General features: G+C 40.0%; 4 protein-coding genes and 1 long non-coding RNA gene across 12 annotated transcripts; 1 reads left to right on the forward strand and 4 right to left on the reverse strand.

Annotated features, from left to right (window-relative positions):
• Positions 1 to 2,405: 2,405 nt before the first annotated feature.
• Positions 2,406 to 21,917, reverse strand: LOC309687475 (T-cell surface antigen CD2-like). 7 transcript variants are annotated; one of them, XM_082502472.1, is made up of 10 exons: positions 21,559 to 21,837; positions 19,963 to 20,220; positions 19,594 to 19,706; positions 18,956 to 19,169; positions 6,514 to 6,571; positions 5,195 to 5,518; positions 4,735 to 4,992; positions 4,546 to 4,650; positions 4,267 to 4,380; positions 2,406 to 3,944 (listed from the first exon to the last, which is right to left on the reverse strand). In XM_082502472.1, the coding sequence occupies exons 5-10, from the start codon at positions 6,560 to 6,562 to the stop codon at positions 3,766 to 3,768; spliced, it is 1,029 nt and encodes a 342-aa protein (XP_082358598.1). In that variant the 5' UTR covers positions 6,563 to 6,571; positions 18,956 to 19,169; positions 19,594 to 19,706; positions 19,963 to 20,220; positions 21,559 to 21,837; the 3' UTR covers positions 2,406 to 3,765. The 7 variants fall into 7 exon arrangements, with proteins under 7 accessions (XP_082358598.1, XP_082358601.1, XP_082358600.1 ...); XM_082502475.1 differs by lacking the exons at positions 18,956 to 19,169; positions 19,594 to 19,706; positions 19,963 to 20,220; positions 21,559 to 21,837 and adding an exon at positions 8,899 to 8,911 and having other exon boundaries at positions 4,267 to 4,317; positions 6,514 to 6,700; XM_082502474.1 differs by lacking the exons at positions 18,956 to 19,169; positions 19,594 to 19,706; positions 19,963 to 20,220; positions 21,559 to 21,837 and adding an exon at positions 8,899 to 8,911 and having other exon boundaries at positions 4,267 to 4,320; positions 6,514 to 6,700.
• Positions 21,918 to 25,421: 3,504 nt separating this feature from the next.
• Positions 25,422 to 33,974, reverse strand: LOC309687507 (uncharacterized protein). Its single transcript, XM_082502531.1, has 5 exons — positions 33,781 to 33,974; positions 28,245 to 28,565; positions 26,649 to 26,906; positions 26,280 to 26,392; positions 25,422 to 25,855 (listed from the first exon to the last, which is right to left on the reverse strand). Exons 1-5 carry the CDS (start codon positions 33,821 to 33,823, stop codon positions 25,778 to 25,780), a joined length of 813 nt encoding a protein of 270 aa, XP_082358657.1. The 5' UTR covers positions 33,824 to 33,974; the 3' UTR covers positions 25,422 to 25,777.
• Positions 33,975 to 40,317: 6,343 nt separating this feature from the next.
• On the forward strand, positions 40,318 to 43,177 carry LOC309688959. The gene is made up of 3 exons (XR_014271212.1): positions 40,318 to 40,997; positions 41,114 to 41,185; positions 41,861 to 43,177. It is a non-coding gene; the product is annotated as an uncharacterized lncRNA (long non-coding RNA).
• Positions 43,178 to 43,259: 82 nt separating this feature from the next.
• Positions 43,260 to 48,218, reverse strand: LOC309688951 (uncharacterized protein). Its single transcript, XM_082505043.1, has 2 exons — positions 47,983 to 48,218; positions 43,260 to 46,294 (listed from the first exon to the last, which is right to left on the reverse strand). Exons 1-2 carry the CDS (start codon positions 48,055 to 48,057, stop codon positions 44,519 to 44,521), a joined length of 1,851 nt encoding a protein of 616 aa, XP_082361169.1. The 5' UTR covers positions 48,058 to 48,218; the 3' UTR covers positions 43,260 to 44,518.
• Positions 48,219 to 49,807: 1,589 nt separating this feature from the next.
• Positions 49,808 to 56,136, reverse strand: LOC309687393 (uncharacterized protein). Of its 2 annotated transcripts, none has more exons than XM_082502347.1 (6): positions 55,939 to 56,136; positions 55,152 to 55,469; positions 54,709 to 54,966; positions 51,602 to 51,922; positions 50,819 to 51,076; positions 49,808 to 50,238 (listed from the first exon to the last, which is right to left on the reverse strand). In XM_082502347.1, exons 1-6 carry the CDS (start codon positions 55,985 to 55,987, stop codon positions 50,057 to 50,059), a joined length of 1,386 nt encoding a protein of 461 aa, XP_082358473.1. In that variant the 5' UTR covers positions 55,988 to 56,136; the 3' UTR covers positions 49,808 to 50,056. The 2 variants fall into 2 exon arrangements, with proteins under 2 accessions (XP_082358473.1, XP_082358474.1); XM_082502348.1 differs by lacking the exon at positions 55,939 to 56,136 and adding an exon at positions 55,601 to 55,672.
• Positions 56,137 to 71,239: the final 15,103 nt, after the last annotated feature.

A 71,239-nucleotide genomic window follows, 5' to 3' on the forward strand; every position in this document is an offset into this window, starting at 1 on the left:
GAGGGAGAGCGTTCCACAGTCTGGGGGCCACAGTGGCAAAGGGTTTCTCAGGGTGAAGTTTTCCCCTGTCTCCCTTAGTTCTCCGTCTTGTATGCTGTGTGTGCGGTGTTTTGAACAACCTGCAGAGTTTTTGCATAGACATATAAACAGTGAATTACTATGGTCTAAACGTGATGAAATGAATGCATGTGTAACAATCTCCAGCTTGGTGTGAGATACAATAGGGCTTAATTTAACAATGTTTCTTAGATGATAAAAGCAAAACCGAAGCAGAAATTTGACATGAACATCCAAAGTGAGAGCCAAGTTAAAAGTTTACCTCTAGGTTGCTGATAGACAATTTCACAAATGTCAAAAGGGGACCAAGAGCTTTCATTGTCTTAGGTGCAAATCTGTCAGGAGCACATTCAAGGACTTTAGTTTTTCCTTCATTAAGTTGAAGGAAGTTGTCAGCCATCCAACCTTTAATGGAGTCTAAGCACTGATTTAGAATCTACAGCTTAGAAACATCTTGGGGCTTAAAAGAAATGTATAACTGTATGTCATTTGCATAGCAGTGATAGCAAATGTCCTTAAAGGGGTCAAAGTATGCTGAAGAGGAAGTAGATATATTAGAAACAATAAAGGTCCCAATACAGAACCACGTGGCACACCATAGGTAATGGAAGTGGAAGATGACCTGTACTTAGAAACCACCAAAGAAAAATAATTAAATAATAATATGGTCCATCTTATTTATTTCATACTATAATGGACTAAAACACAGTTCAGACTGTTTATTGAATGCATATGGGCAAAATCTTGGAGAAGCTAATGGCTCTGCAATGGGAATTGAGAGACCTGGTGACTAGTAATGGAGATTAGACCAACTGTAAAATTGGATGCAGTTTGTTCGCACTAACCAAAACAACTACCATCCTCAACTCATGCGGCCCCCCTGGCACCAGCTGGTTGCTCAAGGCAAAAACTGGCAGAAATAACAAAATTCTCCCTTAGATAACAAGATTGTTGTTCTGACTCTCTTTCCCCCTCCCTTAAGGCCACCCCACGTCGACCAAAGATTGTTGACTTTTGCCTAACTGGGTGAAGGGACACTTTCTCTCAGCTGAACACGGAACACACACACACACACCCAATTTCCTTCAGGGCCAACCTTGGACCTGGAACCAGGATTAATACAATTTTATTGCATTGAATTGAGTTCAGCCAGAATTTAAAAACGGAACTCTGAAATAAAAGTAGGATTACTGCCTGTGACCATTTTATCCTTTCTATGCAGTAAATCATAACCAGCACTTCCTGTGACCTTCTATTGTTGGTGCACTGTTTCTGTTGCTTTACCGGGGAAACAAACACACACACACCCAAGGTAAACACAAATTTTAGCTTTGTCAAAAAGAAGAAGCATGAATTTTCCCTTCCTGTTTATGGGAAGTTTCCTTTCCTATTTCACAGGGTGATGATTGTAGATTGAAGTTATTGACATATCTAGTGTGGTCCTTATTAAAAATGTGCAAGTACACCACTTTAAGGAAAATAATGGGATAAAAATGGTTGCAGGAATAAACCAATGCAAAACAAGTAAAGCAAAATAAACCGTTAAGGTATAAGTGCAGGGCAACATGAGAGGAGCACAAACAAGAGGAGTGTAGTGTGAAAAATTGAGCTTGGTGTCATAACAGGAACAGAGAAAAAAAAAACACGAGTTTGTGAACAACCTTCTTTTTCTAAGACGTACGTAAACCCAGGTAATTGTGATAATGATGACTAATAATGAATAATAATGAGGGTTTTTTTCTTTAAATGGCCAGCCATCTCATGGTAGACTGAAGTGATATAGCTCAATCACCACTAATGTTACAACTTTCAAGATGAGCTAAACAAATTTCTGATGTATTTTGTGATAACAACCATCTTATAAAAAGTGCACAACAGCGGACCAGCAGGTTAACAATCCCCCTGTTCTGAGGCTGAAAAAGCCTGGAAGTGTCCCTCTGTTTACTAATATCAGTGGCCAAATCCAAGTAAAATCCAACTTGCAGCAATTTGAAACATGTTTAGATGAAAAAGTGACTCACACACCTGTCCTTTATGTAATTTGAACATCAGTGTTTTTAATGAGGACACTTGCCAACTAAAGGTGAATTGTTGATATCTGGATGTCTTATAAACATCCAGCCTTTTTACTTTATTTGTGTTTTAAGGATTCTTCGTATTATTGTAGGGTCTTTACCAAATGATATAAAGCTCCTTGAGGCAACATGTTGTAATTTGGTGCTATATAAATAAAACTGAATTGAGTTGGATGATCTGGTCCAACTTCTACCAAGTCAAAAACAAGTCAAATTCAAATGGAAAGAGAGAAATACAATACAATACAATACAATTTTATTTATATAGCAAGTTTAAATTCAGGGGGTACACCAAAGTGCTTCACAGTAAGGAATAAACAGTAAAATGATTACACTAAACAGTAAGTCATTAAAACAAGGTAAAATAGAGAAACAAACAAAGGCATTAGTAAGTAGGGGTAGGGAGAATTCATGATAATCCCGAGAAATGAGTAACGATACAGCAGTTAGTGAGCGGTGAGAATTAGCAAGTTGGAAAAGCCAGGTTGAATAGGTAAGTTTTCAAGTGTGCTTTAAAGAATTGAATGGACTCAGAAACATGAATGGTAGCAGGAAGACTATTCCAGAGGTTTGGCGCTACAGAGGCAATGGCACAATCACCCGTAGTCACTGACCAGATGATAACAAAGAACAGCTGGGAGTATAAAGACTGAGGAGGTTGGTGAGATAGTCGGGCGCAAGGTTGTTTAGGCATTTGAAAGTAAGCAGCAGAACTTTATAATCAATACAAAATTTAATAGGCAGCCAATGTAAATCAGAGAGCACAGGAGTAATGGAGGCAAACTTTCTAGTTCTGGTTAGAAGACGAGCTGCAGCATTCTGAACAAGCTGTAACCATTGGAGGTGAGCGAGTTGGAGTGCAGAGTAGAGAGAGTTACAATAATCTAATCTGGAGGTCACAAAGGCATGTATAAGTTTTTCAAGATCTTTGTACGGTATTAGAAGTTTGACCTTGGAAATTTGGCGCAATTGGAAGAAGCCAGATTTAACCACAAAGGAAACCTGTTTATCCAGTTTAAATGAACTATCCAGGAAAACACCTAGATTACTTACAGTATCGTTAAGAAGCAAGCAAAGGGACCAAATCAGGCAGCTAGCTGATCTTGTGGAGTGTGACTATCAAACACCATAATCTCAGTTTTCTTCTCATTTAAAATGAGAGAATTGGCTGACAGCCACTGGGAACTCTCTCAAGCTGTCAGACAAACGATTCAATGAAGCTGGCAGGTCATCAGACAATTGGAAATGGATTTGAATGTTGTCAGCATAACAGTGGTAGGAGATCTGATACTCCAAACAGTAGAGGGCCCAGCCTGCCGAGCACACTGGCGCCATCTTGGATTAACGATTAGATCCTCCCCTCAATAACCTAAATAACAATGTTCTATGAGAGCTTCCACAGAATATATGCAGAAAACACTCACAGTATTTGTGCAACATACTAAATCAAGAGATTGGAAGTGCAATGAAAGTAAATATCAGTAAGTATTTATATCAGTAAGTATCACCTTTGATAGTCTATTTTTCTGATGGGAAATCACATTTAACGAAAAATAGTTAGACATCTTGACAGCAGCTCCTCACTGATCAGCTTTCAGCTGTGCAGTCTGTGTATAAGCACTGACCACTTAAATTACATGGCTTTATGGACGTTGCCATACAAACAAGCATTTCCTGTTGGTTCCGTCTGCCGAGGACGCTTTGAATACTTGACTTTGCCAAACTCTAGTTCAGCTCTTCTCTCCAGTTGTTTCGCCTGCCGTTTCACAACCCTGATATCAGCAAAGATTTCTTCCTGGTCATCTTCTTCCTCTGAGGAATAGCAAGTAGAGCGGTGGGCCGGCAGAAAAAATTGGTTAGTTTTATCACAAAGACTGGAAATAATGTAAAATGATTCACACAAAATATGACTTTTGAAATGGGTTCATTAGCAAGCTTTAGACTTTATGGTAGGGCAGATCTGTCTTCTGTGATAAAGGTAGCTGGTTAAACACTATCCACGTATCTAACTGGCATATCTTGCTAAGTCATCAAAAAAGTTTCATTTAAAAATTTCCAATAATTATTTATTTTTATAAAAAGAGTAAAAAGCAATCTGAGCATTGTGAGTGAGGAAAAAGATGAAGTTTTGTACCTTTTTGTTTTTTATGTTTGCTGTTTTTCTTTTTCCGCTGAGCACAGATGACTGCTATACCCACAAGTAAGAAAATGATGAGCGTCGTGAGAACACCAATTAGTGGCAAATTTCCTGTTTCATAAATTTTTTAAAAAGAGCTGTTATTTGAGTCAGAAAACACGATTTTATGAAAAAATTAAATGGGGATAAATAAGAAAATGACACCAGTGGATGTAGTTAGTTTTCAATTTCTAATACACCATATGTCATCACTTATGGCAGCTCCGTTCTCCTTACCCTTAAAAATCTGTGCTGGTTCAACACACAGGGTGTTACTGGCTTTATGCACCCACCCCGATATCATTGTCCCATTGACTGTGGTGCAGTTAATAAAAATGAACCCTATGAGCAAAAGAGATAATTCATGACCATTATAAAAAGTGACATTAATTGTCAAAGTTGTGATTATCGCCTACTATCACTCACCACAAGTAGATATCTTCTTTTCTTTGGAGACATTACTGACGTTGTTCCTGACTGAGCAGACCAGAGTTCCTGAGACGTGCTGTTTCAGAGTCATGATGTTAGTCTCATTATCTCCAGAAAGGAGCTCAGCATCTGTCAGTGTGCGTCCATCCAAAGTCCAGCTGTACTGAGGACTGTCCCCTCCCTCAGAGAAGCAGGACACCCTCATCTCTCCCTGGGACAGACACTTAGAGACCAGCAGGACAGAGGACACAGGAGCTGAGGAAAAACACACAGATGATCTTTATTTTTAAAAAAAAATCAGGATCTTTGTCATTCGTTGTAGTCTCTAATGAAAACCAAGTATAAAGCATGAAACACAAATATCTAAAATGTGAGATTTGTGAGATATTTAGATGACCAAAACAAGGTTAAATTCAGACCTTTTAATGGCTTAATTTTCCAACAGGGAAGCATTTACCTTGAATAAACAACTGTAAAGTCCGCTCGCCTGATGATCTTCCATCTGAATCAAAGGTTTGAAGGGTATAATTACCACTGTCTGACCTACTCAGGTTATTGATCCTAAATGTTCCATTACTGGGGAAAAGATATCTATGTTCTATGGTATTAGAAATAATCTTATTCTTTCTCACATCTAGTATTTTTAATGAATTATTTAACACTTTGTATCTAGATATTTCTGAGGTGTTGTCCATCAGCTGGATGTCCACGGTTCCTCCCAAAGCTCCGTAACACTGAGCTCCATCCTGTCTGCCATCACAGTAAGTTTCCACACCTGGAACTTTTGAAACATTAATAAAGAAAAACATTTGTAATTCGTTAGTTTCTGTAAAATAGTTGTACGTGTTACAAATATTTCTGAACTACCACATTGAAACATAATACCAAACTGCATATTTGAATAATCCATTATTTTGATTGAGTGTGTATAAAATGATGAGCATTGTACTACTGCCATAAATATATAATCTCAGACTACTTTGCAGAAGTAGTTTTCCAAGGTGCAAGTAATCACCACAGTAATGTTTCCAAGAGTGCAATCATGTTAATAACCAAGATAAACAGTTAAACAGATCCTCCACAGTTTTGGCCAAAGCGAACACCATAAAATTTGTTGGGCAATTAAAACTAAAACATGGATACCATGTCTATAGAAGAACTTTTCAGACTCTTTTCACCTACAGATAGTTATAGAGAGTTCAGTAGGTCAGTTGAAATGCTAATATTTTCATGAAAAAATACAAATAGATACAAAAATGGCACAATAACATAAAGTGCTTATATGAACAAAGTAACATTTAACAGAAACAACAAAAAGAAGAAAGAAGCAGAAACAAAGAACAGTCTTAAATTTTTAAAATCTCATTATTATGTTTATCTTACCACTGCTACTATCCATCCATCCATTTCCTTCCACCTATGCAATTATTGCTCAAATTTACACTGCAGATAAAGTAGTGTCACCAATTAACCTAATGCCTGTTCATCCATTTTCTTCAATTTATCCAATTCAGGGCCACTGCTACTAAAATTAGAGACATGTCCATAAAGAAACTAAAGCTCTTCTCAAAGGGTTACAAACTGTAGATTTTGCCAAAAAGAATATAACCTGATTTTTTAAAACAAATAAAAGCACAAATCTCTTTTTTCAAGTATTAGTAGAGCTGCTTTAACATCCCTTATTTTAAAAAATGGTATTGGTTCAAAACACATTGCTTATATGTAACATATTATTAATAATTATTTATATTTAAAAAAAAACCTTGATCAGCTCACCATGAGGCACTCCCAGTAGAATCACCATCAAGCCAAGCACAGCTTCCATGTCTCCTCACTGTTCAATGTGTGTTGACATAGTTGGAAGTTGTCAGAGTGCTTTATTAAATGGCATGCACATATCTCCAATACTTATTGGTCATAAATGGCTCCTTGGAAATCGTGTTCTCACTGCATATGTGTAAATCTAAAAAAGGAAGTGAAAGCAACATATACCTTATTTGGCATAAATAAAAGGAAGCTCATAGAGCTTCCACAGGCTTTTTCAGTCATTATTTACATTGTCACTGGACTATTTTTAGATCTGCAACCAACTACCACTATCCCATCACATAGTGTCTATTACATTCAGCCACTGGCTTAATCCAATTCAACAAAAGTCTCATTTAAAGTTCATATTTTAGTGACTTACATGTAGTTTATGTTCCTCATGCAGGTAAATGCATTTACATCCACAGTGGAAGCAGAAACACCTTAAACCATTTTTAAAAATTAACATCACCATTTTAAGGATTGTAGTTTATAGGGTGAATAGTGGTTTTCATGACTGTTGTTGCCAATATTCATTCATACCAGAATCTGAATACAGCCCTGCATTCAGTGGGAGAAATGTTTCATTGCTCATTCTCAGCTGTAAACACTACAGCTACATGATGACTGAAACTAGCACCATTGCCTGCCACAAGATCAGTTTCATGATCATTAAAATGTAAAATGTAACAACCCTGTCATAGTCCCTCAGTCCTCCCTGGCTGACTTCACCAGGTTGGCCTTCTGTCTGTCTCTTGTTGTTGTTGGCTGTGCTCAGGTGGGACTTATCCTGGATGCAACGAAGGCAAATATGTCTCAAAAGGATTCCAAATCTGTATGACATAATCCTCAAGCGTAAACTAAGCTTTACAAATGTATTGGAGGTAGTGTGTAGGCACCTGGCAATTATCAGAGAGTTGGGGGAGAAGTCCTTCTTGTGACAGTTTACAGAGAATTGGTGTCAGAACAGAAAATAGAGATAAATGTTTTTGCAAGCAGCAGTTGTCCAGATTGGCAAGGTTTCTGTAGAAGTACGGGGAAGTAACTAGGAGAACTGAGAAGAAACTGGGTTAGAACAAACAGGCATTTGAAGGCAACAGTTAACAGAAATGACTTAATGTTCCCCATAATGCTGGAAACTATGGAGAGAAATGTGTCTTTAAAGGGTTACACATGTGTATGATATGATCCACCTGCATAAAATAAGCTTCATAAATGTGTGCTATGATTTGTGTGTAACTTTTGAGGAGTCACGTGCATGTGTTTGAATCCACACTCAAATATGAAGCAATTTGACCACAAGTGAAACTATTTTACAAATGCGTACATTAAAACCTGGATAACTACTCATTATTTTATTAAGTTCAGCTCACCTATCAAAAACCTTTCTGTGTGTACAAATAATTAACATTGCTCTTGGTTAAAAAAACGTTAAATTTGTGTGGACAAATAGCTTGAGATGCACATCACATTGCATGCCCAGTGGGGGTTTTGAGTAACATTTAATGCTGCCAGCTTCCCACAGATCCACAAATGTAAGCTGCTTTCAAGTTGCAGTGTAAACCTGGGACAACCAGGCTTCCACTATATACCTGCTGTCTTTTTCTCTTTTTTCCAGAGTGTAGTGTCTGCAGTTGATTAATCCATGTTTTTGAAGTAAAGGGCTATGAGCTGTTGTGTTCGTTTAGAAAGAAACGTCCATTTTATTTAAAAACAAACAAACACACAAACAAACAAACAAACATGTATTTGGATTATTGGATGCTTGTATTCCTTTCCCTTCCTCCCTGGAGCAGGATTTCCCCTTTTTGCACTGTGTTTAACATTATCGACTTCATTGTGAATAAACACACTGAACTTTTACTTTGAGACGTATGTTTGAGTTGAGCCTGCCTCATTGGCCATGAAACTTTGTTTAATTTTGGCTGTTTAATTATGAAAAATGTAACAATTAAATTAAATATTTTGGTGATTAAGTTTTAAAGCCTGACTATATCTACATCTGTAATTGTTGAAAATAAATTAAATGAGAGAAATAAATACAAGTAAAACATGTTGGATTTTGGGTTCATCATTTAGTTTTTTCCTTTGGAGCACAGGTGACTGCACAACTAGAGAGTACACCCGTCATCACTTTTTCTTTATGCAATACCAAATCTGATAAGCATGTGTCGGTAACCAAGCTCACTGGTCATGCTCGCCCTAACTTAAATGCATTCTTATTAACCCTTTACAGCCGATTGGAGCGGGCACGCTCCATTTTGCGTAACTATTTTTAAATCCCGGTAGCTCTGCAACCGTGTAAGCTAGCGCAATCATTTTTTTTGCATATGAAACCGGAGGAGTTGTACTTACATCTGATGCCATCAGCCTAGGTCACAGTTTCCTTCCACATATAGCTTTGCAAAAACTGCATAAAAATCACTTGCAGCAACAAAAACATGATATTCCAGAAACACGCTTCGCCGATCCGATCAGCTGTTTGTAACACTTCCTACATCCATCAGCGCGAACTATCACATGACCGCATGACCTGCCCGAAACCGGAAGTGACGTCATTTTGCGGAAATGTAGTTTTTTTTACGATCGGGGCCTTATGAGCCTATACTTGTATTTTAAAAAGTTATGTTTGAGTTTATGACTTTCTGTGTCGTTTCTGGGATGCTTAGGACTCATATTGCACTGCTGGAAATAGTTTATTTTGATGCATATGCTGTTATTTTGCAAATTTGCACTATAATATTTATTTTCGTTTTTCCTGCAGTGTATAAAAATTGGTGTATTTCAAAAATAAAACTATGAAGACACTCAAAATAAATTTCCTGTGGTGGGAAACTAGTTTGTGCAACCTTTTTGTATTTACAGTTTTGAGGGATAAGCCTCTTAAATTTCTCTAACTAGAAATATATGTTAAAAAAACAAAAACGATTTTCAATTTTTTTGTAGTTTATTGCACTTTTTTGCAATTTATGTAATTACTTTATGTAATTACTATGCACTTAATGCAGACATATTATTAAAATTTAGGCTGTAATGGTTGTATTGATGTATAGCAACTTGAAATGCTCCCAAAAATGGCTCCACAGCATGTAAAAATATAATATAAGCTCTGGCGGACTTGGTTCTATGGTAGGTCTTAAAGGGTTAAAAATATATCTTTGCCTTCTCACTGTTCAGTGTGTGTTGACACCGTCAGCAACAGCCTCCAACAGCATCCTGTTAGTGAGCAGCCTCACAGGAGGATGTGTGAAAACTCTGACCAAAAAGAGCATTGTTATATTCGGTGTATTGTTTGATCTGCTAGAGGGTGTGGGGGGGCCACAGCCCCGTCCTCCAGGGCGTGAAGCAGGTGTGGAGGAGATCAAAACTCCAGACATCCAGAGGCCCCCAGAACACAAGAGACCAAGGAAGACCAACAGAGGGGCAGCTGCGCCACTGTCCCGGAAAGAGCTGAGGAGAGTCCCAGATGAGGGCTCACTCAGCAGCCGCGGAGCAGAAGCCAGGGGGAGTTGCAGTGACGCGCCCGTGAGCTCCGCCGGCAGCCAGCTGCGCCTGAGTGACCGAGCCCCAGGCCGAGAGGCCGGGGGCACCCCACCTCCGAAGTGGCCCGAGCGAGCCCCAGGCTCCAGGCCCCGATAAGCGGCCGCCAAGGAGTGAGCCGGTGTGTACCTGGACGCCCATCCCCGGACACAAAGAACCACCAACGCACCGATGTCTGAGGGGGTCCGCCACTGGCAGGGGAAGTGGTGGTGGGGGGAGATAGGCCTCCAAACCTTGGAGGGCCTGAGATGTCCCCAGAGAGGTGGCGCCTGACACCCAACCTGACATATAGACACAGACATACAGGCACACACAGATACAAACATCCATTCCCACCCTCATGCTCTCATATGCACTTACTCCACACTCAACCAACGTGGAGACAGACATAAAGAGACGTACACACGATCACACTCCCCAAGCATACTCTACAAACCGGGTCTAGGTGCCCCCGCCCCTGGAGGGGGGAACTGCACCCAGACCCAGGTGGTGTTTCCCTTTTCCCTGCGGTGGGGGGAGGCAGACCGCCCCCGACTCCGCAGCAGCAGGAAGGCTCCACACTCCAGACCGCAGTCGGACGGCCAACTCCTCCTCCTAGTCCTAGCCCCCCTGCTCCAGCAGGTCGCAGAGAACGGGGGTGAGAGAAGACTCCGAACCTCCCTCCACCCGCTCATTGTAATGTTGATGCATGTGTGTTCTAAGGTGCATTTAAAACCCAGGAGGGCTTGGAGCTACCTGCCAGAGAGCAGCAGGTAAGCGCATGGTCCCTCCTGCTAGCCCTCAATGTCTACGTGTATTTAAAATTGAGAGGTGGGCAACGATGCCAGGGGTGGGGTGTACACCCTGATGGTACTTTGGACTCCGTGTATCGTGCCCACCCCCAAGATCCTATATGTATGTGTAATGAGAGTGTGAGTAATGTGAATGTCTAAGTTGTGGGATAAAATTGAGGCAGAGGCAGCCAGAAGGGGACAGAGGGGGGGGGGGGGGGGGGGTAGCCTCCTCTGCACCCTGGTGACATACCCCTACTCCAAGGCCCTGCATGTGTGGGTGGTTGTGGTGGAGCGGGAAGAGGGAGGCAGCTGGAGATGGGGAGGGAAGGAAGGGAGGGGCAAGTGACCCCTCCCTGGGGCCAGCTCCCCCGCTGACCCCAGTAGGCACCCCCATACTCCGCGACCCGCCAGGGAAAGGGGGCCCAGGCCCATCCAGACCGGGCCCAGTGCAGCAGCGCCGCCCGGCCCCACAGAGCCCGGGACAGTCCACCCAACCCCACCACAGAGAAAACTGCACCCACCCCACCATCCACTCATCTTCCAGACTACATAAGACAATAAACACCCAGGCTGAGATCTTCCTCCACCTCTCCTGTATCTCCCCCTCCTGCAGAGGCAGCTCCTGAGGAGAGGAAAGCTCCTGCAAGATGTGACAATCTCCCCCACCAGTTGAAGAGCCCCCCAGGTGGCTCGACGCACCGGCGGCACCCTGCTCCAGGGCTGGGCCCCCATGCACCCACCCGCCCACAACCCCGGCAACACACCAACCAGGACCCAAGCCCCGGAGGCCCGGTCCGGGTCCCAGCCCAGAGACGGAGCGCCCCCAGAACCTCACGCCCATCCCGGACCCACCCAGGGGCAGCCAGGCTACCAGGTCAGTAACCCACGTCCGTCAGCACAGACCCTCCCCTAGCCCCGCTGCACGCAGCCGCGAGGAAACAGTCACCGGAGAGCCAACAGAGCCCCTAACCGGACATGACTGCTACCCCGGGTTGAGCCCCCCAAGGAAGATGCCTCCGGGGAACCCCCCGACGCCCTAAGCCTGTCCCTACCCCCACACCAATCACAACAGTGAAGGCGGGACCAAACTATGACCCCCCACCCCCACTAGGTGATGGAGCTGATCAAAGGAGCCCAGAGCAATTGATCTGATGTGGTGGCAGAGGCTGTATCAAGACTAATGTAATCTAATACATAATTTCTATATTGGTTAGAATTAAGATTATTTTTATTTTTCCAGTTCATGAGGACTGTTTTCTTGGCTATGCATAGGGCAGTGAAAACCATATGGGCGATATTCTTTTCTGAAGTGACATTATCTAAGCTGCCCAACAAACACACTAAGGGGGAAGTTGGAATGTTACATTTCAGACACTTCGATAAGTCTTCACATATCTCGCGCCAAAACTTCTGAACTGGTGGACAGGACCAAAGAGCGTGGATATAATTGTCCAGTGAATTGGTTTGGCAGTGTGAGCAGTTGTTGGTAGACGTAAAGCCCATCTTGAACATCCGATGACCTGTATAGTGCACTCTATGTAATATTTTGTATTGAATTAATTGAAGACTGGGATTTCTAATTAGATGAAAGGTTTTTAAGCAAATCTGAGACCAGAAGTTTAGGTCTAAGTTAACTGATAAATCCGCTTCCCATTTTGCAATAGGAAGTGATATTGATTCATCTGTTTTAGAAAGCATTCTGTATATTTTGGATAGTAATTTGGGGGGTTTAAGAGTAAGAAATTGAACCACACTTGGTGGTGTTTGTAGTTCAACTTGACCCGGTTTAAATTTCTTTTTTACTATGGATTTAATTTGTTGATATTCTAAAAATCTTTTCTTGTTGATCCCATATTGTGTAACTAGTCCGTCAAATGAAATAAATTCTGTTCCTTCTAGTATATGTTCTAAATATTTGATTCCTTTATCACTCCAATCTGAAAAGTTTATCATATTATTGTTTTGTAATATGTCAGGGTTGTTCCAGATAGGTGTACGTTTGCATGGGATTAATGAAGACGCCGTCAATTTTAGAAACTCCCACCATGCTGTCAGAGAAGAGCTGATGTTGATGCTTTTAAAGCATTCATGTCGTTGGATGTTTGAGCTGATAAATGGTAGGTCTGAGATCTCTAGATTATTGCAGAGTGCTTGTTCTACATCTAGCCAAGGTTCATCTAAGAGGGTGTGTTTTAGCCATCCTGAGATAAACTGAAGCCTGTTGGCTAAGAAGTAGTGCTGAAAGTTAGGCAGTTCTAGTCCTCCTTTATCCTTGGTCTTTTGTAGTGTTTTTAAGCTTATACGTGGGGGTTTATTTTTCCAAAGGAATTTGGACATACATGAATCTAGAGATCTGAACCAATCTTGTGGTGGTTTAGTTGGGATCATTGAGAATAAATAATTTATTTTTGGTAAGACCATCATTTTTATAGCGGCAACCCTTCCCATGAGTGATATGGGTAGACATTTCCATCTAGCCAGATCATCTTCTACCTTCTTTAAAAGTGGGATATGGTTTAATTTAGTTAGATCTGCAAGCTTGGGAGAAACATTAATACCTAAATATTTTATATTTCCCGATTGCAGTGGTGTAGAAGAGGAATTATGGAAGGAGCAATTAGTCGGTAGGACTGTAGATTTTGACCAGTTAATTGAGTAATCTGATATTCTTGCAAAAGAGTTTATCAATTCAATCACCCCAGAGATATTGGTTTGTGAATTTTGGAGAAAGAGTAACACATCATCCGCATAAAGGCTGATTTTATGTTCCACGTTCTTGCATTTTATGCCCTTAATTACTGAATTCTGTCTAATTGCTGCTGCTAGTGGTTCAATAAAAATTGCAAATAGTGAAGGGGAGAGTGGGCATCCCTGCCTGGTGCCCCTCAAGAGACAGAAGCTGGAGGATGTCTGGTCATTTGTTCTAACACAAGCTGTTGGGGAATTATATAATATTTTTAACCAGTTTATGAAAGAGGATCCAAAACCAAATTTGTGTAAAGTTGCAAATAGAAATTTCCAGTTAACTCTGTCAAATGCTTTTTCTGCGTCTAAAGAGAATATTGTAGTTTCTAGGTTTTTACTGTATGAGTAGTCTATCAAATTAAGTAATCTACGTGTATTTGTTGATGAGTGCCTACCTTTTATGAAACCAGTTTGGTCAGGATGAATTAAGAGGGGGGTTATTTTCTCCAGTCTCTTTGAGAGAGCTTTGCAGATTATTTTAAGGTCTACATTTATAAGGGATATTGGACGATAGCTTGAGGGATATACAGGGTCTTTGCCTGGTTTTAGCAGGAGATTAATGTTTGCAGAATTCATATTTGATGGAAGTCTGCCCTTTTCTTTAATTTCCAACAACGTTCTGTAGAAAACTGGTGCTAGAATCGACCAGAATTCTTTGTAGAATTCTGCAGGAAAGCCATCTGGACCTGGAGCCTTATTATTGTGCATACTTATCAGAAATAAATACAAGTAAAACATGTTGGATTTTGGGTTCATCATTTAGTTTTTTCCTTTGGAGCACAGGTGACTGCACAACTAGAGAGTACACCCGTCATCACTTTTTCTTTATGCAATACCAAATCTGATAAGCATGTGTCGATAACCAAGCTCACTGGTCATGCTCGCCCTAACTTAAATGCATTCTTATTAAAAATATATCTTTGCCTTCTCACTGTTCAGTGTGTGTTGACACCGTCAGCAACAGCCTCCAACAGCATCCTGTTAGTGAGCAGCCTCACAGGAGGATGTGTGAAAACTCTGACCAAAAAGAGCATTGTTATATTCGGTGTATTGTTTGAAATGGGGTAAAAGCAGTTGACACATTACTTCTTCTTTAAACTTACAAGAATTGGAGATTTCTGAGACACCCATTTGGACTGACATGAAGAGAGGGAAATGATCTTCATGGTTGAGAAAACAAGAGCTGGCATTTTTAAAAAAGATCACACTACAATCACATCTGCATGTCTTTAAGTGTGCAGTTACATTTCTTTAGCATATTGGCAGGAAGTCAGATGCGACTCTTGTTACTGTTGTCTAGGGCACCAGTTTAGCTCACAGGGGTGAGGAGGTAACTATAAAACAAACCCTCACCCTTTGCTGAGTGTCCTCTGCACACTCCCTGCTTGCCTTTCTACTCTCCAATAAAGGCAAAAACACCTGATTTTGTTTGTTTGTTTTGTTGTTGTTTTATTTAAGGCTTATGTCAGTTATGAGACTGTTCACTTTGAATGAGTGTGACTGCAGAACCTCAATGAACCAACAGAGGGAAACATTACACCTACTACTGTTACAGGAATTTTACTCCAATCTAAAAAAAAAATGCTCAACATACAATTAAGCTACAATTTGTGATTGTAAAAGTAGCTCATGAAAGCTAAAAACACCTGACAGGTCTCTACTCCTTTTTTTTTATGTTTGCTTTGAGAAAAGGAAAATAGAATTACACACTAGTAAGGGAACAACCTTTAAATATATAGATTTTTTTACGTTAAAAATGACAACTCTTATTTATATCAGTGAACAGTGGGCTATCATTGTTCACTGTTGTAAATTAGACCTAAACTCAAAAGGCTAATGTTTTAGTCGATTTTACACAAGTCTGTTGTTTTTTTTTTTTTTTTAATGAAAGAAAAGCCCCTGACATCTCAAGCATGACCTAACTTCATACTGCTGACCCTTTTCATTTAGCTTTTTTATTTTTATTTTTTTAACTTTGCACTGTCCTGGTTGAATTAATGTATAAAGCTCCTTAGCCATTCCTAATGTCTTCATATATTGCTAGGATAATGAGAAACAGGTGCAGTGACTTGTTGAAATATGTGCAAACATGCGCTGAGAAAGCAAAGACAGTTTGCACAATTCTAAAGCACTTAAAAGTCAATTTTTTGGTATAACCACCTAAAGAAATGAGGGATAGTTCAAGACCTTTATATCGTACTGTATTTCAGCTCATCAACAAAGATCGGACTGCAGAAAAACAAATTACTAATGCATAATATGACATTATCAGACCTAATTTATGAGAGTTATTATAGGAGTTAAATAGTCACCAAAGTTTGCTACTGGATGCAGCAATAGATGCATGTCAATAAACAATCTAGTGCTTTTTAATGGATCCTGTGTCCCTGAATCACATGTTCACAGCCATATCACCAGGCTTCAGCGCTGATGTACTTAAATTCTTGATTTTGTATCAACTGAATAACCTAAGATTGTTGGGAATCATGAACTGAATTGCAGAGCAACAAAGAGCGTCCCCCTGTAACAATATTTATTTATCCTTGCATGGTAATGTGTGTAGACATTCTGAGAACACAAAAGGATAGCGACCATGCTATTGTTTAACCAAGACAAGCATGGTGTTTTCATAGTGACAGATATCTGGTTGTTTCTTGCCATTTCTTTCTTGCTAATATAGAAAAATATTTTTAAAAAAGTTTGTGTTTCAGTTACATGAAAAATAGACATGTGAAACAACATGAGAAGTGTGTGAATCCTTAGCTCAATGTGTGACTTCTATCAAGAAACATTCTAGAAGCACCAAGAGCCTCAGTGTCATGAAATGATCTGCCAGACCTAACGACACGCCTGGTTTCACCATACAAGGAGAAATCTTTATTGTACCCAGAGACTATATAAAGGAAGTGAAACACACTCACAAAAGGTCAACATAAAAACTGCAGTCGCACATGCAGTTTTTTCTGTTATGTCTTGAAATTTTAGTTAAAAAAAAATCAGTCAGTTAAAACCAGACTCATTAACATGCAGTCGTGATAGTTATAATTAAAACAGGTGTACTATCTGCATAAACTATTTTATAGTGTTATGCAAAAGTTTGGGCACCCCTGATAATTTTCATGATTTTCCTTCATAAAACACTGTTTGGATGAGCAATTTCATTTAAATATATCATATAGCAGACGAACGCAGTGATATTTGAGAAGTGAAATTATGTTTTTAGGATTTACAGAAAGTGTGCAATAGTTACTTAAACTAAATTAGGCTGGTGCATAAATTTGGGAACTAAATCTGAATCACATGATTAGTTCATTACCAGGCCTCTGGAGAACTGCAGGAGCTAATTTAGCCATTTAAATCAGTTGTGTTGGTTCAAGGACACATCTAAAACCTGCAGGGACACTGGCCCTCGAGGCCTGGAGTTGCCCACCCTGCCCTAAACTATGATGTTGAACAATCTTTGTTTTCAGGTCATTCGAGAGTTGTTTTAAGGCTGCTACTCAGAGAAGATGCAAAGAGGAGAAAAACTTGCAATTGGCCACCTTAAATACCCTTTCTTATACCTGTGTATGTAGGTCAAGGGTCAATGAGTTTACCAAACAAATTTTGTGTTCCAATAATTAGTACTAAAGGTATTCAAATCAATAAAACGTCATGGGTGCCCAAATATACGCACCAGCCTAATTTGGTTTAAGTAACTATTGCACACTTTCTATAAATCCTATAAACGTTTGACTTCCCAAATATCATTACGCTTGTATGCTATATGATATATTTAAATGATCCAAAAAAACAATGATTTATGAAGAAAAATCCTGAAAATTATCAGGGGTGCCCAAACATTTGTATACCACTGGATTTGGTTTCCTCACTGAGTTTATTGTTACTTAGAAAATGAAATAGAGGGGAAAGTTTCCTGACTGAAAGGGAAAACACTGAGTGAAATACATTTTGATTAATTTATCAAAAGAATGTTTCACTTAAAAAGATCTCTTCATAATGTCTATTTTGTTAATGTTTTTTTTATTCTTTTTATTCTTTCTTTGAACCATCCTGTTAAGTAAAAAAGTGCTCAGTGAATTAAGTTCATGCCTTCTTTGTTGTAACTTGCTAAACCTCACCATACTGCACCCCAGCTGGTTAGACACCCATGAAACGAGCGCAATTTTCCTGTGACAGAACCACACCAGCTATAATACATCATTTTCACAGCTTGTTGCACACATTCAGTGCTGCTAATAATAATCAGTGAGTGGAAAGTTTCAGTAATGTCAACAGTCATTTTGAATGTAGTAAAATTAAAAACTGCAGAGTCTGCACTGATAGAAGCAAACTTACTCCTAATGAGGCTCACTGAGCATTATGAGTGATACATTAACAGAAGAAGAATCCTCATAAAATATAGAAGGATGTACCCGACTTACATACATTTTCATGGACACACAAAAACAGACTAAGACAGTATTACACAAATAACAGCTGGAACAGACAAAAACTCATCTGTTAGACAAAACAACTCCTGCATCACAGAACAGAGATGGAACTTAACACCTCTAAGAGGCATGCAGTGAAACTGTCTGAATAATACAAGGCTGTAAAATACTTGACTTTATTTTGAGTACTTTTTCTTCCCCAGCTCTAAAAATGGAGGCAAAAACTGGTTATGTGTCCCCAAGTGGCCTCTCCCTACTTCCTTTTTGTTAAAGTTAAGTTGAGCTGCTGGTTTTGGCATTGGAGGTTTCGGATTTTGGCCTTTTAAAAATTTGTGACATTAATGAATTAATATTCCATACCATCAATGATATTACTAATTTCTTTGTTTGTTTTGTTTTTGTTGGTTTTCTTTTGTTTGTTTTTTTAAATCTGTTTTCCTTTGTCTCATCATTTGATTTACTTCAAGAATAAATAAACTATTGGAATTTTTATTTCACACCTACTGTCTGCTTTGCTATAAATATAATATAAATAAGGCTTGGGCTTGATAGGCTTGAAACAAATAGTCATCACTGTCTGCCCTGCTTAGTTTATTGATATGTTCCACACCCAGTAACATTTCTTTTAAGTAATGACCCAACAAGTCAACTAAAATATTTAATGTTTAATTATTATAAAGATGTATACATTAATAATGATAATAAAACATGGAAGTGAAACAAATGATGAACAAAGTTAAATTGAAAAGAGAAACTGCTCCATTGCAACCATATAACATTTGTTTAGAGCTTCAACAGAATAAAAATGCAGAAAACCCTGACACTGGTAGTATTTAAACATAGAGGAAACTTAAGACTTGATGCATTTTCTCAAAATATTCATCAGTTTTAATATTTTGTATTCCTCTGATAGGAAATCACCTTTAGCTATATTGACACGGACCTTTTGTGCTCGTGGAATAGATACAATCAACTCCTGTTGGTTCAGTGTGTCGAAGTCGCTTTGAAAACTTGACTTGGCCGTACTCCACCTCTGGCTTTGCCTCCACCCTTTGCTCTACTTGCTTCCCCTGCTGCTGCAGCATAACCCTGACATCAGCATACGTGACTTCCTGGTCATCATCTTTCTCTGCCTCTGCAGAGAAAATAAATTGAGCAAATAAAGTCAGTGAGTCATCAAAACAATAGTTTGACGTTTCATGAAACTTGATTTCTTAACAAGAGTTAAATAAATTAGACACACATATATATTACTGGTCACTTTGAGAATGAAGTCGAAATGTGCAAATTACATTTCTTGTTTCAAAACAATTGCCACGGCTGCTATACCCTCGACAAAATACCTCGTTTAGATGAGTCTTGTGATACAACAAACATGCGCTTTATTGCACAAGGGTGGAACCATCGCTATCCCTGCATCTGGCCATTGCCAACCATTTAAACCCAGTTAAAGACAGCGGGTATCAAAAAGATCAAAAAGAATCACAACTTTCTTGGTAATATTAAATAAAGGAAAATATTTTTTGTCAGACTGAAGTAAGTTAAAGGAAGTTTTGTACCTTTTTGTTTTGTAGAGAGTTTGTTCTGTTTTTTCCTCTGACAGCTACACCCACAAATAAGAGAAATACCAGTGCTGAGAGAACACCGCCGATCAAGGGCAAAGCTGCTACTCCTAAAATGAAAGACATACAAAAACAAAACAAAAAAACTCAGTAAACACGTTTTTTGTTTTTGTTTGTTTTGTTTGATGGTTTTACAAATGTATTTGGAAATACAGTGGAAAAAAAGAGCCATTCACGTTAATGTCCCAGGTGCAAACAATGGGGAAAAAATGCAGCAAACAATTAGATGAGTTATGACATTTGTACAAAGTGTTCATAATCAATACAAACCGAATATTACCTTTTGTTTATAATAATCTCACTCACCACAGGTAGATATCCTCTCTTCTTTGGAGACATTACTGACGTTGTTCCTGACTGAGCAGACCAGATGTCCTGAGACGTGCTGTTTCAGAGTCATGATGTTAGTCTCATTATTTACAGAAAGGAGTTCAGCATCTGTCAGTGTGCGTCCATCCAGAGTCCAGCTGTACTGAGGACTGTCCCCTCCCTCAGAGGAGCAGGACACCCTCATCTCTCCCTGGGACAGACACTCAGAAACCAGCAGGACAGAGGACACAGGAGCTGAGAGAAACACACGCAAATGACTTATGTTACTATCATAGGATATTGATAATAATTTTCTGATCACCTGCTAAATTTGCAAGTTTGCTCACTTACGGACCCAAGACCTGCAGGACACGATTAGTCTCTAATTCTTATGGTAGTTTTATTATAATGAAGAGAGAACCAATCATCCAGAAAAAAACACATTACATGTTAGAATTTGATTTAAATTGATCGAATGTCATTCATAAGTATTTGATCTTCAAGCAAAGCATGACTTAGTACTTGGCGGAGAAACCCTTCTCAGCAAGCACAACAGTAATTCATTTCTTACAGTTGGTCACCAGGTTTGCAAACATCTCACAAGGGGGTTTTGGCCAACTCCACTTCACAGAAACTCTCTAAATCTTTTAGGTTTGTTGGCTGCCACTTGGAAACTGAAAGCTTCCTGTCATTCCACAGATATTTTATAGTAGTGAGGTCTGGATACTAGGCCACTTCATGACCTTAGCATTCTACTTTAGCCACTACTTTGCTGCCTTGGTTGTATGTTTTGGGGCATTGTCTTCCTGACAGACCTATCTCCTCCAAAACTTTATACGTTTTATTCATGTGCTTTTTTCTGAAATTTTTTTGGTTCAAAAATTCACACAAAATGTGTGTGAACAGTGAATAGTCTCTGGGCCAATAAGCACATGTTCAAATGTAACAAGTTGTGAGTTGTATTAAACATATCTGTTCTCAGAGTGTATCAACTACATAAAATTGTCTGTCTTTGAAATTCACTGTTCCCTAACCACAAATGAGAATATCAGTGCATAATTTAGTATTTGTAATTCAAGATTCTGCTTTTTCATTAATTGATCAATATCATTTTTAATCCAATGTTAAAATATATATATAAAAAATAGTTTATTTTCCACCCATAAAGGTATTTATAAATGTCTTTATTATATTCAACAATAGCCTTACAGTACTCATTTAAACCATGTGTCTGACCTGAATTCCAATTTTTGTTTCAAACTCAAACCAATTATGCTGTGTGCATTCATTTTTTGTTTGCATAAAATCGTCTGCAAGCATTTCTTTGTGTGTATCTTGTAGGACCTTTAATCATGCTCTACAATTTTTATTTTGATGTAATAATTTTAAGTTTCTGCCTATTTGCTTTGTTTAGTCAAATTGTATTCAATTAAATTGTATATAGTTTCATTACAACAAGAGTATATATTACATTCTCGAATTAAGAACAGGGAAAGTCCAAAATGCATGTATCTGAAATTTATTGGCATATATTATATACATAGTAAATAAAAATTTTAATTCGTGCTTCGTTTTCCAACAAGGAAAACTTACCTTGAAGAAACAACTGTAGAGTCCGCTCACCTGATGATCTTCCATCTGAATGAAAGGTTTGAAGGGTATAATTACCACTGTTATTCCTGCTAAGGTCATTGATCCTAAATGTTCCATTACTGGGAAAAAAGAGATATCTATGTTCTATGCTATTTGAAGAAAACGTATTATTTCTGACAGTTAGTATTTTTGATGAATTCTTTGACAGATCATATCTAGATATTTCTGCAGTGCTGTCCATCAGTTGAATGTCCACAGTTCCTCCCAAAGCTCCATAACACTGAGCTCCATCCTGTCTGCCATCACAGGAAGTTCCCATACCTGAAAATTTTGAAACATTAATAAATATTTGTCTCAGTTCACACTATGTGAAGAAGCATTTATTGGCATGCAGATTAACATTAACATTACACAGGTCTGTGAGTGAAGCACATTGTGTTAAGGCTCAGCTAGCAGCACTATTTTAGAATTAGTGTCACGTTTTGACATTTTTGTCTGGAAGTCCAAACAGTAAAATGATTTTAATTTAGCTTGTACATGCTGGCTTATCATTACTACTGAATCATCTACTGTGATACTTCAGATAGTACAACAGAGTATTATAGCCACATTAAGAAAATATATATATTGGTGATCAATTATAGTTGTTGCTACGGTTGCAAGACTCTCTACAAAATGCCTGTTGTAGATGAATTAGTGAAACAAACTAATCAGCCGTATAACATCACATAGCATACATCCTCTTTATTGCACAAGGGTGTAACCATCGATAGCCTTGCATCTGTCCATTACCAGCCATTTCCTTTCCAGCCAACTCCAGCAAGTTGGATTGTTTTTCCATCAGATACAACTTTCTGCACCATCTTTTCAAAGTCCTTATACTGATCACCACACTGTGTTTATGAAATAAAAGAGGAATCATTTCCTTCCTCGATTCTAAGGTACGATTTCACTAACTCAGTGAGTATAGCTAGTCTAGCGGTTTGTCTTAAAACAAGTGTACTCTCTTCATTTGGATTTGAAATAGATTTTGATATACCTTTATTAGTCCCACAAGGGGAAATTTCATAAGGCTGCCGATGTCATGGTCCTGCGACCATGACTCAGTGACTTTATGTTTATGTACTTATTGTTATTACTTTCATTATTATTCATGGCTGTTTTGGGATGGTTTGTGTTTGGGATTTTAGACACTGGGTTCTGGGTTTGTGCTCCCTCTGTTGGTCCCTGGTGTTAGTGTTCCCCTGTCTCGTCAGGTTAATCAGGTCCAGCTGTTTCCCCCATCTGTGTGTGATTTCCCAGTGTCTCTTTGTGTATTTATAGCGTGTGATTTCCTCTGCTCCTCGTCGCGTCGTCTGTGTTCCTACCTGGTGTAATCCTCTGCGTGTTCTCCCTGCTGTTCTCCCTTCATGTTCAGGTTTGCCACTCCTCTGTGTAGTTTATCCCAGTTTAGTTTCGTCCTTAGTTCTGTTTGCCATCTCCACTTTGTGTTTGTTATTAACAATAAATCACCCTCACCTCTGAATAAGTGCTGCATTTTGGGTCCTCCTTCCACTTTCCACACGGCCGCTGCCCCGGACCGTGACAGTACGACGCGACCACCAAATGGACCCAGCAGCGCTTAATCCGTCCAGGGAGCTACGAGAGACTCTCATCGATGCCACACAGGAGCTCATCGACCTGTGGCTGGAAAGCCCGGGTGGCACGTCCCAGCGCGCTGTAGAGAGGCGGCTACAGCGTCTGGTGACCGGTCTCCCATGGCTTCTGGGCTCGCTATGTCCGTGGGAGCGGGAGTTTCTCCTTTTAGACCTTGGACTTCACCCTCCGTCTGCATTCCCTTTCGAGCAGCCCGATGCGGTGAGTGAGCGGGACGCTTTGGTTTCCCCAGTTTCCGGGACTTTGTTTTCTGGGGCTATTCAGAGCGGGATGGGAGACGGTATGGATCGCTTACCCACCTTCGTGGTGACTGATCCTTCTCAAGTGGGCGTGTACAGACCCTCTGCAAGACTAACAGACTGTGTCTCTGCCACCCCTTCTGAGCCAGGACTTTATCACCATTCTCCGGCTCAGTTCTGTGTCCAGCCACAAGCTCCCAGGTCTGTAGCTCAACCATTAGCCTCCCTGAGGGCTCAATTACCCGTTCTACCGCCGCTCCAGTTAGCCACTCAGCCACCACCACCGCTAGCATCGCTACAGCCCACAGTTCCGGTGATGGCTGAGCCACAATTTTCGCACTGTTTTTCCACCGCTGTTTCTGAGCAGGGAGACAAACTGTTTCATTACGGACCTGTTCCTCAAAAGCTGGCAACAATAGAGACTATTGCTCACTCCGGGGCTTCCCCAGAGGCTGGGTTACTGCCCTCGGCTTACTCTGGACCCCTGGAGGCCAAGATGCCAGCTGGGAACTGCACCGGGCTGTCACTGCCTGAGCAGGGTCAGTGCTCTGCGCAGCTGCAGCCCTCCTTATGTGTGCCAGAGGCCCACGTGCCTACTGGTTTTGTTTCAAAAGTGCCAGAGGCCCACGTGCCTACTGGTTTTGTTTCATGTGTGCCGGGGGCCCCGGTGCCCACTGGTTCTGCGGCTGTTTTCGCTGGGGGGCCCGAGGAGCCCGTCCAGCCTCCTGCTTCACTAGCTGGGGGGCCCAAGGAGCCCGTCCAGCCTCCTGCTTCGCCTGCTGGGGGGCCCGAGGAGCCCGTCCAGCCTCCTGCTTCACTAGCTGGGGGGCCCAAGGAGCCCGTCCAGCCTCCTGCTTCTTCGGCTGGGGGGCTCGAGGAGCTCGTCCAGCCTCATCCCACACCTGCTGCCATGTCGGCTGGGGGGCCCGAGGATCCCGTCCGGCCACCTGTGGCTGCTTCTCCACCTGCGGCTGCTTCTCCACCTGTGGCTGCAGCGCCGCCTCCTGCAGTACCATCACCTGCAGCGCTACCACCTGCTACTGCCACGCCTCAGCCTGAAGCTTCAGCCTCGCCTGGTTCTGGTCCAGCTTCATCCTCACCTGGCCCAGCTTCAGCTTCAGCGTCTGCTTCGCCTAGCCCAGCTTCAGCTACAGCTTCATCCACGCCTGGCCCGGCTTCATCCACGCCTGGCCCGGCTTCATCCTCGCCTGATTCTGGTCCAGCTTCATCCTCACCTGGCCCAGCTTCAGCTACAGCTTCATCCACGCCTGGCCCGGCTTCATCCACGCCTGGCCCGGCTTCATCCTCGCCTGATTCTGGCCCAGCTTCAGCTTCAGCGTCTGCTTCGCCTAGCCCAGCTTCAGCTACAGCTTCATCCACGCCTGGCCCGGCTTCATCCACGCCTGGCCCGGCTTCATCCACGCCTGGCCCGGCTTCATCCTCGCCTGATTCTGGTCCAGCTTCATCCTCACCTGGCCCAGCTTCAGCTACAGTTTCATCTTCGCCCAAGTGGCCTCTCCCTACTTCCTTTTTGTTAAAGTTAAGTTGAGCTGCTGGTTTTGGCATTGGAGGTTTCGGATTTTGGCCTTTTAAAAATTTGTGACATTAATGAATTAATATTCCATACCATCAATGATATTACTAATTTCTTTGTTTGTTTTGTTTTTGTTGGTTTTCTTTTGTTTGTTTTTTTAAATCTGTTTTCCTTTGTCTCATCATTTGATTTACTTCAAGAATAAATAAACTATTGGAATTTTTATTTCACACCTACTGTCTGCTTTGCTATAAATATAATATAAATAAGGCTTGGGCTTGATAGGCTTGAAACAAATAGTCATCACTGTCTGCCCTGCTTAGTTTATTGATATGTTCCACACCCAGTAACATTTCTTTTAAGTAATGACCCAACAAGTCAACTAAAATATTTAATGTTTAATTATTATAAAGATGTATACATTAATAATGATAATAAAACATGGAAGTGAAACAAATGATGAACAAAGTTAAATTGAAAAGAGAAACTGCTCCATTGCAACCATATAACATTTGTTTAGAGCTTCAACAGAATAAAAATGCAGAAAACCCTGACACTGGTAGTATTTAAACATAGAGGAAACTTAAGACTTGATGCATTTTCTCAAAATATTCATCAGTTTTAATATTTTGTATTCCTCTGATAGGAAATCACCTTTAGCTATATTGACACGGACCTTTTGTGCTCGTGGAATAGATACAATCAACTCCTGTTGGTTCAGTGTGTCGAAGTCGCTTTGAAAACTTGACTTGGCCGTACTCCACCTCTGGCTTTGCCTCCACCCTTTGCTCTACTTGCTTCCCCTGCTGCTGCAGCATAACCCTGACATCAGCATACGTGACTTCCTGGTCATCATCTTTCTCTGCCTCTGCAGAGAAAATAAATTGAGCAAATAAAGTCAGTGAGTCATCAAAACAATAGTTTGACGTTTCATGAAACTTGATTTCTTAACAAGAGTTAAATAAATTAGACACACATATATATTACTGATCACTTTGAGAATGAAGTCGAAATGTGCAAATTACATTTCTTGTTTCAAAACAATTGCCACGGCTGCTATACCCTCGACAAAATACCTCGTTTAGATGAGTCTTGTGATACAACAAACATGCGCTTTATTGCACAAGGGTGGAACCATCGCTATCCCTGCATCTGGCCATTGCCAACCATTTAAACCCAGTTAAAGACAGCGGGTATCAAAAAGATCAAAAAGAATCACAACTTTCTTGGTAATATTAAATAAAGGAAAATATTTTTTGTCAGACTGAAGTAAGTTAAAGGAAGTTTTGTACCTTTTTGTTTTGTAGAGAGTTTGTTCTGTTTTTTCCTCTGACAGCTACACCCACAAATAAGAGAAATACCAGTGCTGAGAGAACACCGCCGATCAAGGGCAAAGCTGCTACTCCTAAAATGAAAGACATACAAAAACAAAACAAAAAAACTCAGTAAACACGTTTTTTGTTTTTGTTTGTTTTGTTTGATGGTTTTACAAATGTATTTGGAAATACAGTGGAAAAAAAGAGCCATTCACGTTAATGTCCCAGGTGCAAACAATGGGGAAAAAATGCAGCAAACAATTAGATGAGTTATGACATTTGTACAAAGTGTTCATAATCAATACAAACCGAATATTACCTTTTGTTTATAATAATCTCACTCACCACAGGTAGATATCCTCTCTTCTTTGGAGACATTACTGACGTTGTTCCTGACTGAGCAGACCAGATGTCCTGAGACGTGCTGTTTCAGAGTCATGATGTTAGTCTCATTATTTACAGAAAGGAGTTCAGCATCTGTCAGTGTGCGTCCATCCAGAGTCCAGCTGTACTGAGGACTGTCCCCTCCCTCAGAGGAGCAGGACACCCTCATCTCTCCCTGGGACAGACACTCAGAAACCAGCAGGACAGAGGACACAGGAGCTGAGAGAAACACACGCAAATGACTTATGTTACTATCATAGGATATTGATAATAATTTTCTGATCACCTGCTAAATTTGCAAGTTTGCTCACTTACGGACCCAAGACCTGCAGGACACGATTAGTCTCTAATTCTTATGGTAGTTTTATTATAATGAAGAGAGAACCAATCATCCAGAAAAAAACACATTACATGTTAGAATTTGATTTAAATTGATCGAATGTCATTCATAAGTATTTGATCTTCAAGCAAAGCATGACTTAGTACTTGGCGGAGAAACCCTTCTCAGCAAGCACAACAGTAATTCATTTCTTACAGTTGGTCACCAGGTTTGCAAACATCTCACAAGGGGGTTTTGGCCAACTCCACTTCACAGAAACTCTCTAAATCTTTTAGGTTTGTTGGCTGCCACTTGGAAACTGAAAGCTTCCTGTCATTCCACAGATATTTTATAGTAGTGAGGTCTGGATACTAGGCCACTTCATGACCTTAGCATTCTACTTTAGCCACTACTTTGCTGCCTTGGTTGTATGTTTTGGGGCATTGTCTTCCTGACAGACCTATCTCCTCCAAAACTTTATACGTTTTATTCATGTGCTTTTTTCTGAAATTTTTTTGGTTCAAAAATTCACACAAAATGTGTGTGAACAGTGAATAGTCTCTGGGCCAATAAGCACATGTTCAAATGTAACAAGTTGTGAGTTGTATTAAACATATCTGTTCTCAGAGTGTATCAACTACATAAAATTGTCTGTCTTTGAAATTCACTGTTCCCTAACCACAAATGAGAATATCAGTGCATAATTTAGTATTTGTAATTCAAGATTCTGCTTTTTCATTAATTGATCAATATCATTTTTAATCCAATGTTAAAATATATATATAAAAAATAGTTTATTTTCCACCCATAAAGGTATTTATAAATGTCTTTATTATATTCAACAATAGCCTTACAGTACTCATTTAAACCATGTGTCTGACCTGAATTCCAATTTTTGTTTCAAACTCAAACCAATTATGCTGTGTGCATTCATTTTTTGTTTGCATAAAATCGTCTGCAAGCATTTCTTTGTGTGTATCTTGTAGGACCTTTAATCATGCTCTACAATTTTTATTTTGATGTAATAATTTTAAGTTTCTGCCTATTTGCTTTGTTTAGTCAAATTGTATTCAATTAAATTGTATATAGTTTCATTACAACAAGAGTATATATTACATTCTCGAATTAAGAACAGGGAAAGTCCAAAATGCATGTATCTGAAATTTATTGGCATATATTATATACATAGTAAATAAAAATTTTAATTCGTGCTTCGTTTTCCAACAAGGAAAACTTACCTTGAAGAAACAACTGTAGAGTCCGCTCACCTGATGATCTTCCATCTGAATGAAAGGTTTGAAGGGTATAATTACCACTGTTATTCCTGCTAAGGTCATTGATCCTAAATGTTCCATTACTGGGAAAAAAGAGATATCTATGTTCTATGCTATTTGAAGAAAACGTATTATTTCTGACAGTTAGTATTTTTGATGAATTCTTTGACAGATCATATCTAGATATTTCTGCAGTGCTGTCCATCAGTTGAATGTCCACAGTTCCTCCCAAAGCTCCATAACACTGAGCTCCATCCTGTCTGCCATCACAGGAAGTTCCCATACCTGAAAATTTTGAAACATTAATAAATATTTGTCTCAGTTCACACTATGTGAAGAAGCATTTATTGGCATGCAGATTAACATTAACATTACACAGGTCTGTGAGTGAAGCACATTGTGTTAAGGCTCAGCTAGCAGCACTATTTTAGAATTAGTGTCACGTTTTGACATTTTTGTCTGGAAGTCCAAACAGTAAAATGATTTTAATTTAGCTTGTACATGCTGGCTTATCATTACTACTGAATCATCTACTGTGATACTTCAGATAGTACAACAGAGTATTATAGCCACATTAAGAAAATATATATATTGGTGATCAATTATAGTTGTTGCTACGGTTGCAAGACTCTCTACAAAATGCCTGTTGTAGATGAATTAGTGAAACAAACTAATCAGCCGTATAACATCACATAGCATACATCCTCTTTATTGCACAAGGGTGTAACCATCGATAGCCTTGCATCTGTCCATTACCAGCCATTTCCTTTCCAGCCAACTCCAGCAAGTTGGATTGTTTTTCCATCAGATACAACTTTCTGCACCATCTTTTCAAAGTCCTTATACTGATCACCACACTGTGTTTATGAAATAAAAGAGGAATCATTTCCTTCCTCGATTCTAAGGTACGATTTCACTAACTCAGTGAGTATAGCTAGTCTAGCGGTTTGTCTTAAAACAAGTGTACTCTCTTCATTTGGATTTGAAATAGATTTTGATATACCTTTATTAGTCCCACAAGGGGAAATTTCATAAGGCTGCCGATGTCATGGTCCTGCGACCATGACTCAGTGACTTTATGTTTATGTACTTATTGTTATTACTTTCATTATTATTCATGGCTGTTTTGGGATGGTTTGTGTTTGGGATTTTAGACACTGGGTTCTGGGTTTGTGCTCCCTCTGTTGGTCCCTGGTGTTAGTGTTCCCCTGTCTCGTCAGGTTAATCAGGTCCAGCTGTTTCCCCCATCTGTGTGTGATTTCCCAGTGTCTCTTTGTGTATTTATAGCGTGTGATTTCCTCTGCTCCTCGTCGCGTCGTCTGTGTTCCTACCTGGTGTAATCCTCTGCGTGTTCTCCCTGCTGTTCTCCCTTCATGTTCAGGTTTGCCACTCCTCTGTGTAGTTTATCCCAGTTTAGTTTCGTCCTTAGTTCTGTTTGCCATCTCCACTTTGTGTTTGTTATTAACAATAAATCACCCTCACCTCTGAATAAGTGCTGCATTTTGGGTCCTCCTTCCACTTTCCACACGGCCGCTGCCCCGGACCGTGACAGTACGACGCGACCACCAAATGGACCCAGCAGCGCTTAATCCGTCCAGGGAGCTACGAGAGACTCTCATCGATGCCACACAGGAGCTCATCGACCTGTGGCTGGAAAGCCCGGGTGGCACGTCCCAGCGCGCTGTAGAGAGGCGGCTACAGCGTCTGGTGACCGGTCTCCCATGGCTTCTGGGCTCGCTATGTCCGTGGGAGCGGGAGTTTCTCCTTTTAGACCTTGGACTTCACCCTCCGTCTGCATTCCCTTTCGAGCAGCCCGATGCGGTGAGTGAGCGGGACGCTTTGGTTTCCCCAGTTTCCGGGACTTTGTTTTCTGGGGCTATTCAGAGCGGGATGGGAGACGGTATGGATCGCTTACCCACCTTCGTGGTGACTGATCCTTCTCAAGTGGGCGTGTACAGACCCTCTGCAAGACTAACAGACTGTGTCTCTGCCACCCCTTCTGAGCCAGGACTTTATCACCATTCTCCGGCTCAGTTCTGTGTCCAGCCACAAGCTCCCAGGTCTGTAGCTCAACCATTAGCCTCCCTGAGGGCTCAATTACCCGTTCTACCGCCGCTCCAGTTAGCCACTCAGCCACCACCACCGCTAGCATCGCTACAGCCCACAGTTCCGGTGATGGCTGAGCCACAATTTTCGCACTGTTTTTCCACCGCTGTTTCTGAGCAGGGAGACAAACTGTTTCATTACGGACCTGTTCCTCAAAAGCTGGCAACAATAGAGACTATTGCTCACTCCGGGGCTTCCCCAGAGGCTGGGTTACTGCCCTCGGCTTACTCTGGACCCCTGGAGGCCAAGATGCCAGCTGGGAACTGCACCGGGCTGTCACTGCCTGAGCAGGGTCAGTGCTCTGCGCAGCTGCAGCCCTCCTTATGTGTGCCAGAGGCCCACGTGCCTACTGGTTTTGTTTCAAAAGTGCCAGAGGCCCACGTGCCTACTGGTTTTGTTTCATGTGTGCCGGGGGCCCCGGTGCCCACTGGTTCTGCGGCTGTTTTCGCTGGGGGGCCCGAGGAGCCCGTCCAGCCTCCTGCTTCACTAGCTGGGGGGCCCAAGGAGCCCGTCCAGCCTCCTGCTTCGCCTGCTGGGGGGCCCGAGGAGCCCGTCCAGCCTCCTGCTTCACTAGCTGGGGGGCCCAAGGAGCCCGTCCAGCCTCCTGCTTCTTCGGCTGGGGGGCTCGAGGAGCTCGTCCAGCCTCATCCCACACCTGCTGCCATGTCGGCTGGGGGGCCCGAGGATCCCGTCCGGCCACCTGTGGCTGCTTCTCCACCTGCGGCTGCTTCTCCACCTGTGGCTGCAGCGCCGCCTCCTGCAGTACCATCACCTGCAGCGCTACCACCTGCTACTGCCACGCCTCAGCCTGAAGCTTCAGCCTCGCCTGGTTCTGGTCCAGCTTCATCCTCACCTGGCCCAGCTTCAGCTTCAGCGTCTGCTTCGCCTAGCCCAGCTTCAGCTACAGCTTCATCCACGCCTGGCCCGGCTTCATCCACGCCTGGCCCGGCTTCATCCTCGCCTGATTCTGGTCCAGCTTCATCCTCACCTGGCCCAGCTTCAGCTACAGCTTCATCCACGCCTGGCCCGGCTTCATCCACGCCTGGCCCGGCTTCATCCTCGCCTGATTCTGGCCCAGCTTCAGCTTCAGCGTCTGCTTCGCCTAGCCCAGCTTCAGCTACAGCTTCATCCACGCCTGGCCCGGCTTCATCCACGCCTGGCCCGGCTTCATCCACGCCTGGCCCGGCTTCATCCACGCCTGGCCCGGCTTCATCCTCGCCTGATTCTGGTCCAGCTTCATCCTCACCTGGCCCAGCTTCAGCTACAGTTTCATCTTCGCCTGGCCCGGTTTCATCTTCATCTTCGCCTGGCCCGGTTTCATCTTCATCTTCGTCTGGTCCAGCCTCCGTGTCTGCATCCTCGCCTGGTCCAGCCTTCGTGTCTGCATCCTCGCCTGGTCCAGCCTTCGTGTCTGCATCATCATCTCCGCCTGCTGCGGTCCCGGCTTCCGTGCCCTCAGCCTCGCCTGGCCCAGCCTCGTTTGGGTCTGGAGCTAAACGGCCGTTTTCTGGACCGCTGGCTAGGCTACTGGCCGAGCGCCGTCGCCTGACTGGCCGCCGTTGCCTTCCGCACGGCCGGCCTCCTGAACTCTTTACGCGCCGCCGCTGCCTTCTTCGTGGACGGCCTCCTGAACTGTGCTTTGGACTCTGCTCCCCTGTGGGTTTTGTGTTCATCTTTGTTTTGGGACTCTGGGGCCTCCGTCCGTGGTCGTGGTCCGGTCCCTCCGTCCTGGGCCCCCTGCCGCCCGCCCGGATCTGGTGGTGTGTTTCTGTGGCTGTCGGGGGCCAGCCCTTGAGGGGGGGGTACTGTCATGGTCCTGCGACCATGACTCAGTGACTTTATGTTTATGTACTTATTGTTATTACTTTCATTATTATTCATGGCTGTTTTGGGATGGTTTGTGTTTGGGATTTTAGACACTGGGTTCTGGGTTTGTGCTCCCTCTGTTGGTCCCTGGTGTTAGTGTTCCCCTGTCTCGTCAGGTTAATCAGGTCCAGCTGTTTCCCCCATCTGTGTGTGATTTCCCAGTGTCTCTTTGTGTATTTATAGCGTGTGATTTCCTCTGCTCCTCGTCGCGTCGTCTGTGTTCCTACCTGGTGTAATCCTCTGCGTGTTCTCCCTTCATGTTCAGGTTTGCCACTCCTCTGTGTAGTTTATCCCAGTTTAGTTTCGTCCTTAGTTCTGTTTGCCATCTCCACTTTGTGTTTGTTATTAACAATAAATCACCCTCACCTCTGAATAAGTGCTGCATTTTGGGTCCTCCTTCCACTTTCCACACGGCCGCTGCCCCGGACCGTGACAGCCGACCTATTGCACGCAATGGCGGCGCCATCTTACCCTCCGACCATACATACATTACACAAAACATCACATGGGGAAGACAGGTCAGAGAGGTATAACAATGGAAAATGCACCACATGAGGAAAGATAAGGAGAAAAAAATAACTCCCCCCAGACTGAGCTCCAACAGGGAGATCAGTTTGAGAACAGAAAAAAAACACCTCTGCACATAGCACATGAAAAAATACACCAAAGAAACACATGACAAGCAACAGCGACCGAGACCGCCTTCGTCAAGAGCAAGAGCAAATGGTTTTCCACTTTAATCTCACAATTTGGACATTATTCTTGCAATGATCAGTAATATTTTTTTCATAATGTGGCTCTAAGCACTCCATCATAATACAGCCATTTTAAATGGTTGTGGTCTTTCTGCAAAATGTAAAGATGCCTGCTGTGACAAAAATGAACAGTTCCGACACTTTGATGTTTCAGTTAACTTGCCCCCATAATTATGACAAGTTGTTGTTAATGTGAAATCTGTTCACATATACCACAGTTGTAGTAGATACCCAAAATAAAAAATATGATATATTCCAATAAACAGTGTTTGCACTGATATTACACAGACAGTGTCTGAAAACTGCATTTAAAACACATTTATATTGTAGATAACTGAGGGCTTTTCCAAAATCTAAATAGATTAAATAAATAAAAATTCTAAAAATGGTACATCTTCCATCATATTTGATTATTAATAAAACTGTGATGGAGCTAATTCAGGTGATTAAAATTAGTTATATATTATTTAAACATTTCTTCTTCCATAACTGTATTTACTTTAAGTGCATATCCACATGAAATTGATATCAGAATTTGATATTATTATTACAAGGAACCAAACAGTGTAATTTAAAAACAGTTAAAGCATTCTGTAATTGTAATTATATTCAACAGATCTATTGTTGATTTTTTTCTGTGTTTGAGATTCTTCATCCATAAGAAAAAAGTCAAACTTTTTCACTGACTTTACTGGATCCCATAGCTGTAAAACATGTTATTCTCTTTTGAAATGTAGAATTAAGCATTAATTTTAAAATGTTACTTGGCTCACCATGAGACACTCGAAAGAACAGCAACAATACAACAGCTTCCATGTCTGTTCAAGGTTCAGCTTCTGTTGATCCATACAGTGGCTTTCAAGCTTCAGCTCAGCGTATGCTGCTCTGAACAGACTGCTGTGTCCTGTTAGTGAACCGCCTCACAGAAACCCTTTGTGTTAGGTTTTATTGATGAGGGGATGGAAGGAGGTGGCATCAGTTTTTCTTCCTTTTTAGCTTTCAAGAAGAGAGGGAAACATCTCATTGATACTAAAAGGGGTTTTGAGAATAATTTCTTAAATTCCTAAGAAATCAGTTCACCTGTATTACAGAATTTAGATTTTAGTTATAATAATTTAGTTTTTATTAATAATAAATTTTCTCTCTCTTTCAACAAAAAGTCACTCCGGATGACCACTAATTTTTTAAACACTATGCAAAGAATTGATATATTTTATACTTATACAAATAATTATAGGTCATCTTTAAAGCTTGGCAAATCTCAAGTTTTAATAGTACAAATCTTAAAGTCCGATAAGCCACTAAAACACAGTTAATCCAGTAATAGCATGCTGCAAAATAGCACCATCTCTTGGTAAAGAATAATGTCAATGCCGCTGAGGCCAAGGGGCAGAATGGACCTAATATACAGATGGAAACACAGAGGCTCAAAAAATGGTGTGAATAACATTTATTTACAAAGATGTCATTTTTAAATATAAATGACAAATACTAGTGCACGGGAGCAGGGAACTGTTTACAGGGGCTATGTATATGAAGCTATGTATATCAGTGAAGGCAACAAAAGATCCTCAGCACTTAGCTCTTGCATTTATATACAGTGTTATGAAAATGTTTGGGCACCCCAGATAATTTTCATGATTTTCCTTCATAAAACATTGTTTGGATTAGCAATTTATCAAATAGCAGACGAACACAGTGATATTTGAGAAGGGAAATGACGTTTATAGGATTTACAGAAAGTGTGCAATAGTGCAACAGAAAAATCACATCAATATTTAGTAGATCCTCCTTCTGCAGGATTAACGTGGTGATTGTGGCTCAAGAGTTAGGCGTTCACCTTGTAATCGGAAGGTTGCCGGTTCAAGTCCCGGCTTGGACAGTCTTGGTCGTTGTGTCCTTCACCTGTTGCCTACTGGCGGTGGCGCCAGTGTCAGTGCGCCCCAGGATGGCTGTGGCTACAATGTAGCTTGCATCACCTGTATGTGGATGACTGGTTGTGTAAAGTGCTTTGGGGTCCTTAGGGACTAGTAAAGTGCTATACAAATACAGGCCATTTACCATAGTTGTCTTGTTGAAATATCCACCCCTGGCACAACTTCAACTTGGTGACTGATTCTTGAACATTGTTCTCAAAAATCTGCTGATTTTGACCAGAACCCATTCGACTCTCAACTTTAACAAGGTCCCAGTACCTGCACTGGCCACACAGCCCCACAGCATGATGGAACCACCACCAAATTTTACTGTGGGTAGCAAGTGTTTGCCTTGAAATGCTGTGTTCTGTTTCCACCATGCATACTGACTTTTGTTATGTCCAAATAAGTCCATTTTTGTTTCATCAGTCCACTGCACCTTATTTCAAAATCAAGCTGGCTTGACCAAATGTGTGTGAAACATACCTCAAGTGACTCTGTTTGTGCGAAAAGGCTTCTTCTGCATTTATCTCCCATACAGCATCTCCTTGTGCAAAGTGTGCTGAATAGTTGAACAATACACAGTGACACCATCTGCAGCAAGATGTTGTTGTAGGTCTTTGGAGCTGCTCTGTGGGTTGACTGTGACTGTTCTCACCATCCTTCACCTCTGCTTATCTAAGATTTTCCTTGGCCTGCCATTTTGGGCCTTAACCAGAACTGTGCCTGTGGTCTTCCATTTCCTCACAGTGGAAACTGACAGCTGAAATCTCTGAGATAGCTTTTTGTTTCCTTCCTCTAAACTATGATGTTGAACAGTATTTGGTTTCAGGTCATTCGAGAGTTGTTTTTAGGCTGCTACTCAGAGAAGATGCAAAGAGGAGAAAAACGTGCAATTGGCCACCTTAAATACCCTTTCTTATAAGTTTATAAGATTCACATGTGTATGTAGGTCAAGGGTCAATGAGTTTACCAAACAAATTTTGTGTTCCAATAATTAGTGCTAAAGGTATTCAAATCAATAAAACGACAATTTGGTGCCCAAATTTACGCACCAGCCTAATTTTGTTTAAGTAACTATTGCACACTTTCTGTAAATCCTATAAGTGTCATTTGACTTCCCAAGTATCACTGTGTTTGTATGCTATATGATATATTTAAATGAAATTGCTGATCCAAACAACCAATGATTTATGAAGAAAAATCATGAAAATTATCAGGGGTGCCCAAACATTTGCAAACCACTGTATATAAATGCAAGAGCTAAGTGCTGAGGATGTAAATCATAAAGAAAGCTATATACATGAATGTGAGCTAACGCTGATAGCAGACAATCTGGCAAAGAGTAGTGGTCAACACTGGTCTTAAATACAGCCGTGATAATGAGCTCCAGGTGTGATTCAAGGTAGGAAATGAGGTCAGCTAGAGGTGGAGACACGTAGCTCTATGGAAAAATGCTGCCACTCACCTGGACCATGACAAATAATACTGCTTCAGACTGATTTGGTGACCCCTTACACCTTTCTTAGACTTTATTTTGAATATTATAATAATCTCTTTCAGTGTGTTTTTATTTTATTTATATAGTCCGAAACACAACATATGCCACCACAAAATACCTTAATCACTAAGGCCTCCCAGACATAGACAACCTACAGGTCTCTTTATTAAACAGTATGGACCATAGTGTCTTCAGAGGTGGCAAAAGTACAGTTATTCTTTACTTAAGTAGACGTACTAATACATGCGTTAAAAAAACACTCTGGTTTATGTATTGATTCAACCTCTTTACTCGAGTAAGAATGAAAAAGTACAGGCAGCACAGGCTGTGGAATGTATTCAAAGTGAGAAAGTAAAAAGTGCCTCTTTGAAGGACATCTGTTTTTGTACAAAGATAACTGAACCACATGCTAGAGAAATCTAATGGGCCTATTAAACAAATACAAACATTTTTTGTTTGCCTACACACCTACACAGAAAAATGAATATAGTCATGAGCTCTGTTTTTGCTGCTCTAAGATGTACTGCTCTTTATGGATTTACATTATGCATTACGTTCTTGAAGGTTTTTTTTAGTCACAAGTTTCACTTGGAGCCCCGTCGGGGCGCAATTGTGTGCATCCCTGACCAAATTGCATGAATTACCTACCTTGTTTAAGAATTTGATTGGGCAATTCAACATCATTCACACATTGTCACAGCACAAGCATTTATGAAGACGAACTGGAACTTACTCATTAGCTCTTGACAGGATGGTGACTTCAAGTGCTGCTAATACAAAGTTAAATTCAGTTGTTCAGTTGGTATAAAATGGCTACTGAACCTCTTTAGGTTTCCTTGAAGATGTTTCACCTCTCATCTGAGAAGCTTCTTCAGTTCTAAGAGAAAGTGATGGAAAGTTCCAGATTGGGTAGTACCAGGGGAACAATATGAGAACAGCACCACCAAGGCTTTTGGCGGAGCAATACAGCAAGAGCATATTGGAGAAGAACCAACCCTTAACAGCAATGTTCAGTGGCTAGTGAATCTAAAAACAGATCACAGCAACCACCCTGAACAGGGTCCAGTAATTATCACAGTGGTAGACATCCAAGAAAGGGTCTCCAGTATCAAGAGTTGGACAGCACCAGGCCCCGACATAGTTCACGCCTAGTGGCTGAAGAAGCTAACTGCACTCCATAAGCATCTGGCAGCACAAATGAACTAGCTAGTCGATGGGAGACACTCAGAAAGGCCGGACAGCCCTGATCCTCAAGGACCCCCAGAAGGGACTGGTCCCATCCAACTACCGGCAAAGTTGGATGGGACCAGGCCATTTAAGATGAACAGGCACATGGCAAGAATACCAGAGGCCCAAAACATTAGCTCCTGGTAGACCGAGCAGACAGCCAAGATTGCAAGATTAGGCTAACCAACCTGTGCACTGGATTAATTACAAGAAGGTTTATGACTTCATGCCTCACACCTGGATTTGTCCTGCAGACAGACAAAATGGTGTTGGCTAACCAACCAGAAATAGTGGATGTAGAAACAGAAGAAGACAGCCGTAGTGATAGATGTAGCGATGACAGTAACATCCGAAAGAAGGAGAATGAGAAGTTTGAGAAATACCAAGGGCTTAGAGAGGAGTTTGAGAAGATGTAGGGGGTTAAGGTAACAGTGGTCCCAGTGGTAATCGAAGCACTAAGTGCAGTGACTCCCAAGCTAGGTGAGTGGCTCCAGCAGATCCCAGGAACAATATTCGAGATCGCTGCCCAGAGAGAGAAAAAAAGAAAAAAAAAGAATACTGCTAGCATAATGGACAGGTTTTTGATGGGGGCTCTCACATAAAAGCAAAGCAGAGGTTGAAGCATCGCAAAATATGCTTCCAAACCAACTTTCTTCCAAGCCAAAGGCTAGAAAATATGATGATGCATATCTTGTATTTGGCTTCACCTGCACAACGACGGTGCCAATGTAGGTATACTGACAGAATTTGTTTTCCCTGCGTCGGGAGCACGCGCTGGGCTGTCCAAATCACGGACCAACAGTATCCCACATTATGGATTTTCAGTTCACAAACACTTCTAATAATAACATTTTGGCAATGTTGTAAAATAAAAGGGGGCCCAGCAAAAAAAAAAAAAAAAGTTACAATGGAACCAGAGAGAAAAAAAGTACACTTTCTCCAGTCTGGAATCATTGTAATCTCATAATGTCAAATAAGGTATATGTTTTTCCGCTCCTATGCTTTTGTATTCCTGCCTCATCAGTACCATGTGGAAGAGTTTTTTCCAAAGCAGGAGAACTGATCTCTACGGAAGATACGGAAGAGGATTAGGGCCACTGGAAAAAAAAAAAAAAGAATTCTGACTTTAATCTCAGAATTCTGACTTTATTCTCAGAATTCTGACTTTTTTCTCAGAATTCTGACTTTAATCTCAGAATTCTGAGAAAAAACTAACCCCGTTTAACTAATGTGAACAATGGTAGTGGCTGATTAGTGTAATAGTTTGCACATTTTTCTAATGACCAAAAGACCTTTGGCTCCTGAGAAGAAACAAAACTCCTTTAGGGTTGTTTTAGGAAGGGCATCTGGAATGATAAAAAATCTTACAAATCAAATACATGCCACTACCTGGTGTGGTGAGTCTTTGTAAATAAGGAGTCAGCAAAAAGTTGATTTTACCTGATATGAACCACAGTATATAACAGATAACTCTTCTGTCACATCTTTAACTTTGCTTGTGTTTTTTGTGTCTCTGTACAGATATTTCCTTGCCTATATGTGGTTTGAGAGCAGTTGTGGTAATTGTCTTACTAATTGGGATTTCCATCTACTTTACTTGGAAGAAAAAGAAAAAAGAAAAAGCTGAAGCCTCTGCTGCCCTACAAGCAGAATTCCCAGAAAACTCTGTTTTGATGGTCGAAATGAGAAGTTCTGCAACTTAGGCCAACACTAAGTTGCAAATTTCATCTGGTGAAGCGATGAGTATTTTTGGATTTGGATTCTGTGGAAACTAATAGAAAAAAATATGTAAGAAAAGTAGTCTATAGTCATTTGCCACTTTTTTTTCTAGGTAAAGCTGAAATTAGATAATGCTATAAACAAAAAGAATCAGCCCACTTGTAACTGCTGTTTATACGAAATTTTATTTCAGGAATCTTAAACCTGTTTTTTTTTATGATGCTTTCTGCCTTTTATTTGGGAATTTGTTGAAAAAATGTATTCAGCATTTTGAAGAGTTAAATATGTTTTTGCCAGTGTATTGACAAATAAATAAAGATGTAAATACTCTTCTCTTACTGAAGTGAAAATCCTATATCGAAATACGATGTTATAAAATAAGTTTACATTGTACTAAAGATTGCATTTAATTGAGTAAATATTCATATTGTATACTTTGCTTTAACTTCTACTTCTACACTGCAAAAAAATTTTGTATAACATATTAACATTTATAGTGTACATTAGGTGATTTACAGACATAGTTATACACCTCAGTAATATTTATGAGAACAAATATTTTAGTTGACTAAATAATCATGCATTAAACAGTAAAGGATTTTTGTACTCAGTCTGTTTCATGCTTATTGTCACTGCCAAAAATTTATTAAACTACATCAATCCATTCTCTGCCACTTATCTTTTTTAGCCTATCCCAGCTGTCTTAGGGCGAGAGGCAGGGTGCAGGGGCAGGTCGCCAGCAGACAACCATTCTCACCTATGGGCAATTTGGAGTTTCCAATTAACCTATCCTCACTAACTCCATATCATTGGACTGTGGGAAGAAGCTGGAGTACCCGGAGAGAAACACTGAGAGAACATGCAGACTAGCACAACAAGACCCCAGCCTGATGGTGGGAATTGAACTCTCTCTGGAATTGAACGCACTTCAAACGCACTGAAAAAAGTTCACCTCTCAAAGTGAGAGAAACAGTGGCTGACATGTCAGATTTGGATGACTTAATAAGACTGTATTTCAGACTTTCTTTCAGTAACAAAGAAATACTTTCAATTTTAGCACATAGTCATCAGACAATTATAAGTGTTCGAACTCTAAAGAGAATTTGTAAAAGACTTGGGCTTTTTAGAAGGAAGAATCAATCAAACTTGGAGGAAGTGCTAGCCTTTGTCCAACAAGAGATCATGACAAATGGACAGATGCAAGGTTATCGTTGGCTACATCTACGTGCAATTCAACATGGATTTGTGGTGTCACAAGATACTGTAAGATGCATAATCAAATTGCTTGACCCTCAAGGTGCGGAACTGAGACGAGCTCGACGGTTGAGAAGACGACAGTACAGCTGCAGAGGGCCAAATGCTCTCTGGCACATGGATGGCTATGACAAGTTGAAACCATATGGTATTGCTATCAGTGGCTGCATAGATGGTTTTAGCCGCTATGTTTTATGGATGGAGGCTTATACTACAAACAGTGACCCTAAATTGATTGCAAGTTATTTTCTGAAAACAGTTTCATGCATCAGCGGATGTCCAGAAAGGTTACGTGCTGACCGAGGTACCGAAAATGGTTGTGTCGAACAAATGCAGATGTTTTTACGGAGAAACCACACAGACAGTTTTGCAGGTGAGAAAAGTTTCCTTTACGGAAGAAGTACAGCCAACCAACGTATAGAAGGATGGTGGGCTACCCTACGCAAACAGAGTGCACAATTTTGGATGAACTTATTTCAAACTTTTCAGGATGATGGCCACTTCACAGGGGATTTTTTGGACAAAAGTCTTATCCAATTCTGCTTTCTCAATCTTATTCAGGTAAAAGCATGTGCTCATGCTATGTAATGTCTTAGCTGCATAAATAGAAAATATAAATATGGTTAGAACATTTTTTTTCTTTAAATTAAATATGAATTTTATTTCCATTTTAATATGTCTTGATGCATGCTCAATCAGCCAGGTAAGGAATGTTTTTTGACAGAACATTTCTCACACTGAAAACGCTACATCCAGATGAACAGAATCAACTTTTTGGGATTCCATTTTAATACTTTGATGGAATTGTATTCATGTTATCAGTGGAAGTAACTGCACCTTTCTCAGCACAGGTGCATGGAGCATTTTTTTTTATTTATTGCCACATGGTTTAAATTACTATGGAGTCTGTTACCTAGTGGTCCTTTGGGCACGGTTTCAGAAAGCAATCCTATCATTTGGTTAATTCTCTATTGAAAATTTATTGTAGAATCATTGCACACTGAGTATAAAGTGTTGGGCTATCTATTCAACAGCAGAATCATGCAGCACCATTCTGTGTCCATGTGCTGTTTAGTGAAAGTGCTCTTTTGTTGTTGCTGCTTGGTTTTACATTAATTAGAGGTCAGTTTCTATGTCTGTTGATTAATGAGTTAATAAGCCTCAACTTTGGCTAAATCTACTGGTACATGGTCTGTTTCATATACCAGTACTTATATTGTGTTGTTTTTCATGTAGGATGAACTTGATGAAGTTGTGAACACATGGAACTCGCACAAAATCCGGCCAAGTGGTAGTGCAGCATCGGGTCGACCAGTAGTAATGTACTCATTTCCAGAGCTGCACAGTGCTGAGGATAGACTGAAGCCTATTTCTATGGAGGATATCACTTTGTGTATGGAAGAGTGTAGCCCAAAAGGTCAACACCCCTGTGATGAAACAGTCTTTGAACTGTGTTGTCTGCTTATGGTAGAAAATGAATGGGATGCCCCAGGAGATCCACTTGGTGCTGCGGATCTGTACATTAGGTTAAGAGAAGAAATACTGCAAAGTATTTAAGGAACTTCAGTGTGTAAATGTACAAATAAATACAAAATATTTCTCTTTATCTTGATAACGTGATTTGATAGTAGGTGCCATGTCTTACAGGTACCTTTTATGCAGGTATTTCTGCACTGCATTAAATGAAAAATGTTTTTCTACATTCACACTACCATTAAACAGAAATGTTTATATATTACTTGAAAAAGCTGAATATTGTGATATTATCAATCAGTTATGAAACACATGTCAATCCTTTTAAAAGGCCATACATTAAACTGCATTTACAAATGTTATATTTTTGATTGAATCATAAGTGGTGTAAACCTGCCTACCAGTAAATTGCAATATAAATTTCTGTGTTTTGTTGCCAGACATGTGCATAGTATATAAAATATAAACTGACCAGCTCCCTGCTCATTGTTTTCTGTATCAACCTTTACTCTTAATATTCATGGCTGGAAACCCAGGCACCAGCATATGATATGCTAAGTGCCCGGGTTATCTGTGGTATGTTTCAGCAAACCATAGTAGCATTAACAATTCTAGGTCTTGACAACAGCATGTTTCTATAAACGTATCATTGTTAATATTTAAAGTCGTTATGCCTTTTGGGGAGCTTTTAGTGCAATTATATTAAAGCAAAGCTATTATAATCATTTACCCATATGAAGATCCATCACTTAATTATTAATGTATTTCACTTCTGTTAGTTGTAAGATATTTTAGCTGGTTTTTCATGTAAAATGACCACGAATCATTGCTATACTGATTCAGTGTTAGCTGTTGTATACAAGGCTCCTTCATGATATGAATCCTAAAATTATAAGAAACATACCAAAAATATTTTGACTTTTATTTGTAGTATCCCAGCAACAATGCAACAAAACAGTTCCTGCAAGTGGAACCAAGTTATTGTCCCATTAAGTGCAACATGTTTTACATTTATATTTGTGTATCTTTATGAAATATTTGAAATTAAAAATAAATGGTATTCTTCCATGTTACTGAGCTCATGTGTGGCAGTCTCTTGAATTCTGGCATGTTCAAATAGATATGGAGTTTGATGAACATATTCAAAACAACAATACAAATGTACTGTGTACAGTAACATTTTATTGGAAAAAGTTTACAAGAAACCTGTTCTTTCCAATGCCAATAACATGGCTAAAACTCATAACCGTATAAGCTGCCCTGTAACAAGAATGACTCAACTTTTAAAACAAACTTATAGATCTCATATAGTCTTGTTATGCATCAGTATACATCAGTGACTTACTGTAAAGACCATGAACACTGGCTATTGTGGTATCACATATTCCTTCAGTGTCATCTATGGTATAGAAATAAAAACAAGTGTGAATGACTGAGAACATACATGCATACAAATAAAAATGCATAATTTCTGGCAGTAACAAGACATTTTTTCAGGTGTTAAGATTAATACTATATCTGAGAACATGACAATTTGGCATTACAAAAGGATGCCTGAATAATCACAGTACTTGACCACTGCACTGAAGTGTACAGTGTTTATTTATGATCTCAGTAATCAATAACCATCTTCAAAACAGACTGAATCCTTTAAGCAGCTTGAATCAATTTGATGGATGAATAACAGGTATGCTTAGAAACAATATGACATTAAGAAAATACTGGAATTTAAAAAAATATTTTCACCAACTTTATATGGAACCTTTGTAATCAACAACAAATGCCAAACTTTGATACCTTAACCTACCTTAACTAAAAATTGCATATACTGTAAAGCAAAATGTTTTCAGACATGACAAATGCTAAAGTATAAAATTGTACTTATTCCTTTTACAATACAGTGTTGCATAACAGCATTACTTTTACGTTATAACTATGTTCAGTTTTAGCCCTGACCTAATAAGAAAATACCATCTGAATGAATTAGTCTTACTACTAATTACTTACAAAAGTATTTGACTGTGCTGAGCTCTCACACCACACATGGTGCTTTAAAGAACGTTTAAGAGCAGTTTAATTATAGTTTATAGATCTTAAGTAATCTTTCTTCATGCTTTTGCTGAAGGTTTCTGTCTTACAGCTGGAAAGCTTGGATTTGGTGAAGACAGCTCTGGATATGGTAGTAAACAGTGTACCTGTTCGTTTTGTTTTGTGACTGTATTATGTAAAACTCAAAATGATAAAAGAAAATGAAATATTAGCCAAAACTAGACTTCTAACAGAGATGAGAAACTTCTCTCTAATTAAAAAAAGTATACTGTATAAGTTCAAAATACATAAAAATACATATTCCTAACATCTCTTTACAGTTATGCTCTAGTGTGCATGAGCAGTTCAAATGTAGCGCATTGCTGTGAGAGTCTAAACAATGTCCATCACCCAGACATTACTTTCAAGAACTGCATTAAATTCAGAACGAAAATCTGGGAAGTTTTCATAGCTGTTAGCTAGCTGCAGAACATTCCCACACGTGCGTCCGACTGGTCTTCTTGTAAACTCTGTCATATCTTGAAATTGCACATAAATACTGTTTGTTACTATAAGGTCAGATCCGGTGCAGAAACGCATAAATTTCTGAAGTTTAATGTTATCCAGCTCTCTGATGAATCTTTTGAGATGATTTTTCACTTCTTTTTGTTGTGGAGTCAAATCCACAGCAAATTTCAGCAGCTGGCACACTTTTTTTGAAGTTGGTTGCAGTTCAGAGAATAACTTGGTCAGTCCCTCCGGACTGAGGGAGATATGGGGGTCGATGATCTCCCGCCAGCAGTCAATAACAAACATTGGTTTTTGGACAAGCTCTTTGTGTGCTATTTCATCAAGGATTGTAGGAAGAGTCTCAGCAGTGATTCTTTTTCTACAGCCATAACTGTCAAGAATTTCCACAAGATCATCCAAGTCAACTGCAGAGAAATCTTTTACTGCTTCCATCAAAACATCACATTCTTGGCTGCTGACAAACTGTAGAAAGTGTGCTTTAAGATCACTGTAAACACCACTGAAAAGCACTTGTTCCATAAAAGGGATTGCAAGTTTATTTGGAAAATACTGACATTCTTGGTAACCTTTCAGGAGTATTCGCCCAACTGCCTTCCATTTTTCAGCAGGAAAATCATGGCGAATGAATGGCACTTTAATGGTTGCACCTAGGGTGCATCGCTCATAAAATTTATGCCAGAAGCATGTGAGTACATCTCTTAGTATTCCTGATCCAGTGCCTGGTTCTTCTGTGTTGTCTGGAAGTATGCGCTTCACATTCAGTGTTTTGGTCAAAATCTCCTCATCAGAGAAAGCAGTAATCATGTCATGTAAAGTGTCAGTATGACGTATGGTGATTGTTATTATGTTCTCTGAATTAGGTGGACTGAGGGGTACAAGAAAACCCTCATAGACTAATGTGTCTTCTGTATCTTCTTCAGCATCAAAAATTGGACCAAAAGTAATTTCTGGATCATCTAAAATTTCTGAACCAGCGATGACTTCATCAAAATTACCCCTGACTTCCCCCACTTGCAATGGATTAATATCACTGCCACTGCTTTCTGAGACAAACACCACTTCAGATGTCTCGCTGGCATCTTCTTCAGGATCTTTTGGTTTTGTTGCAATGTAGAAGCGTAACATTGTCAGTCTCGCTGCCTCATACATATTGCCAATAGACTGGCAGGTATCATCAGTAAGGTGGTTCTGTTTAAAGTCCCAAACCTCAAACTCAAAATCTGTTTCACATCCCTTAGGAGATATGCCATTAGGAAAAAAAAGTTTCTTTCCTTCCTGAAGAATATCTTTTAATCCAGCATCAGTGGCCATTTGAATTTTTCTAGTGCCACCTCCCTGCTTCGCTCTCACCTGTTTGGCTATTTTTCCATCACAATGTATCCATCCTATCTCAACATTGCGTGTTGCTTTTTGCTTCTTTGTCTGTCTTATTCCTGCATCTGTATGTGAAGTGTTCTCCTTTGGACTTTCTTTTCTGGTTTTCATTTTCTCACGAAGTTTTTGCAGAAGTCCTAGTTTTCTTTTTGACAGTGGTTGCTTGCTTTTGCAGAAATTGAAGACGGCAATTCGGTCTCCGTACGAGGGAATGTAGTTTGCCAAAGTTGCGTCATCCATCAGCGCTATGACGTCACAGTCAATCTGCACACAGGAAGAAAGAAAAGACAGTCATTTTCTGCAACATTTACGCTGCAAAGCAATATTACAGTTAAGCCTCTTAGGCCTCGTTAATGCCAGTAGGAGAGTATTGACTGTAGTTATCAGAAAAGCTATCTATTTTATGCAGGGCGAAACACAATAATGAAAGAAGCAAACTAAGGCATAGCCTTTCAGTAAATAATAAATCCTCTTCTGTATTTAAAAAAAAAGCGGGACTTGATTGGTTATGATGTAGGTAGTACGTCTTCTAAGGATGTTCTACGACACTGTGGTGGCGTCTGCTGTCTTTTATGTTGTGGTCTGCTGGAGTGGTGGAATGGCAGAGAGGGACAGGGGGAAACTTAACAAACTGGTCGGGAGGGCCAGCTTTAGCGGTCTGCTAAAGTCCACTGAGCAGACTGGGGAGGAGAGGATGTTGTCTAAGCTAACATCCACCATGGACAACACCTCCACGCTCTCTGCATGAGACTGTACGACCACTGAGCAGCTCGATCAGCAGTAGACTTTTGTGTACACGCTTGTGTACATAGCTCTGTACATTTTTATCTGTACATATGAATGTTACTTATGTATGTAAGACTATAACGCAGAGTCATAAATACACAGTCCATTTAGTCATTTAAGCAAAGGTATTACACATAGAACACAAAGTAACATTGTAAATCAGTCTTTGGCACAATATCGGGATTATTTCGTTATTTATTTTTGTGTTTATGCGAACAATATGCCTGATTTGCGACTTTCTGCACTTCTATTGGTTGTGCGAACAAACGTCACGTCACTCCGAGGTCAAAGTTCAACCCGGCAGCGCTCCTCAGCCAGCACTTTTATATATAGGAGAAAGATGATGTCATTCTGACATTATAAACAGTTTGCTCATTTCTTCCGACACTGTACCACTAACGTATACACAGTTACATGCACTACATTAGTTTGTGTTAGCTAACATGTTGTGAGGGGATCGTCAGTCGGCCACCGTCAGAACAACAACCGGGGCTGTGTCGGTGGCTGTGTATGAACGCCACCCATTTTTCTGAGTGAAATATCCGCATAAACATTCATTACAGCTTCTCTCCTCCGCTGTACTAAGTGTAACTTACTTGTACACATCAAATATATCAGTGATATTGGCAGGCGGCTAGCATCTGTAACACACTGGTTGCATGCCAAATATCCTTGGGCAAGATACTAACCCCGTGTTTGCCTACTGGTGGTGGTCAGAGGGCCCGGTGGCGCCAGTGTCCGGCAGCCTCGCCTCTGTCAGTGCGCCCCAGGGCAGCTGTGGCTACAATGTAGCTTGCTATCGCCAGTGTGTGAATGTGTGTGTGAATGGGTGGATGACTGAATGTAGTGTAAAGCGCTTTGGGGTCCTATGGACTAGAAAAGCGCTATACAAATGCAGGCCATTTACAGCTCCGCTTAACTGCCTTGAAAAACTCTGAAATAGTAGAACAATAAAATAAAATGCAACGAACCCATCTGGGATGATCCTGCGATCAACAACAGTTAAAACGTCAATTCACCTAGTATACTGTAACATTGTGAAACACGTTCATTCCTATATAACATTATAAGCTAACAAGCATGCTAACAGCTAACCGTAACTGTACCGTAACTGTTTTCCTGTAAAAATAGGAGACACCAAACTATTTCTCTTTTTTGTTACTCACCTTCTGCTCTTCCATTAATAAAATAGCATCTTCGGGGACCCCTCGGCCACGCAAAAAGTCACTTATATCCACCATATTTAGTGAATTAGTTCTCCACCTGCCAAACTGGACACATCGCTGTCACCGAAGCTGGAAGCCTGCAGGTGCCCACCTCAAAATTCTGAGATTAAAGTCAGAATTCTGACTTTAATCTCAGAATTCTGAGAATAAAGTCAGAATTCTGAGAAAAAAGTCAGAATTCTGAGATTAAAGTCAGAATTCTGAGAATAAAGTCAGAATTCTGAGAATAAAGTCAGAATTCTGAGATTAAAGTCAGAATTCTGACTTTATTCTCAGAATTCTGAGATTAAAGTCAGAATTCTGAGAAAAAAGTCAGAATTCTGAGAATAAAGTCAGAATTCTGAGATTAAAGTCAGAATTCTGAGAAAAAAGTCAGAATTCTGAGAATAAAGTCAGAATTCTGAGATTAAAGTCAGAATTCTTTTTTTTTTTCCTGTGGCCCTAATCCTCTTCCGTACTTGCATAACAATAAAGTATAACGTATTTTTTCTGTTCTAAACATTACATACTGTATTAGTCAATTATATTATTTTTATTATATTGAAATTAATTGGAATATATAGACTTCTCTTTCATTTGGATTAGCACTTTATCATCAGCTGGTTTTGTAAACAGGAAAACAGATGTCAGAATAAATATACCTAGTTCAGTTTCTTGGCACAAGCTTTAGCCACTTTGCCGGCAATACTTCTTTTGTCCTGCAGATGTCGGTATTGAACGATACACTCCACTAGAAGTAATCTACCCATCATTACTCTCCGCCATATGTTAAAATAGCTAAGATAGCTCACTAAATGTAAAGCTATAACAGTTTTTTTTATTACACATTAAAACAACTAAATAAAAAAACTTTAAGTTTAGTTATTTTAATAAGGACTTGGACTTGGGCCCCTGATCGGCACCGGGCAAAGTGGTCTGGTGCGGACCAGGAGAAGGCCCATGGTGGATGTTGGCACAATGTGAATTCTGCCCAGTGCTCTGTCAAAGTGAAGAAATTCAATGAAGTGCGGGTAAACGGCGATAGTAACTATGATTCTCTATAGCCAAATGCTTTGTCATCTAACTAGTGAAGTGCGTTCAATTCCAGAGAGAGTTCAATTCCCACCATCAGGCTGGGGTCTTGTTGTGCTAGTCTGCATGTTCTCTCAGTGTTTCTCTCCGGGTACTCCAGCTTCTTCCCACAGTCCAATGATATGGAGTTAGTGAGGATAGGTTAATTGGAAACTCCAAATTGCCCATAGGTGAGAATGGTTGTCTGCTGGCGACCTGCCCCTGCACCCTGCCTCTCGCCCTAAGACAGCTGGGATAGGCTAAAAAAGATAAGTGGCAGAGAATGGATTGATGTAGTTTAATAAATTTTTGGCAGTGACAATAAGCATGAAACAGACTGAGTACAAAAATCCTTTACTGTTTAATGCATGATTATTTAGTCAACTAAAATATTTGTTCTCATAAATATTACTGAGGTGTATAACTATGTCTGTAAATCACCTAATGTACACTATAAATGTTAATATGTTATACAAAATTTTTTTGCAGTGTAGAAGTAGAAGTTAAAGCAAAGTATACAATATGAATATTTACTCAATTAAATGCAATCTTTAGTACAATGTAAACTTATTTTATAACATCGTATTTCGATATAGGATTTTCACTTCAGTAAGAGAAGAGTATTTACATCTTTATTTATTTGTCAATACACTGGCAAAAACATATTTAACTCTTCAAAATGCTGAATACATTTTTTCAACAAATTCCCAAATAAAAGGCAGAAAGCATCATAAAAAAAAACAGGTTTAAGATTCCTGAAATAAAATTTCGTATAAACAGCAGTTACAAGTGGGCTGATTCTTTTTGTTTATAGCATTATCTAATTTCAGCTTTACCTAGAAAAAAAAGTGGCAAATGACTATAGACTACTTTTCTTACATATTTTTTTCTATTAGTTTCCACAGAATCCAAATCCAAAAATACTCATCGCTTCACCAGATGAAATTTGCAACTTAGTGTTGGCCTAAGTTGCAGAACTTCTCATTTCGACCATCAAAACAGAGTTTTCTGGGAATTCTGCTTGTAGGGCAGCAGAGGCTTCAGCTTTTTCTTTTTTCTTTTTCTTCCAAGTAAAGTAGATGGAAATCCCAATTAGTAAGACAATTACCACAACTGCTCTCAAACCACATATAGGCAAGGAAATATCTGTACAGAGACACAAAAAACACAAGCAAAGTTAAAGATGTGACAGAAGAGTTATCTGTTATATACTGTGGTTCATATCAGGTAAAATCAACTTTTTGCTGACTCCTTATTTACAAAGACTCACCACACCAGGTAGTGGCATGTATTTGATTTGTAAGATTTTTTATCATTCCAGATGCCCTTCCTAAAACAACCCTAAAGGAGTTTTGTTTCTTCTCAGGAGCCAAAGGTCTTTTGGTCATTAGAAAAATGTGCAAACTATTACACTAATCAGCCACTACCATTGTTCACATTAGTTAAATCCTTTTCTACCACATCAGTTGTGAAAGAGGTATTGTCCTCACCCTGCAAGGTGGGCTGCACAAATTAATGCGATTATATGAGAACGGTGAAACAGATAACATAGGTGTGGCTACTGGGAGGATGAGGGGTTCTGGTGGTTGCCAGTATGTTTTATTATTTGGGATCTTGAAGATTTGCAGACACACAGTCTGTTGTTAGTTTAAGACAGTCTGTTTATGGCTGCAGGTGCAACACAATAAATTACACATAATATAATCATTAAGTTTTTCTCACTCACCACAAGTACATTTGCTTTGTTCTTTGTAGACTTCACTGACATTGTTCCTGACTGAGCAGGTCAGACGTCCTGAGACATGCTGTTTCAGAGTGATGTTGTTACTCTCATTATTTCCAGAAGAGAGCTCAGCATCTGTCAGTGTGCGTCCATCCAGAGTCCAGCTGTACTGAGGACTGTCCCCTCCCTCAGGGGAGCAGGACACCCTCATCTGTCCGAGGAATAGACACTCAGAGACGATTAGGACAGAGGTCACAGGAGCTGAGAGAAACACACAAATATGACTTTTGATACATCAAATGATACACTTTCATGCACTATGCACCTCAGCACTTGATGTCCCTACTGTGTGACTTCACATTGTCTGCCACTTAGTACTGAGTTTCTGTAGTTCCTGAAATCTTCCGCTCTCTTACAGTTGATTATGGAATATGTGGGAGGGAAGAAATATCTCAAAATAACTTGCTGAAAAGGTAGCATCCATGTTACACTAACATACACAACTTCAGTGTAATCTTTAGTACACTTGAGTACACATGTTCGCAAATGTTTGTAGAGGCAGACTGCATGGGTTTCACACATCTGTGGCAATGGAAGTGAAAACATCTGAATTTTAAGATTAAGAGATGTGGCCCAATACGTTGGTGTATGAAGTGCACATCATGTAGATTATATTTATTTCATGCACAAAATATATGTATCTTAAAATATGTGCTCTATATTATAAAGATTACCAAAACAATATTGCATTTACATGAATTAAAGGCTGCATTTCCCAACATTTACCTTGAATGAACAACTGTAAAGTCCTCTCGCCTAATGATCTTCCATCTGAATCAAAGGGTTGAAGGGAGTAATTACCACTGTCATTCCTGCTCAGGTTATTGATCCTAAATTTTCCATTACTGGGAAAAAATAGAGATCTATGTGCTATAGTATTATGAAGAAACCTGTTCTTTATGACATTTAATATTCTTAATGAATTCTTAAACAGTTGGTATCTAGATATTTCTGCAGTGGTGTCAATCAGCTGGATGTCCACAGTTCCTCCCAAAGCTCCATAACACTGAGCTCCATCCTGTCTGCCATCACAGTAAGTTTCCACACCTGCAAAATTTGAAACATTAAAAAGAAAAACATTTGTGATTCATTAGTTTCTAGCAAACAAATCACAATAAAAATTACATTAACATTGTCAGCAATCCAAAATTTACTGATGTGAGGACTTCTACTTGTTAAAAATATTTTTAGTATTACCATGTTTAAACCTAATTATGTTTTGGATAACCCAGTGCTTTGATTGATTGGTATCACATACAGTGGGGCAAAAAAGTATTTAGTCAGCCACCGATTGTGCAAGTTCCCCCACTTAAAATGATGACAGAGGTCAGTAATTTGCACCAGAGGTACACTTCAACTGTGAGAGACAGAATGTGAAAAAAAAATCCATGAATTCACATGGTAGGATTTGTAAAGAATTTATTCGTAAATCAGGGTGGAAAATAAGTATTTGGTCACCTCAAACAAGGAAAATCTCTGGCTCTCACAGACCTGTAATGTCTTCTGTAAGAAGCTTTTCTGTCCCCCACTCGTTACCTGTATGAATGGCACCTGTTTGAACTCATCATCTGTATAAAAGACACCTGTCCACAGCCTCAAACAGTCAGACTCCAAACGCCGCCATGGCCAAGACCAAAGAGCTTTCGAAGGACACCAGGAAAAGTATTGTAGACCTGCACCAGACTGGGAAGAGTGAATCTACAATAGGCAAGCAGCTTGGTGTGAAAAAATCAACTGTGGGAGCAATCATCAGAAAATGGAAGACATACAAGACCACTGATAATCTCCCTCGATCTGGGGCTCCACGCAAGATCTCATCCCGTGGGGTCAAAATGATCATGAGAACGGTGAGCAAAGATCCCAGAACCACACGGGGGGACCTGGTGAATGACCTGCAGAGAGCTGGGACCAAAGTAACAAAGGTCACCATCAGTAACACACTACAACGGCAGGGAATCAAATCCCGCAGTGCCAGACGTGTTCCGCTGCTGAAGCCAGTGCATGTCCAGGCCCGTCTGAAGTTTGCCAGAGAGCACATGGATGATACAGCAGAGGATTGGGAGAATGTCATGTGGTCAGATGAAACCAAAGTAGAACTTTTTGGTATAAATTCAACTCGTCGTGTTTGGATGAAGAAGAATACTGAGTTGCATCCCAAGAACACCATACCTACTGTGAAGCATGGGGGTGGAAACATCATGCTATGGGGCTGTTTTTCTGCCAAGGGGACAGGACGACTGATCCGTGTTAAGAACAGAATGAATGGGGCCATGTATCGTGAGATTTTGAGCCAAAACCTCCTTCCATCAGTGAGAACTTTGAAGATGAAACGAGGCTGGGTCTTCCAACATGACAATGATCCAAAACACACCGCCCGGGCAACAAAGGAGTGGCTCCGTAAGAAGCATTTGAAAGTCCTGGAGTGGCCTAGCCAGTCTCCAGACCTCAACCCCATAGAAAATCTGTGGCGGGAGTTGAAAGTCCGTGTTGCTCGGCGACAGCCCCAAAACATCACTGCTCTCGAGAAGATCTGCATGGAGGAATGGGCCAAAATACCAGCTACTGTGTGTGCAAACCTGGTAAAGACCTATAGTAAACGTTTGACCTCTGTTATTGCCAACAAAGGTTATGTTACAAAGTATTGAGTTGTATTTTTGTTATTGACCAAATACTTATTTTCCACCCTGATTTACGAATAAATTCTTTACAAATCCTACCATGTAAATTCATGGATTTTTTTTTTCACATTCTGTCTCTCACAGTTGAAGTGTACCTCTGGTGCAAATTACTGACCTCTGTCATCATTTTAGGTGGGGGAACTTGCACAATCGGTGGCTGACTAAATACTTTTTTGCCCCACTGTAAGTTGTAGTAGCACCACTACCGTAAATCTGTCAGCTCTTACTGTTTTACTCAGAGTAGGTAGCAGTTTTGCAAATTGTAGGTAATAGAGGCTGAAGAACAAAATGCTGCATCCATAATTTCAAACACGAATGTGTCCAACATTTATTAATATATTAAGAACTAAGAAACACAGGTAGATACATTCTCCACATTTTAGACGAATGCAAACACTACATTCTTTTCATGAAAAAAAAGAAATGGGTGTTCATCAAACAGAAAAAAGGAAGCTATATTTCAGAAAAAAGAATCCTCAAACAAGCAGGATGGAGATGTTTATTTATGAAGGTAGCATTAAAATTGAAAGAGGAATGCAACCGAAACATTGTTCAGCATATCTGTAGTGACTGCATGACTTAAATAACTTAAGATGTGGATTCATAGTTACAGCCAAGCAAAAAGTTGAGACAGTTTCTTGAAAATTAGGCAGTCCATCAAAGTGAAAAATAAGCTTGATTTCTCTGATAAGGAGGGAAGAATAAAGTCCTCTAAAATGTCAGAACTCACTTAAACACACTGCAACAAGACTGCCAAGGTGCATAGTGATCTAAGATTTTACCACTGTTACTTAAACTGATAAAAAGAAAAAAAAGGAACTGAAGCTCTTCTCAAATTGTCACGTACTGCAATTGAAGCCAATAGATTCTTACATTAATTTATTAAAAGCAATCAAAGTACACATATATTAGCTTTTAAATTCTCTGATGATGATGTCAGATATTTTGTAAGGGTTAAAAAATAGATTCACTTGTTGGTTTAATAAACAAAGTCCTGTTGGTTTCATACTGACACCTGTGTCCTAAAGATTGAGGTGCAGTTGATAAAAATGAAGCCTATGCGTAAAAACAAATACTTCATGAATGAATGTACAGAATGACCGTAATGAACAAAGTCATGATTATTATTTTTAAATCAAAAATGTTCTCACTCACCACAGGTAGATATCCTCTCCTCTTTGTAGACATAACTGACATTGTTCCTGACTGAGCAGGTCAGACGTCCTGAGATGTGCTGTTTCAGAATAATGTTTTTACTCTCATTGTTTCCAGAAAGGAGCTCAGCATCTGTCAGTGTGCGTCCATCCAGAGTCCAGCTGTACTGAGGACTGTCCCCTCCCTCAGAGGAGCAGGATACCCTCATCTCTCCCTGGGACAGACACGCAGAGACCAGCAGGACAGAGGACACAGGAGCTGAGAGAAACACGCACAGATGACTTTGATAATATAATGAGATGCACTTTCATGCACTATGCTTCCTTCTGTGTAACTTTACATGGTCTGTAACTTAATGGCTGATTTTCCATAGTTCCTAAATTCGTCCGCTCTGCAATAATATCACTTTACATCAATTAAAGGCTGCATTTCCCAACATTTACCTTGAATGAACAGCTGTAAAGTCTGCACGCCTGATCTTGTTCCATCTGAATCAAAGGTTCGAAGGGTATATATACCACTGTCTGTCCTGCTCAGATTATTGATCCTAAATGTTCCATTACTGGGAAAATAAGCTCTCTCTCCTATGGTATTAGAAATAACCTCATTCTTTCTCACATCTAGTATTTTTATTGAGTTCTTCAACAAGTAGTATCTATATATTTCTGAGGTGCTCCCCATCAGATGAATGTCCACAGTTCCTCCCAAAGCTCTATAACACTGAGCTCCATCCTGTCTGTCATGACAGTAAGTTTCCACACCTGCCAATTTTGAAACATTAAAAAGACAAACATTTGTGATTCGTTAGTTTCTGGCAAATAAATCACAATAAAAATTAAATTATGAGGACTTTTACTTGTTAAAAAGTATTTTAGTATTACCATGTTTATACCTAATTGATCCTAACCGATCATCACGATTAACGCGATTAAAATTCTTCTCACACTCATCCCGTCTGGAGCGTAGAAAGAACAGCCTTCGTACAAACTGCTTGAAATGCGTTGACAGAGACATTCCAGGGATTTTGAGTCAGTCTGAGCTCCAGGTGAGTTAAATGTTAATCGCGTTAGTCGCGATGATGGCGTTACCGTGCTTAATCAAAGTACACATATTGGAACTTTGTGTAAGTATTTGTCCTGCTTTAACATCCCTGAGTATGATGTCAGATATTTTGTACAGGTTAAAAAAAATATTAAGCGATAAGTGCCACATTTAAGAAGAACAGCTCACCATGAGACAGTCCCAGAAGAATCACCATCAATCCCAGCACAGCTTTCATGTCTCCTCACTGTTCAGTGTGTGTTGACACAGAGTATGTTAAAAAATGACATGCAAATATGTCCAGCAGTTAACAGTCAGAAATGGGTCCTGCTACTGATCTGTCTGTTTTAAAAAGCTCATCACATTAAAAAAGGAAGCAAAACCAACATACTTAAAGAACCAATAGAAAGACTGTTCTTGCTCTGTGTGTGAATATGTGAAAAAGGAAGTGCAACTAGCATTTTCATTACTTAGCAGAATTTATTTTTTATTGTTATTATTACTCACACTGTCAATTGACTATTTTTACATCTGTAACAAACTAACACTATCCTGCCCATCACTCAGATCTACCTCAATTTCATGTATTTTAATGCAATTCAACAGCAGCCCCATTTATATTTCATCTTAAGTAATTTTGGTTCTGATCCAAAGTATATGATGTGCACATCTATGAAGAAAAAAGAAACACTTTCAAGCAACTTAAAGAAGTCCAGACGCTTTTCTTTGCAAGCTCCTTTGACTAAAAGACAGGAAGTGATTAGAACAGAGCTAAAGAGAGAGAAAAGAGAGAAGTTGTTTTTCAGTTTAGAGCAGTGATGTGCGGATCGATGCTGAAATATCAATTCCTCCGATACCAATCATTTATGTTCTAGAATTGATTCTCACATTAAAATATCGATATTTTAGTAATTTAGGTTAAATTTGTAGTTTATCATTAACAGGAACACAGTGGAAAGAAACTATAACATTCGGATTGTCTACATTCAAAGGAACTACTTCCTCTTCCGCCTTTCATAGTCATGTGCGAAATACGGCTGTATAAATATTTCGCAGCCCCTTGGCATGCACACTCACAACAATGGCTGACCGTAATTGTGCAGAGGTATTTTGCCTCCACAAACAGCTGAGACGTGGTTTGCGATACATGTGGCAAAAAAGTGAGGTGTTGTGGCCATACTTGCCAACATTGTGACCTCAGAATTAGGGAGAAATTCAAAAGGGCTGTTGGGGGGGGGGGGGGTAGAAATACATTTTATAGTGTTTATTTATCGGATAAAATACGCTAAATGTCACCGTTATTATTGGCTGGCCCGGAAACAGCGGGGGTGTCCAAATTCAGAGGGTGCTTCCACCTGAGGACCCGGCCTTCGCGGTCTAAAGAAAGCCGGGTAGTACGTCATGAGCTCCCTCGGTGGAGTGAAACTCTGCCGTCTGCTCCTTGCTATCTAAAATATAACTGGGCGCTGACTTAAACTCTCGACTTTGTTCTTTGTTCATTTGTCTCTTTTAATTCTATTTTGTTGTACTTTTTCAACATGTTCAAAATAAAGATTCAATCAATCAATCAATCAATCGACCGTCTCACACTTTGTTTAATTAGTTTTCTGTTTGATGTTTATTCAGCTGTGTGAAAACCCTGGAGGAACCCTCCCGAGGGATTAATAAAGTTAAATTTGATCTAATCTAATAACTTTAATCTCAGCCAAACCGATTTACTCACGAACAAATAAAACACTGAAAAAGCCAAACAATAACATTTAACATTAAGTTATCAAAGTGACTTATATATCATGTTTAACCCGAGTAGTGAAAGACCGCTGGGGTTTGAAAACGATGTGTCGGTTGGCTCAGATATTTGAAGTTTACACAGCTACATTCTCACCTGAAAATATGTTAAAAGTTTTTTTGCGACCCAGAAAGAAAAATAAGAGTAATATTAAAACTAAGTAGCTGCCGCCATTGTTGGAAACTGGAATTGGCTGCTCCTCTCTAAAACAGCAATAAGGATCATTATTAGGCCATATGTAAATAACAAAATAACTTTATAACTTAAAGCAAAATTGGGAAATGTAAAGTCTGAAACAAGTCTTTATATTAAGGGCCATCAGTCAAACAATACTGTTTGGTCTGGGTCTAAACAGAGCGCGTTGTGTGTGACGTCTTCTGCGGGCTGCTTTGAGGGTTCACACTAGAGCGCGTTTGCTGTCACATTCTATTTGTAGTGTGAACAAGCAGACAAAAAAATCGAATTTGGTCAAAAAAAAGGAATTGAGCATTAAGACCTGCAGTGTGAACGTAGCCTAAGTCTCAACATACAAACCACAAGTGTGCATGCCACTATAGGGATGCACCGATACCACTTTTTTGGAAACGAGTACGAGTACTTGCATTTCAGTACTCACCGATACCGAGTACTTAATAAAAACATGATTTAAATTTACAGGTAACAGCTTTAGTCCTATAATTTAACAAAAAAAAAACAAAAAAAAAAACAAGGGACTGGTTTGGAATTAAGAACATTTATTTAAAATGAAAAGCATGTTGTATGCAACATATTACAGAATAAATAATTATGAAAAAAAAATTTAAACAGTGACAGTGCAACTCAAGTATTTTTTTCAGTTTATTGTAAACTCTGCCGCTTTGGACAACACAAGGGGTATTAATAAACATCTTTGTCATTTAGTGCACAATATTTGAATAAACTAACAACATCGACCGACATAAAACTGTGGCAGTCAGTGCAATTGAAGTAGGTATTAACATCAAGTCTAAGATGACTCACTTAATGGAGAGAAAAAGTGAGTGGCAGGGTTTTTTTTTAAGAAAAGTAGCTTTTCTGCATTATCAGCAGTCAGACTGTTTCTGTTTTCATCTATAATGTGTGACACTGAGCTAAAAAGCCTTTCACTTTCCACACTGCTACATGGGGCTGAGAGTTATTTACGGGCTATTTTAGCCAAAGTGGGGAACCTGATTTTGTTGACACCCCAGTACTTCAGAGGACTGTCTTCACGAGGGCTTGGGGCCTCTCCGAGGTATGTGTCGAGCCTGGGTCTGGGCCTTGAGGAACAGTTTAGCAGGAGGTTCTGCAGCTTCTGCCCAACTCCCCTCTGCCTCAGCTCTGGACATCATCTGCAGCTCCTGCTTCAGGTGCAGCTTGGCCTCTGGAGCAGTGTTGTTGGAGAAGAAGCAATCTTTATACCTGCACAAAATTCATGAATGTATTAATATGTGGAAAAAAAGGACTGATTTTAGTTTCCCCTAAACCACTGTGACAAATGCCAGCCATTTGACTTTCTGGTAATAATAAGGGAAATGTATTTCATATTGTATATATTGTATACATTTGTATTTGTGTATTTTAGTTACAAATATATAATATTTCAGATGTAAAATAATCTTACATTTAGTACTGTAGCTATACTCATTGAATTAGAAGTCTCACTAGCACAGTCACAGCTGGAATGACATCAGAGGCTAGTGCGTCGTAGCTGCTCACTTTTTTAGTTAGTTCCTCAAAGGGGGCGAGGATGGCAACAGTCTTCTCCATAAGAGCCCATTGGTAAGCGGTGAGATAGTCAGGGAGTTCATACTCGGACACATACACGCCCAGCACTCGCTTTTGCTCAATGAGGGACTGAAGCATGTAATACGTGCTGTTCCAGCGCGTCTGTACATCCTGCTGCAGTCTCTTTATTGGCTGGTTGAGCTGTCCCTGAATGTCCTCGAGGCGGGAGTAGGCTAAGGTGGAATGTTTAAAATGCCCAACTATTTTCCGTCCCACTGCATCAGCTATGCTCCTCTGTGCTAATAAGCATGGGTAAATAAGCGTGGGTAAACTCTTTGTACTCGTTGTCGTGTTGGGATTTTAGGTGCTTGATTAAATTACTTGTGTTAAATGCGCTACCTTTTGAGCCTCCTCTAGACAATTTCGCTGAGCACAATTTGCAGTCCGCCTTTGTTTTCGCGTCTTCGTTCACTTTGAAATAGTTCCACACGGCTGATATGTCTCGCTTCGCCTTCTCCCAGCTCTGAGATGCAGCCGGGGCCTGGGGGCGGGCACTCGGTGCCTGTGATTAACCCCTTACATGCCGCTCAAACATAGACAGGTCTCAGACCGTGGTATCGGTCCTCGGTATCGGGGGACTTTTAACGAGTACGAGTACTTTAGAAAATGTGGTATCGAGGCCGATACCGGTATCTGTATCGGTGCATCCCTACATGCCACCTTTACCATGCAGAGCCTCTCTATGATTGTTCTTGGTTATATTCTGCTCCATGCCAAAACCTAGACTTGTCACAGCCAGCTTGGAGCTAGGAGCAAAGGAAGGATGACCTAAATTTCATTGTCAACCCCCAGCTCACAATAAAAACTGCTGGCTGGGTTCGTCTGAGCCTCCAGCTGGCCCAGATACGTGCTGTGCGAGTTCATGTGAGACCATAGTGGGAGCTGAAAGACTGAAAGACAATCTTAGTAATTCTGTTAGGTATACCTGGGTACATCATTTTGGATGTGTTGATGTTAGAGCCATTGTGCTGCAACAAAAATATGTTATTGTTGTTGATGTAAAAGGAATTCATTTTATTTATGTGTTATTCACATTATTTATTGTATAATGCTTTGGTGCCGCTGGTTTTTATCATGTCTCAGTGTCTCACACAATCAGGCTACGTCCACACCAGCTGGATAGATTGTTTTTCGTTTGAAAACGCATTAGTGTGGACGTAGCCTCATGCTGTTAACAGATAGTATCTCCGGAAGTTGTGGGGGAAGCATTCACACACAAAGACTCTAGAGTGGGGGGAAGAGTCTTTTGGTTTCAACTACTGTAAGAAGTAGCAAGGGAGTGTGAACTTTCTTTTTGGGGAAGACCAAAGGTGTGAAAACAGCTGTGTACAGCCTATTATTCCTGTAGGAAGTATTTAACCCAGGACTGTTCTGGGTTCAGGAGAGACTGCTGATCATTTGCCCTGTGCGATGGCTGCTCCCACCAAGCTTGGGTTTTTGTTTTTTTTTGGTTAAGGGATGTTAGCTGCCGCTCACCGTTTGTCTGCAGGCTTTATTAAATAAAAACTTCCAACACTGATGTCACAACATACGACTTATTTTGACAATTTATTGAAGTGAGAAGGAGTAATGGGAGGAGAATAATTGCATTTTTGTTCAGCGGTGTTTGTAAATTAAGAATTTTCCCAACTACATGTGCTGCTAGCCTGTGACCTTCTTTTTATGTGCACAGAGCCCAGAGGAGTCTGTGGAAACATGCAGAATTGAGGCAGTGCAAGGAGCTACAGATGGTACGTCTTCAGATAAAGTAGTGTATTATCCATCTATTATGTACATTACATCTAATATTCTGATCCAACAACCGCACTTTTTGTGTGTTTTAGAGGCCTCTTACTTTTGCTGCATCTGTCATGCTCATTTCAACGACAAGAGGAAGAACTCTATGAAAAATGGTGCGAGTGGTGTCAGTGTAGTGCATGTCAGCTGTGGTCACACATGGCATGTGGTTTTAAAAAGAACGTGTATTCATTGCCAGCATTAGACACCTTAATGTGCACTTGTAATTATGAAGACTCACAGTTGTCTTGCAGCTCTAATTTGCTTTAAGAAAATGTACTGCCAGGATGTGACTTTCCTAAATGTCTTCTCAAATTGTTCTAAATTATAACACATAACAAATTTTGTCTGCACAACACACAAACACCCTCTGTCCTTTCATTATGTGTAAAAACATGTTAAGTGAATTACAGTTTGAAGTTCATTTAAACCCAGTACATATGAACATGTTAATCCAAAAAAGTTTTAGACAACAGGAAGAAGCATGTCATTAGGGGAACATGTAACATTTAAAATATGTTACTATAACAACTGCACAAATGAAGGAAACCAGACTATCACTTTAATATTGACATGTACATGTCTGTATATGTATATATATATATGGTTCCTCGGAGGAAGGCGAGGACCCATCATGGAAGGACAGGCCCCTGCACGGTATGTACCACCGGCAGATAGAGAAGGTGGCTGATATCCAGAAATCCTACCAGTGGCTGGACAAAGCTGGACTTAAAGACAGCACAGAGGCACTAATCATGGCAGCACAAGAACAAGCGCTGAGCACAAGATCCATTGAGGCTGGGGTCTATCACACCAGGCAAGACCCCAGGTGCAGGCTGTGTAAAGAGACAATCCAGCACATAACAACATGAGAGGTTTTTGGACCAATTTTGTGTTCTCCATTCTTTAAGCACCGGTTTGAGCACCGTTTGAGCACCGGCACCGTTTCAAAAGTACCGATTTGGCACCGGTATCGGATAAAACCTAAACGATACCCATCCCTATTTATTATATTTCACTACAGAAAGTAATTTAATCTCAAATGTAAGGGTTTATTTTGAAAAACTGAGTGGTGATGATCAGCACTCTCAACTGGTTTAGGATACATTCCAGTTCTGTTTGTAAAACCCAACAACTGTGATCTGTTTACAACTTCTCCAAAAAAGTTACTGTAAAATCAATATTTTTGTCTTTTGAAATATCAGTTTGATTGTGATTGATTAATCTATCATGATCAACTGTAATCTAAAGAAGAAAATCATATTTTTATTAGCTAAAAAGTTACATATCTTCTTAGTTTGAATTTTAAAAAGGGAAAAACATTATGAACTAAAACACAAAGTGTTTTGACCCAAACTCTTAACAGTCTGCTTTTTAAATAGCAGAGGTACAGTGGTGTCTAACACCACACTTTGGAAGGCAAATCTGTTCTTGACTAAAGATTCTTTAACACATTGTAGATTTGATTTTTTTTGGACACTTCCCCCCTTCTTTTCTCTTCAGGTGCACAGAGTGCTGAGGAGCACAGGTGGTACTGTAGTAATGCCGGCAGAGGGTATGTCTTCAGATTGAGTAATCTATAATGTTGGACATGTTTTACATTTAAATCTTAGTAATTCTGTTAGTTATACCTGGTACAAAATTCTGGACGTGTTGAGCCATTGTGCTCCAAAAAAATATGTTATTGTTAGCTTAAGATTCTCTGCTCACATTGCAGGTTTTCTGTTTGATTTACTAAGTTGGCATTTTTTTTTAGTATCTGTCAATTAAATATGCCATATTTTCATTGTATAGGAACTTATAAAAAAATGTGTGATACTTTCATTAAGCCTCCACAATTACACATATTGGTTAATTGGTTAAACATTCTGTAAGGAGAGACATTGAAAACAATGTCAACAACATATTGTAATTTTGTGTTTTATTTGGATCAGGCAGGGAGAGTGGACTTCGGACAGAAATTGTGGAAGATATTTTAGAGGCAGTGTTTGGAAACAAGTTTCTTGTATGTTTGTTTATTACTACCTTACATGTGGAAAAACAACAAATGACACGGTGGACCAACTGGCACCCATTTTAAGTTTCTTGTGACAGCACGTTATAAAATTAGAATTGTTCTAACAGCATTTTGAGTAGGAAAGGTTACTATTTAATCACCAGCTCAGCTGATCTACACATTGACATCTATCAGCAATTTCATGAGATGAAGTCATCAGTAGAAATTTGTTATATTCTCTAAATTTGTGATAAATTTCATAACGTTAGGGCACTGGTTTAGCTCACTACTTGACAAGATGACCATATGCCACATGGTTGAATGTAGTGGCCCAGGTTTGAGTCTGACCTCAGACCCTTCATCATTTAGAACACTAAGTAGTATACGGGCAGTATAGTACAATATGTGTTACTTCCTTACCTTATTGGCTCTCTGTGTTAGGTTAGTGAAGGAAACAACACATTTTACTCAAGTGAGTGACTCAATATGCAATTAGTAAGTAGTTGCTGATGTCACAACATACTACTTATTTTCACAACATACTTACCTGTGAATCATACAGGGCAATTTCTTGAAGTGAAAAGTACTAATGGGAAGAAAATAATTATATATTTTGTGCAACTGCTGTTTGTAAATTAAGAATTTAGAGGAGTCTGTGGAAACATCCAGAATTGAGGCAGTGCTAGCAGCTAGGGATGGTATGTCTTCAGATAAAGTAGCGTGTTATCTGTCTTTAATATTCATTACAGCTAATATCCTGATCCAACAGCTCCACTTTTTGTGTATTTTAGAGGCCTCTTACATTTGCTGCTTCTGGCACGCTCATTTCAATAACAAGAGGAAAAACTCTGAACTATGAAGAAATGGCGCGAGTGGCATCAGTGTAGCGCATGTCAGCTGTGGTCACATATGGCATGTGGTTTTAAAAAGAACATGTGTATTCATTACCAGCATTAGACACCTTCAGCTGCACTTGTAATTATGAAGACTCACAGTCGTCTAGCAGCTCTAATTTGCTTTAAGAAAATGTACTGCCAGGATGTGACTTTCCTAAATGTCTTCTCAAACTGTTGCTACTTTGTTCTAAGTAGTTCTTAATTATGAAAGATATAACATTCATTACAATGGGAAGTAAAATCTTGTCTGCACACCACACAAACACCCTCTGTCCTTTCATCCTGTGTAAAAACGTGTTGAGAAGATATATAAAATGTACCATGAAAGGATACAAGTGTGAATTGTTCTAATAAAATGAGACAGTTTTGTAAGTGGATTACAGTTTGCAGTTCATTTAAACCTAGTGCATATGCGTGTTGCTAGGACTGATCAGAAGCAAATTTCATTTCAAATGACCACCCAACAGAAGCCTTGATAAAAGTGTGGTTTTGTGCAAACTGTGCAAAAAGGAGTTGGCATACCATCGAAGCACTTCAACCTTACGGTACCATCTACCATCTAGACCACTATTAGTGGTAGAAGACAGGGGTTAAAAAACGTGCTAGGTGATCCAACTTTCCAACTGCTGTGCCGAAAGACTATTTCAAGTAAAATCAACAGGAGGGCAGGGGTGAGCCTCTGCCTGCATCTGTGAGTATTGCTTTCCCACTGTTGTGCGTCAGGTGCAGCTTTGCCGGGGGAGGGTCGCTGCGGCCGGGCCAACAACGTTGCTGACCCATGTCTGTCTGTTTCAGGGCGGTGCTACGAGGGAGGCAACATTTGCAGTAATCGAGGGCCCAAGTGTGGAGTGTGGCTGGACTGCGCGGCGATGCACCGTCAGGAAAAGACAGCTCCGTGATGGTAGCGTCGTCCTTTGTTTTCTGGCTGGCGTGGTCCCCATCTCAGAAGTGGAGTTCCTCTCCTGGTTTTAAACATAAGGAACATTTGCCCGAGTGTGGCTGGACAGAGGGATGACGGGACTGTGTGGGGAATTTTAGATAGTGTATATTCATTTCTGCCGACAGGGTTTGTAGCATATTGAGAAAGTTGTTTTTATTGTATAAGGGTATTTTAACATTTTATCTGTAATTGTATTTGTGTTCTGGTTTTTCTTCCTCCGCTGGAATAAATGGTGTGTCTAAGACCTGTTTCAACCCGTTCTCACTCCCAAAGCGTAACATTTTACGCTAGGTGACAAATCGTCACCATATTACGTTTTCGGCTACCCACCACGTTCCTAAATGACGACCTCGGAAAAAAGAGGAAATATGAGAACCGTCTGGACTGAACCTACACATGTTCGCTCTTTTTCTTCAAATCGCTTAGAAACACGCTATTTAACATCATTAAAGTCCTGGTTAAGGTAAGGGATTATATCGTGTTTTTGGAATATCTACCATTGACTTTATCATTGAATTTGGAAGAATTCCACAGAAAGTGTTCCCTTCCAATTTAGTTCATTGGTGGGAATATGGAAGTTTAGGTTGGACAGGGATTATATTGTGTTTTTGGAATATCTACCATTGACTTTATCATTGAATTTGGAAGAATTCCACAGAAAGTGTTCCCTTCCAATTTTGTTCATTGGTGGGAATATGGAAGTTTAGGTTGGAATCTGAATTCCAACCTAAAATCATTGCAAAAAATGACCACCAGCACGATTAGGGAAAGGTTGGGAAATTTGGAATCCTTCCAAATTCTTTCTCTGGGAGGGGCTCAGAATCCCCAGCTAATTAGTGAAGTATAACTATAATTCCAAAAGTCCACAAAGTCAAAGTTTATTCATATAGCACATTTATAGTGGACTCTTATAAGTACCTGGGTGTTCACCTCAACAATAAACTGGACTGGACGACTCTGGCCCTTCTTATACAGACGTCCTGTATAAGAAGGGCCAGAGTAGACTCCACCTACTGAGGAGACTGAGTTCCTTCGGAGTCTGCAGGACTCTGTTAAGGACATTCTATGACACTGTGGTAGCATCTGCCCTTTTCTATGCAGTGGCCTGCTGGGGGGAGTGGAAGCACGGACAGGGACAGGAGCAGGATTGACAAACTGGTGCGGAGGTCTAGCTCCGTGCTGGGATGTCCCCTGGAGTCTGTGGAGGTGGTTGGTGAGGGGAGGATGTTAGTAAAGCCGACATCCATCATGAACAACCCACATCACCTACTGCATGAGTATGTGAGTGGGCTGAGCAGCTCCTTTAGTCAGATACTGAAACACCCTGGCTGCAGGAAGGAGCGCTTTCGCAGATCATTCATCCCAACAGCAGTTAGACTCTATAACTCCTCATTCACGATGTCATAAGTCACTGGACACTGTGAACATCCACGGTCACCACTTCATGCATAATGGATCTTCCATGACCTTCCAAGCTATATAGTTTATGTCTTCCATATTTCCAACTATATCCATAATCACATACTGTGTATGCTACCATTGTATATAGTGTATTATCTTAATTTTTTCATTGATTGTACTTATTTGTATTTTTGTATTTCCTTCATATAGCTGTACCTGAGCTGAGGTGACGCAAAACTTTCCCCGTTGTGGGATCAATAAAGTCTTATCTTATCTTATCTTTTTAAAAAAATTTTATATTCTTTATTTCTACAATATTACTTCACGAAGGTGATTACAGGCATTAATCGACACAATTTACAAGGGAAAAACAAAACAAAACGAAAAAGAAAAAAAAAACACAAAAAAGCCCAAAGAAAGAAAAAAAAAAAAGCCCAGTCGGGAGTGAGCAATTAGCTAGGTTGGTGGTTTCAAAGCTATTTGAGAGAGAACCATTAACTTTAATTCTTGCGGTGGGGTTAGTATATAATGCCCTCACCGTATCAACAATTCCCTTATGTAAACCGAATTTATCCAAGACTTTGTATAGAAAGTCCCAATTTACAGAGTCGAAGGCTTTTTCTGCATCAATACTCATAAGCATGGCTGTACTCTTAGATGTCTGTATCTGATGTATTACATGAAGAGTTCTACGTATATTATCCTGGGTCTGTCGTCGTCTTATAAACCCCGTTTGATCATTGCTAATCAAGTCAGGTAAAAATTCTTCCATTCTCCTGGCCATTAGCGAAGTAAACAGTCTATAATCTATGTTAAGGACAGAAATAGGTCTATATGAGCCACACTCCATTTTGTCTTTCCCTTCTTTCGGAATAGCCGAGATAATAGCCTCCTTCCAACTCGGTGGAATTTGCGCTGTTTTTAACACCCAGTTAAAAGTAGTGAGTAGTGTAGGGATCAAGTCCTGTTTGAATTCCCGATACCACTCCGGTGTAACCATCGGAGCCTGGTGACTTATTTGATTTCAACCTATTGATGGCATTCATAAGTTCAGCTTCCATCACCTCCGCTATCATCATTTTATTTTGTTCCTCGTTAAGGCTTGGTAGGCATAAAGAGTTCAGTTATCTTATCTTAAAACAAAAACAATTGACCAAGGTGCTGTACAATTAAGATAATCAAAATGAATAAAAACATAAGAAGACATGATAACAGTTAAGAAAAAGAATTATAAAATTAGAAGGTTTGAGTAAGAAATAAGAGAAATAAAAGTAGTACAAACTCATTCTGCCCAACTCATTCTCGTTTTGTTTTTATGTCCACTGACAATTTCATATATTTCCTTCTCTTCCACTGCTTCCGGCGCTCCAAAGTACTTTTAAATCTGGCCCACGAAATCATTTTATATAGATTTATTATTATTCTTTCACATGGCCCGGCGATATGAGGCGCTAATAACAAACTAACTACAGATCCCATAATGTAGCGCTGCAGCCTCCTTGCCGGCTAGGCTACATTTCAGAAGATGTTTTTCATCACAGCAAAATCACAAAGGGAAGCTGTTGTGAAAGCAAATTTTATTTTGGCAGAGGAGAAAGCCAAATCAGCCCATTTTTCACTCTGAGGAGCTGAATGATGAAGGTGTGCGATGTCTTGTGTCCAGACAAAATGCAGATTTTGGCAAATGTGAGCCTGAGCAGAAATACGATTGCTGATCGGGTTTGTGAGAAGGTCACTGATTTAAGAACACAGTTGTGTCAAAGAAGCAAAGACATTATTGCACACTCTCTTGCTGTGGATGAATGTACAGACATGATGGACATTGCACAGCTGGCCATCATCTGTGGAGTGGACTACAATTTGCAGGACAAGGACATTAAATCGATGCACTGGACAACAACAGGGAAAGTTTTAAAAATGTCTGTCAAAGTGTAATCGACATGCCCTGGGACAAACGTTTTGGACTTCTAATAGATGGAGTGCCGGTGTTATGAGGTGAAAAAAGTGGAGTAGTCAGCAGGATGTGAGTAAAGATGCAGGAGGAAAACTGTACTGCTTAACAGAATACTGCATCATGAACCAGGAAACGCTGTGTGGTAAAGTCTTGAAAATGGAGAATGTAATCATCACCGTGACGCAAACCATAAATTTTATCTGAGCTAAAAGTTTAAATCACTGTCAATTTCAGTCTTTTATGTGGAAAATAGATTCAGTTTGCAGTTTGCCTTATCATATAGAGGTTCATTGGCTGAGTTGGGGAAAAGTTCTCAACAGTTTTTGAGCTCAGCAAGGAAACCTGTCAGTTCATGGACATGGCATGTATGACGCGATGAAGGCATTTCAAGTGAAGCTGTCACAAATGCACCAGTGCCTTACTTTTTGAACCAAGTCGGCACACTTTGCTGATAAACTGAGCGAACTGCGCACTGAGTTCACTAAATTATTAATTTTTATGTTTAAAAAACAGTGGGTCTTAGTGTGTGTTTTAGTGTGTCAGTAAATTTTTATCTTGTTTGGCCTGCGACCTTAAGTGTGCCTTGAGTTTTTGCACGCTGTGAAATTGAGTTTGACACCCCTGATCTACGATCATCAAAGGCAGCACTGAGGTCTAATAATATTAAAATCGCAAAATCTCTCAAGTCAGTAAAAGTTAAAAGGTCATTAGAAACTTTTAAAATAGCAGTTTCAGTGCTCTGGTGCATTTTAAAACTAGACTGAAATACTTCACCAATGCCATACAAAGGTCTGGAGCTGACGGGGGACAACTTTCTCCAGGACTTTAGAAAGAAAAGGCAGTTTAGAAATTGGTCTGTAGTTGGATAAAACTGCTGGATCCAGGTTATGTTTTTTTAAGAATAGGTTCCACCACAGAATGTTTGAAGTCAGCAGGGACACACACAGACTGAATACTGCTATTGACAATACAAAGCAAACACATACCCACAGTGTCAAAAACATCATCCAACGACTTTCTTTAAACAGGATGGAACAATATCCAGCGTACATCTTGTGGGTTTCAAATTGCTGACTTCACTCAGTAATGAAAAGGAAAAGGGCTTAAAATGATCAAATGCAATTGAAGCTGCCGTATGAACAGATGACCTGATATCCGCAATCCTATTAATGAAGAATTTCAGTAAGTTTTCACGTTGCTTTCGATGCTGCATGGGGAGCTGCAGTAGGTGGATTAATAACAGACTTAATCATGCTGATATGAGGTTTGTGACAGTTATTAGACACAATCTTATAGAAATACTTTTTGCTGCTCTTAAAGCTTTCTGATAATTTATCAAAGATTCTCTAAGTACATCAAACCATACCTGAAGTCTGTCTTTTTTTCCATTTTCGCTCAGCTTTTCTACACATCTGAGTTCTCTGGTAGCATTATTATACCAAAGCTGGGTTTTAGATTTTAGACAACTGGTTTTGAGTGGAGCAATGAAAATGCTTTAACGAAGCCAAAATCTAAACCCAAATTCCAATAACACACTCGATCATAACAAAACTTTTTTCTTTTTTTCAAGTACACAATCCCAAAATCCAACATTTGCATCTAAAATCCACTAATAAACTCTTTAATACCAAGAGTTATATCTCAGTTCCAAGATCTAAATCTCAAATACCAATAGCTGTGTCATTGTGAAAAATTTTAAAATTAATTGCAAACACCTGATGAGCATCTTTTGATGTACATTTAATAACATATTGCAATAAGGAGAAACCAGAGAAACACGGCCTTGATGTCTTTTATACAAACACACAGACAAAAGTATTCAGCAACATACTTACTACCTACTTGCTCCCTGATAAGGAGGAGCCCCGATATCTGTTTTACATCTCACATGAACTTACAATGCCTCAACTGTGTTGTGTATCTGTGTGTGATAGAGCATAAAGACACATTTATTCTACAGACATATAAATGAGTAAGACTAAGTGACTAACTGAAGTTTACTAATACTAAAGTGATCAATACATAACAAAATAAATGTTCAATTACATTATCAAGGTTCCAAGAACATCTCTAGCGTTTAGCATAATGTCAACAAGAAGCAAGGTTATTATCCTTAATGAAAACTAACGAAATAATGAAAACTAGAAATAAAATAAAAAAATGTTAACAGAAATAGAAATAAAAACAAGACTGGACAACTAACTAAAACTGAAATGACCGTTCACAAAACTAACTAAAATTAACTGAATTTATAGAGAAAATGTGTTCAGTTTTTGTTCACGTGTGTGTGTGTCATACATTAGTCTAGGGCAGGGGTAGGGAACTCCAGGCCTCGAGAGCCAGTGTCCTACAGGTTTTAGATGTGTCCTTGACCTAACACAGCTGATTTAAATGGCTAAATTAGCTCCTCAATATGTTTTGAAGTTCTCCAGAGGCCTGGTAATGAACTAATCATTTGATTCAGGTGTGGCAACCCAGGGTGAGATCTAAAACCTGCAGAACACCGGCTCTCGAGGACTAACGTTTCCTACGCCTGGTCTAGGGGGAAAATGAACTGTAGTTTCCATTTTTTTTCTTGCTTTGTCTCATTATGCCAGCAGGTGGCAAGTACCTCGGTCGAGTCGTCTGTGTTGCCGCTCCGTCCACGCGTAGCATCTTGTCAGCAAAAGTCAAGAGAAAGCGCTAGAGTCGAATTTGGGATTTCTCTGAATATGACTGTGTTTTGGATAAAAGCAAGTGTCTTTTAGTGGAAAGAGATAAAAATTTGTGGGACATTTCTAAAGGGCAAAAAATCCCACAAACCTTAAAGTGCACTTGAAAAGTTCAAAAAAGAAGGCTAAACTAGCTTATCTTGAGAAGGTAAGTGTGCACGCCCAAGCCCAAGGTTGGTCCATTCAGCCTGTACATACTTATAGTTATAGAATATTCACAACATACTTCATACCGTGTACAT

The sequence above is a fragment of the Aulonocara stuartgranti genome, assembly GCF_965226115.1.
Source record: "Aulonocara stuartgranti genome assembly, chromosome: 2".
Taxonomy (NCBI): domain Eukaryota; kingdom Metazoa; phylum Chordata; class Actinopteri; order Cichliformes; family Cichlidae; genus Aulonocara; species Aulonocara stuartgranti.

Coding starts and splice junctions, on each gene's coding strand:
- LOC309687507 (XM_082502531.1), bottom strand. CDS start 33,823: ATGGAAGCTGTTGTATTGTTGCTGTTCTTTCGAGTGTCTCATG. Junction 28,566..33,780: donor GTTCTTTCGAGTGTCTCATG/GTGAGCCAAGTA, acceptor CAAAATTTTCAG/GTATGGGAACTTCCTGTGAT. Junction 26,393..26,648: donor AGAGAGGATATCTACCTGTG/GTGAGTGAGATT, acceptor CTTTCATTTTAG/GAGTAGCAGCTTTGCCCTTG.
- LOC309687475 (XM_082502472.1), bottom strand. CDS start 6,562: ATGGAAGCTGTGCTTGGCTTGATGGTGATTCTACTGGGAGTGCCTCAT. Junction 4,651..4,734: donor AAAGAAGATATCTACTTGTG/GTGAGTGATAGT, acceptor TTTTGCTCATAG/GGTTCATTTTTATTAACTGC. Junction 4,381..4,545: donor ACCAGCACAGATTTTTAAGG/GTAAGGAGAACG, acceptor TTTATGAAACAG/GAAATTTGCCACTAATTGGT.
- LOC309688951 (XM_082505043.1), bottom strand. CDS start 48,057: ATGGTGGATATAAGTGACTTTTTGCGTGGCCGAGGGGTCCCCGAAGAT. Junction 46,295..47,982: donor TATTAATGGAAGAGCAGAAG/GTGAGTAACAAA, acceptor TCCTGTGTGCAG/ATTGACTGTGACGTCATAGC.
- LOC309687393 (XM_082502347.1), bottom strand. CDS start 55,987: ATGAAAGCTGTGCTGGGATTGATGGTGATTCTTCTGGGACTGTCTCAT. Junction 51,923..54,708: donor GGAGAGGATATCTACCTGTG/GTGAGTGAGAAC, acceptor CAAATTTTGCAG/GTGTGGAAACTTACTGTGAT. Junction 51,077..51,601: donor TTTACAGTTGTTCATTCAAG/GTAAATGTTGGG, acceptor TGTTTCTCTCAG/CTCCTGTGACCTCTGTCCTA.